The 72,089-nt window shown below is 31.8% G+C and overlaps 3 protein-coding genes across 3 annotated transcripts in view; 1 reads left to right on the top strand and 2 right to left on the bottom strand.

Annotated features, from left to right (window-relative positions):
* Positions 1-1,439: 1,439 nt before the first annotated feature.
* LOC132756216 (interferon-induced protein 44-like) lies at positions 1,440-17,247 on the bottom strand. The gene is made up of 6 exons (XM_060747224.1): positions 17,012-17,247; positions 9,068-9,123; positions 8,656-8,853; positions 3,756-3,896; positions 3,324-3,495; positions 1,440-2,301 (listed from the first exon to the last, which is right to left on the bottom strand). The coding sequence occupies exons 1-6, from the start codon at positions 17,037-17,039 to the stop codon at positions 2,012-2,014; spliced, it is 885 nt and encodes a 294-aa protein (XP_060603207.1). The 5' UTR covers positions 17,040-17,247; the 3' UTR covers positions 1,440-2,011.
* A 2,028-nt stretch (positions 17,248-19,275) lies between these two features.
* On the top strand, positions 19,276-32,557 carry LOC132756217 (uncharacterized). Its single transcript, XM_060747225.1, has 6 exons — positions 19,276-19,431; positions 22,893-23,078; positions 24,425-24,629; positions 29,653-29,921; positions 30,424-30,619; positions 31,667-32,557. The coding sequence occupies exons 2-6, from the start codon at positions 22,905-22,907 to the stop codon at positions 31,951-31,953; spliced, it is 1,131 nt and encodes a 376-aa protein (XP_060603208.1). The 5' UTR covers positions 19,276-19,431; positions 22,893-22,904; the 3' UTR covers positions 31,954-32,557.
* Positions 32,558-53,754: 21,197 nt separating this feature from the next.
* LOC132756218 (interferon-induced protein 44-like) overlaps positions 53,755-72,089 on the bottom strand; it is a 20,057-nt gene continuing 1,722 nt past the window's right edge. Inside the window, exons 2-5 of the mRNA XM_060747226.1 lie at positions 62,793-62,848; positions 62,256-62,453; positions 58,076-58,219; positions 53,755-54,645 (exon numbers count right to left, since the gene is read on the bottom strand). Of these exons, the coding sequence (XP_060603209.1) occupies positions 54,439-54,645; positions 58,076-58,219; positions 62,256-62,453; positions 62,793-62,848 (605 nt within the window). The 3' untranslated portion in view covers positions 53,755-54,438. The remainder of the gene's footprint in view (positions 54,646-58,075; positions 58,220-62,255; positions 62,454-62,792; positions 62,849-72,089) is intronic.

Below are 72,089 nucleotides of genomic sequence, written 5' to 3' on the forward strand. Positions count from 1 at the left end.
AAAAAGATATAATATATAAAGACATACAAATATTTAATGAAATATAATATACTGTCACCATATGACGTAAATGTGCTATTAGAGTTTATGACCTGAAAAACACCCCACTTTTCAATCTGTTCCTTCATTTCTTCATGTTTTACGAATTTAAAGTTTGAAAAGGCAGGTTATCGCATTAATTGTCTGAACGTTCACGTAACTTTTCATTGTTTGTAAGCATAATAAGGTTTTTTTTTGGTAAAAATTAGATATTTACTTAAGTTGTAGATGTATTATTATCACAATACTATTTTCATTCAAATTAAGATAAAGTCACACTAAAAGACAATGATTTTAATAATATAAACAAATACATGTTCATCATTTAGTTACAATTGCGGATATAAAAATAACTCTTGTCTACAGAAGAAAAATGTGTGCATAGTAATAGTTTACAAAAGTTAAGACAAGAACCCAAACATTAATATTATATGGTAGTTCCTCAAAAATGTTAATTTCTCGGAACTATTGTAATATCAATATTGTGAATTTATGCAATAGTGTTGATGTCTGAATCCAATCAAATAAATTAAAACTGATGAGAAGTGATTTCATACATACTAATAATTAAGATTAAACCTCTCCTGCACATAGCAAAATTAGTTATTGTAGCGTTATCAACAACTGCTTTTTAAAAGTAAAAGGTACTATTGATGAAGATTAATTGATGTCTGGCTTAACATAATACTATTAGAAAATGTTAACATCAATCTATTTATAAGGTCAAATCTTTTAAAGATATCGTATGCTCAAATTTTATATTTGAAAAAACTGATAATTACTGGAATATTTGATAAAATAGAGAAGATATGTTAGTGTTTAAACTCTACACACTACAGATAATCACAGAATGGTTTCAAAGTGACATCGAAAAAAACAACAACAACACAATAACACCACACTTGCAGTTGTTATAAGAATAGACCAAATAAATTTGATAAGTAATAGAGAATGCATCTTCCCGAACACATTTTATACATTCTTCAATTTAAATTAGACTTATTCAGGAAGAAATGACTAAATTGCAATAAATTTCTGCACAATAATGAGCATAGTATTTTTTAATAGCAAAACATAAAACACATAATCAGAATGTTACTTTTTGAGCCAGATATTGTTTTCATTCAAGGATATATCAATGATGGAAATACCTATTTATTTAAAAAAAAATTGAAAATACAAAGTGATCGATTATGAGTAAAAGCAATAAGAACATAACTCATTTGATGTATTTATAATTTGAAAAGGTAAAATTTATACTTACATTTTGTAATAAAGATAAGCAACATTTGACAAAAAAAAACAAAAAACAAAAAAAAAAAAAAAACCGCAATTGTTGTTATTAATATGTAAACCATTCATAATGTTATATTGCATAACACAGTGACAATGATTTTTTTTAAGGAAATGCTATTATAGTAAGGTTAATTCGAGTTGTGGTAATCAGACCAAAGAATTGACCTCTTTAGCAATACAAGATTTCCTAATTTATCATGTTTTGAAAAGAAAACAAAACATATCAGAAAAATATCAGGTTATCATGTCATACATAACGATTTTTGAAAAAAAAAAAGTTCTTTACATTAATTCATCACATTTATGTTACAATAAAAATGATTTAAATAAAGGAGTTTATATGTACCTACTCAAGTTTATAATTGTGCTTTACACTTTTTAAGTTAAATTTTTCATTTTCATACACTTTTCGTTCCTTTTACTTCTTCGTCCTTATGACCAATTTCATAAATACATATAATAATAAAGTAATCATTACTTCGTGAAATCCCATACGAGCATTATCATTTGATAAAATGTGTTAGTTTTTGACATTAAATGTTGACATCACATTTTCACGAAACTCCGAAGATTACACTTTCATTTAAAAAGAAATAAAGAAAGAAACAAAAAGAATGAAACATATGTATGTCGTTTGTAAAGAGGCTGTAAAATAAACTTAAACCACTTTGGTTGTTTAATTATCTTTTTTTTGAGCCACCTCAATAGCATTGCGTGAATGCATTTTTGCCACAAGAAGAAGGGATTTCAGGACAATCAATAATGGAATTGACTCTCTCCAAGTAAAGTGATCCATTTCTTCAAAAGTGACAACGGGATATATCTTTGGGGCTGGAATTTCTAGTTGCTTAGATACATTTTGAACAGCCTGTTGGATTTTCCTGCATCGGAAAATTGACTCTACACTATACTTGACATGTGGTGATAGCTTGTCAGTTTTCGTAAGAACGGCAATCACAGGGATATCTAAAATAAAGTAAATACAGGTTCAATTATTTGTATTCTTTGCATTTATAAAGTGTAAGAAATAATCTATTACATGTTTTGCTGTTGAGTTTGAAAAATAACAGTTGAGTTTAAATTTAAATTGTCTCAACTTCACAGTCATAGAATCAAAATAGTCATATTATCAAAATACAATTCACTTAAATCGAATTTATTACTTGGCCACCGCAGATGAACACTGTACACTATAAGCTTTAAATTTGTATGATTTAGATAATCCAGAATAGGTATTTTGCAACAATAATCATGGGACATTACTTCCACACATGACACTTATAAAACTACATTTTTGTTACTTGTCAAATTTGCTGCGTTTAATATTCCAAATGGATCGTCGAATTTAGTAAGTAAATTAAAGTCGTAAGCACATTTTGGGTTATTCTTTTCTATAATTTTTAAGATTTAATGAAAGTTTTAATCTAAGTTTATTTCCATCCAGAATTTCTTTAGAAACTAACTATGCTTTGTGATAATCTATATTGACACTTTCCAGAGAAGTTAGAATGAAAAATATTCTAAAAATGTTTAAAGCAAGCAGTCATGTAAGTTGTTATGACAAAAGAGAAATAATTAAACCGATTTTACGATTTTTTAAGTGTTTTGGCACAAGTGTGACATGTTTGATCTTACGGTCACGCAGATATGCTCCCAAACCGTAATGTATCTTATTTAAATAATATTTTATAAGGATGATATTCTTAATGGCATATTCAACAAAAAGAGCAAATTGATTGGTGAAAATTTGTTGTTAACAACTATGATATGATTCTCTTAAATAGTTTTTGGGTTGTGGTAGGGGTGGTCGGGAGCGGTTTTATTTGCAATTTAATATCGTATTGTGTTCTTTAAGTGTATTGATCGCAAAACATGTAAATGCACGCTAGAGAAAAAAGGAAAACCAGAGGCTATTCCTATCAAATTACAAACTTGAAAATATATACCGAATTTCTCAATTTAAATTTTTATTTGATTTGTATATATACTCATTGAATGCATGGTTTCCATGATCCTTTTAACGCCATATACAAAGGCTGCGGGAAGTTCGTATGCCATTGTACTGTCGATGACAATCAGAACACAATGAATCCTATCCGAAAATTTAGGTGATGATTCGTAATCCTTTTCTTCAGAAGATATACTTTTCTCTGGATTAAACTGCAATTCGTGACAGAAAAAAAACAAAACGTTTTTATTGTTGTTTTTTTTCATTTTGTTTAAATATTCTCAGATGTTTTATGCACCAAACAGATTTATATGAAGCAATTCATTATGAAATTATTTTAATATATCTAGTCAAATGTTTTGGAATAGACCTATAATGTTTTTTTTTTTCACAGTAAAATTAAAATAGTATCGAGTTTGTACTGGTAATGCAAAAACTCATTACACATTAAAAAAATAAAATAAAAACGTACCATATATCCATGTTTGATATGTCCTTGTAGAATCAGTTTGATATTTTCTACATATGGATGGACATCCTTTTTCACTGGGAGTCCAGAAATGTCACTCAGAACAATTTGTTCCAATTGGCCAGGAAAATCAAAATTTCTGTACTGAAAAACAAGCAATTGAAATTGTCTGTTATGTTACTTAGTTTTGTAGATTAATAATTGTAGATTATCAAGATCATTATACCCTCTTGAGCAATATCCGTTAGGGGTACATTATCCAAATAGTCAATTATGTTGAATCTATTCATCATTCGCGGGACCTGCTTGGTACTTACAACAATTTGCAACGTTAAGCCGTTACACACTGTATTTCAAAAGTATATTTAAAACACTCTATCTAATGGGTCGTTCAAATGTTACACATAACGATCTGCGTAATCAAGTTATATCTTTGACCATCGTATATGCTTCAGAAATATAGCTTAAACAAGGAATAACCTGAATTAAAAATCATCAAACTGCAAAACTACATCGCTGATTGAACAATTAAATCTGGAACAACTAAATGATTACACCAAACATTACTTTGAGCATTCAAATTCTTGAATCGACCTTTGTATTTGTTTCAATAATATTTTTATTTATTCTGACGTTGGCAATAGTATTCTTAAATAAGAACTAAGGAATTACCTCCCTTTATTTGGTTTTCTGAAATTCTGAAACCACTACAAATGCCAAAAATCACATTATAAATGGCATATATAAAATAGAGAGAAGTAAAATATCCCCAAAAGAACGAACAAAAACGCCAAAAATGAAACTGTTGCAGGCTCGTCTGATTGAGCCCGTTTATGGACGGCTTTGGAAAAGGCAAAATACAGTCAACGCCCCCAGCACCGGCTTAAGCAGAACTAAACATTTATTCATGGTTATGGTGAAAAATTGAATTTCAAAACATCCGCAGATGTGTTCATACGGCGAAAAGCATGGAACCTTTAATGTGATACGTAAGTGCCATGCTATTCCATAACAAGAGGGCCATGATGGCCCTGAAGTCGCTCACATGTATATAGGACCCGGGAGCGGGGCCAGTTTAAACCCCAGGGCTTTTATTTGAACTAACTTGGTAGACACCCATTAGAAGATATTTCATGCTTAACATCCAAGGTCTAGCTGGTCAAGTGTTTTTCTTTACACATAAAGTAAAAAACAATGACACACCTGGGGCAGGGCCAGTTTTGACCTTAGGGCTATTATTTGAACAATCTTTGTAGACACTTACTAGAAAATGTTTCATGCTTAATATCTAAACTCTAGCTATTCGGGTTTTTTTCAAAGAAGACTTCTAATTTTTTGCTATACACATATACGGAAAATCAATGTCAGCCGGGGAGGGACCAATTTTGACCCCAGGGCTTTTATTTGAACAAACTTTGTAGACACTCACTAGAAGATGCTTCGTGCTTTATATCTAAACTCTAGCTATTTGAGTTTTTTTCAAAGAAGATTTTTTAAAGTTTTTGTATAACACATATAAGGAAAAGGAATGACCCCCGGGGCGGGGCCAATTTTAACCCCAGGGCTTTTATTTGAACAAACTTGGTAGACAATCACTAGAAGATGTTTCATGCTAAGTATCTAAACTCTAGCTATTTGTTTTTTTTCAAAGAAGATTTTTTAAGTTTTTTCTATACACATATAAGGGAAAATCAATGACCCCCCGGGGCGGGCCAATTTTGACCCAGGGCTCTTATTTGAACAAATTTGGAAGACATCCATTAGAAACATGTTTCATGCTAAATATCTTAGCTCTAGCACTTTGGGTTCTTTAAAAGAAGATTTTTTTAAGTTTTTACTATATGCATATAGGGAAAATCAATGACCCCCTAGGGCGGGCCAATTTTGACCCCAGGGCTTTTATTTGAACAAACTTGGTAGACACCCATTAGAAGATGTTTCATGGTAAATATCTCTTAGCTCTAGCTCTTTGGGTTCTTTAAAAGAAATTTTTTTAAGTTTTTACTATATGCCTATAGGTAAAATCAAAGACCCCCCTGGGGCGGGGCCAATTTTGACCCCAGGGCTTTTATTTGAACAAACTTGGTAGACATCCATTAGAACATGTTTTCATGCCAAATATCTAAGCTCTAGCTCTTTGGGTTTTTTTAAAAAAGAATTTTTTTTTAAGTTTTTACTATATGCATATAGGGAAAATCAATGACCCCCTGGGGCGGGGCCAATTTTGACCCCAGGGCTTTTATTTGAACAAACTTGGGTAGACATCCATTAGAACATGTTTCATGTCAAATATCTAAGCTTTTAGCTCTTTGGTTTTTTAGTAGAAGATTTTTTAAGTTTTTACTATATGCATATAGGGAAAATAAATGACCCCCCAGGGCGGGGCCAATTTTGACCCTAGGGCTTTTCTTTGAACAAACTTGGTAGACACTTACTAGAAGATGTTTCATGCCAAATATCTAAGCTCTAGCTCTTTGGGTTTTTTAGAAGAAGATGTTTAAAGTTTTTTCTTTTGGTTGCCATGGCAACCAGAGTTTTGCATGGAATTAAATTCTTTGAACAATTTTTAAAGGTGACCACCAAAGGAACATTCCTGTGAAGTTTGGATGAAATTGGCTTAGTGGTTTATGAGGAGATGTCATTTAAAGCAAAAGTTTACGGACGGACGGACGGACGGACGGACGGACGCCGGACGAAAAGCGATCACAAAAGCTCACTCTGTCACTTTGTGACAGGTGAGCTAAAAAGCGGCGTATGGGCCGTAAGTAAAAGAATATGTGTGCCTTAAACGAGTCGCGTTCATTGAATGCCGCCTTTTCTTGTTAATCTTTTTTACCATATTTAAGCCCACCGCATTTCTGTCTCAATGATATCGTAATAAGCCCTAAAGAAGTAAAATATTTCTTCTTTCGTTCAAGTTGATAAATCAGTAGGTACTGATTTTGTTTCCAGAATGTCATATACTTCACTAAGGTGACCTATCTCTCACATACCATATCAATGCTAAATTATTTGCGTAAGTAAAATATTATATACATAAACGAAGCTATTTATTAAGACGCATTCCCAATGAGACTTTTATCCCCTTTTTTTCTTTCTTATCTCTGTTCTCCTTTTTTCCACTATAACGTTTTCTTCTTTCATAAAATAATTTTCTATTTTAGATATCTACGTCAAAAACTGTAAATATACTCCATAAAACTTCACACGCACACGCGCAGGCGCACACAAACACGCACGGACACACACACACACACATGTATAATTCTTTTTCCTTGCCATGTGCATTCCAATTATTTATTTATTTAGGACTAACCATCTAGTTCGCCAAAGGTGAAGAATTCCCATAGACTCGTCTTTAGTTCTCATCCGTTTGTATTATGTAAAAAATATGATTGTTGCTAATTTGTATGTACATTATATATGCTTTTGGGAATAATAATGTTTAAACCAATCCAGAATTTCCCGGAAATAAACCGTAGATTCAATCATATTTATTTGAAGTATTCATATTACAGATACAATATTAATGCATATTGTATTAAGCACATTAATATTGAAGCGAAATATTGCACAAACATTTCCGTCAATGTCTTGAACTGATAATTGATTGTTAGGAAAAATAAAAGAAATATACACAAGCAATGAAGGCTTAAAACAGTGTTTTTATCATTTACTCAATTTAGGAATTCGCTTGATGAAATTTAATGTTTGGCAAAACAAATTAATCTATGTTTATATCTATATAAATATTTATTTAGTCTACATTTAATGTTCTTACACATAGTCATCTGTGTCTGCCGCAGCTCATTATTGGGTGATTATCTATTATCTGTTATTCATAGATTTGAAAGTAAGTGCATATTTCGTCCCAAATTCTTTTAAATTCTTTTACATTTAAAGCATTAGGTTTTAAATGGACAAATTGAATTAATAAATATAACAATCGTAGATACATGCAAAACTTCCCTTAGAATTTTGTTATAAAACCCCAAACCAACCAGGTTTTTTTCTGCAGGTCTTCTTTTACCATACCTGTATTCAATGTGCATTAAGGGGGCTTTTTGACCCTGATGTTCATGACAGCTCCGTTTTCCAGACGCATTGATGATAACGTCTTCGAGGGAACAAATATGGTAAACAACATCAACAAGGAAAGACGGCGTTCAATGAACGCAACCCCCACACGACCCATTAACAAGGAACAGTGGTCCGGAGCCCAGGAGGACCCCAAACAAAACCAGGACAGGGCACAAGGCAAAGCACGGAGAGGATAATCACCAAATAACACATGAAATTAAATAATTGCAACCGATAAGGAAATCAAATGCAATTGATTGATTAATAGTCCCACAAAGTAACAGGACACATGGGAAGGGGACTTGAAGTACGGGGAACTGGAGGGAAAAATTAAAAAAACTAAGGGTCAAAAGGAAAAATACTTACCGTAAACGAGAAAACAACAAGGGACATAAACAAAAATGTCACAAAAACAGTATGAAACAAGTAAGACATACATCTGAGGAACACACAGAGGCACCGCCTTGAAACGGTCAACGCAAACTACCAAATCTGTATCTGATAACAATCGAGTTCAAAAGATGATAAATTCAGCATGAAGGTTTTCAGGTTTTATATGAAGTTCATGAGACTTTTTGACAAAATCATTATTTAAAACAAAACTTTCGTCGCATTCTATAACCTGTGCCGCTGCAGGGTAACCATGTTTTTAACCGGACTAAAACAGTTCTGAACGACATTGCATTAAATAATACAATGTATTTTAATTTCAAATAAGTGTATTTTTGAAATTTAAAAAATATAATTTAACGAAGACAACATGAAAATTTAGGGACGTCTAATGAAAATCTGGGTAATTCTGGATCGTCTGTCGTAAACTTACATGGGTGGTAACATTTGTGCCCATCGAAGCAGCATTGCAAATACTAGTTTTCTCGCCAACACTTATAGAAGCGAAAGAGTTAATCAGTGATGACTTTCCATGCCCATAAAGGCCAACTGTAAGCACTCTAAACTTATCCAAACCGGTCTCTTTTGTTGGTTTTATATCATCTATATCTTTCTGAAGTTTCTCTGCTGTCTGAAAGAATATAATTTATTATTCCGGTTAATGATACGGAACAAAATAGCCTGAATGAATGCGAAAGATTAATGTTCGTTTTAAGTTCAATGTCTCGATTACAATATTTTGTTGTTATACAACATTAATTTTCTACGTCATGTAAAAAAACATATAAAAAAAAAGAGCAGGAAAAAACTATTCTAGAAATCAACAATAGAAATGTATTTCTCACTTCCTTTTTCCATTTGAAATTCTCATCAGGTACTCTCCAAGGATTCCATGTCAAGCCTGTAAAATTGACTTTAATTCTAATATACCGTAAGAGTCTTATAATAATAAAATCATACTTTCTTCTGTTTTGGTATCAAAGAAGGAAAAATTAGCTGTACAAGGCATGAATTTTAATTCATTAAAATTTTGATTCAATTCGGAAATAAGACAAAATTGGTCTCTGCTTATTATATGCCATTCGATGAAATTATTTAGTTTTGACATGCTTACGATTAGAATGAAAAACAATGATACCATCACGATTTATTAAGCTTATTGTTTTTAATTGTTAATTAAAAGATTTCATCGAAAACCGTCAAACTTTATCTGTGACAAAATGCCTACATATGCATTAACAGTGCATATTTAGGATAAAAATGTAGCAACAGCGTTCGGTCGAGATTGTTTGATAAATCCTTTTTGAAAGTCTTATAAGTCAACTTTCATTAAATAATAAAAGGAAATAGCAATTGTGTATTCCACATGTACACAAATTTGTAACGCGAGAAAGAAAACATTATACCAACTATAAAACAATTCCTTATTGTGACAAAACGATAGCATGTCAAAATTGAAGAAGCTCTTTTAGCTTTACAAAATCGGTTAATATCTGATCTCGTTTACAAAAGTCGTCTACTATCGTTTTATTTAAAAGACAGTTTTACAAAAGTTACCTCTCAATATGAATAGTTACAAAAGGATTGCAATAATTACAGGCATTAATTCATTGTAAATCATTTCATTTCAAAATTGAGTGACCCTCTGTTAAATAAATACTGATATTATAATCACATAAATCTAATATAACAAGAGAAAATAATTTGATTAACTTACTGCGTTTACAAACACATTGACGCTATATATTGCCAAAAGAAATACATGTGCGTCAAATTTCATGTTTTTGAAGTACAAGAAAAAAAACAAAAAAACACACACACACAAAAAACAACAAAAAACAACTGTTACCTAAACAGTAAATCAAATTAAGTAATAAATAAAAGGAATACATTTATCGATATCATCCATTGGAATAAAAATGTTCAAATATTCTTCGTTTAAGTGGGGCAAAAATTTAAAAAAGAAGTCCCTTTCAAATGATTCAGTATGTAGGCTCTCAAGAATATACATATAGAACACAAAATGGCCCTTATAAAAATGATACAAATGATGCAAAGCTAACAAACAGTTTAACTTGCACATCATTCTTAATTGCCAGAGAGTGTTGAATCTTTTCTTAAAACTGGATCGTATTTGCATTGAGAGTGTGGCTTCAAAACGTTAAAGATTAGTTAATTGATTATGTTGATAATGAAATACTTCAGCATAAACTTAAGCTTTATCATTTTTCTGAAAATACCGTAACGTTCTTTAAGTCATATCTTTCTTACAGAATATTAATCTTCTACCTCAGACAACGTAAATAATTACCGGTGAACCACTACGTTAAATATTACAACCTTTATTGTTTCTAATGTACACGTACAATAATGACAAAGCTTTCATTGATGATTATATAAAAAAAATCTATACGCAGAATATTTTACTCTTATTGAGTCCAATGAATATATGTAAGAAGTAAAGTAAAACTTCAGCATCATTTAAGTGATATTGAGAAAAAGATCAATATTTATTTATGACCTAAAATCCAGAAAAATCAAAATGTATGGTGATAAGAACAAGAACAAATATTAAAATAATGAGAAAATTGTACCTTATGCTAAATGAAATAGTTCTCAAAACTCATCGGTTAAAATGTTTTATTGAAAAAAGAAATCGTGTTTTGTGCACTTTGAAAATAAATGAATAAATGAAATAAATGTATAACAATGCATATACAGTAGTTCAGTATTAACTTGATGCATATACAGTAATACAGACTTATAATTCCCCGAAAATAAATAGTAACCTTTCAAATATAAAAAGTCATCAAATTCATCTGAACATTTCAAAGAGTGGTTTCTAGTAATTAAGGAAGAACATGAAGATTTTATACATATTTATACGGACGGTTCAAAAGAAGGTTGCAAAGTAGGTGCGGCTGCGTTTGAAGATAATTTTACATTTAGTATGAGGTTACCAGATAATGCATCAATTTTTACTGCTGAAGCAAAAGCTATAGATTTAGTATTGTCATATATAGTACAGCATACCCATGATAAATTTATGATATTTTCTGAATCGCTTTCTGTTTTAATATCCATTAAAAATAAAAAATCTGACAATATCATGATAAGGAAACTTCTTTTACGATTTAATGATATACATAAAACAAAATCTGTTAAATAATATTGGATTCCAAGTCATGTAGGTATACGAGGAAATGAAAAAGTAGATGCTGTAGATAAACAATCAAACAAATTTTCAACAAACTGACTTATTGTTACCTGCTTGTGATTTTAGACCGGCTTTAAATAAACTTATATCATCTGAATGGAAAGCAAATTGGGACAATGCCGTTTTTAATAAACTTCACGATATAAAGTTTATAAACCCATCTCTTTATGTGTCACCATCTCTATCTCTGTCAAACCGCCATGATCAAACAGTTCTTCTTCGATGCCGAATTGGACACACTATAATTACCCACTCTTATCTCCTCACGAATGAAAATGCCCCTTTCTATGTAGCTTGTAATAAAAATTTTACTGTCAAACATTTTCTTCTTGAATGTCATGATTTTTTACAGGCCCGTAATAGATAACATTGTGTCAATTCACTCAAAGAACTTTTTAATACAATTCCATCAAAAAACATCATCGATTATTTGAAAGAGATAAACTTGTATTCTAGGATTTAAATGGCTCATGTTTATTGTCAATTACAAAGTTTAAAGTCATTTTAAGCCTATTATAGCATTCGGCACGATATGGCCAGTTATGTCTTGACGTACCGTAAAAATCAAAAAAAAAAAAAAAAAAATAACTGACAACTGCCCTTTCATCTACAAATCTTGAAGTCACAGGTCAAAGGTGAACTTCAGTGTAATGACATTTTAGCTTTGATAACAACTATCGTACTGGAATCAACAATGCATGTGCAGACAGCTTAAGCAGATATCCATTTGAAAAAGAAAAGACATCATCTGGTATCATAGAAAAGATTAACAACGTCGACGTTAAGGTCATTAATACCACCAAACATTTAGAATATTCCTTGTGAAAGTTTAAACATCCTTGAAGCCACTGAAGTCTCAAGGCCTACAATTGCAAAAGTAGAATTAAGAGAATTACGAAAACGTCAAAAAGAAGATATCCTCATAAATAGATGGAGACATGCCTATTGAAAAAGAATTCTAAAAGCATTATCCAAAGAAAACATAATCGTTAAAAGGTATTTCAAGAAATTTGAAATAAAGTGTCCTTTACAAAAAATACTTGATGGAGAATACAGGAAGAAAACAGCTTGTTAAACCAAAAAAGTACAAGAAATATTTAAAGGACTTAATACAGATGTTGGCAATCCTGATCGAGATAAAACTCTCAGATTATTTCGAGAAAGATTTTATTGGCCATACATGTTAACTGATACAGAATAATATATTAACAAATGCGAGAGATGCACCAAAAGTGAATGTTACAACAGCTTATCATCTTGCATGGATTCTTTTTATACCTTGACCAATCAACATAAGGAATATCAAACATCTTAGTTATAACGGATCACTTCACCAAGTATGGCTAAGCCATTCGAACTGCCAATCAGATTTCAAAACAACAACTTTATTCAACAAATTCATTATTCATTACGGTATTCAGACCAGATAACACTTAGACCAAGTAGGAAATTTTGAGTAAGATATAATTCATGAACTTAGACTTCTGCTCATCACAAAAAAAGTTGTACCATCATATACCATCCTATGGGAAATTCCACACCTGAGCGATTTAATAAATCAGTGCACAACATTCTAAATGCACTTCAGACGCAAGACTGGAAGAAATATGTACCATCATTAGTATATGCATAAAATAGCACTCAACATGAGTCAACAAACTTTGCACCATTCGAGCTCTTGTTTGGTAGAAAACCTAAAATTTCTATAGACTCTATGTTCGAACATATGACAGAAGAGGAAGAAACAACAAAAATTGTAAACGAAAACATAGCAAATTTGAAGACAGGAATGGCATCAACGAGAGAAATAGTAAAAGAGTTCAATGACAAAGCTAGAGCTAAACATAGAAAACAAAAACAATATGAATTTAAAGCTAAAGCAACAAATATTAAATCTGCCAATACAGTACTGGATTAAATTTTAGGATTTGAAGGGAAACATAAAATAGCTGACAATTTTGAAGAAGAAGGATATGAAGTCATTGACAAACCAATACCAGATATTCCTGTATTTAAATTAAGATCATTGAAATCCAAAGGGGAAATGACTCTGCACAGAAATCATCTAAATCCTGTTTATTATGTGATTATGCTGACAGAGAAGAATAAATACAGGAGGGAGGCAAAAATAAAAATATTAAGGGAAATACAAAGGAGAGAAAAGATAAAGCCAATGCTGGAAGTGACTTAGAGAATGGAGGTGAGGAAGAAGAATTTGTAAAACATAATGAAAATGGCGACGTCAATTTTCCTACTGTGAAGCATGGAGAAAGTACAAACAGTGATAAAAGAAAGAACGTTGCTTAGTGTATTTTGAGTATCAAAAAGGAAGGGAGGAAACTTTTAGATATATGATAGTTAAACATGGTACATGATTAGCTATAACATAAATAACTATCTCATACAAATAAATAAATATTTAAGTATTGATTGTTACTTTTATCTTCAATATTTCAGATATTGAATGCTAATGACAATAATGTTATAATGTACATGTAATTATACATTTGTAAAATAGGAAGGTAATTGTAATTGTTAACGCAACAATTAATGTGTAATACACTGACAGATTTTGGAGATAAAATATTTTTGTATGTTAATTTTTGTTAACCTTAAGAATGATCAGACAAATATCATTTATGACAAATAACGGGTCATCATTTTTAGGCCAAAAAATAATGTAACAGGGTCATTTGTTTGAGATTTGGTGTAAAGGACATAATTCTTGCATTAGTGTTGAATTTCATAATGTTCCTAAGAAGACAAATCCGACGGGCTTGTCTGATACTTTTTAAGGGAGATTACTGTATTGTTTTTAACTGATTTAACCTCATGTTCATAATGGTTGGATGTATGTTCAGTTTTTTAAGAAATGAAATGACTGGTTCATAGATCGTTGATTTTTAGATATTTATGCCATGTGATTTCTTTGAGACTTTGTTATTGTAATGAAGAGATGTTGAAAATGTTTTGTGGCCAAGTTCTTTATTTCTAGTTGGTATGTATTAATCTTGACTGCTGCTTAATGCATTATTGTAAATATGGGGAGTTGCATTATTGTGATTCTTTTAATATATTTTTGGCCAGTCCATTGATTGTGAGATTTGTAAATAAGTATCAGTTTCATATATCTATTAACTCATCTTTCTTCTTTTATCAAGTATTAATATTTAACCTTGCAGTTAACAGTCACTGGTGTGATAGAGAGAAGTAGGTGTAATATATAAGATTAATGTACTCCACTCATTGAAAAAGTGTTTAACTTGAATGTGTGATTCCATAATTATGCATTATATGTATAAGGACTGTAGCTAAATTTAAAGGACTGATTGGCCTCTTGACATGTTGATGATAATATTTTTCATGTAAACATAAGATATGATAATAATAAATATAATTCATTGTCCCAACTTTATTTTACTTTGTATTTACCTATTGTTATATACTTGAAGTAACACCCCAACGTCAAGATGGATATATAAACATGATTGAACTGTATTAAGCTGTTTGTTGAAATTGATTTCACAACCCCAGAACCTACTTGACCCTCAGGGTCTCGGGTAATTGTAAATTAAATTACGCCGAAACCACCCCTATTACATATATATTGACCATTTTGGACTATTGTTGAATAATACGGGGTAAAGGAAACACAAACAAAATAAATAATGTTTGTAAATTGCAAAACGAATTGCTAAAAATCATTATAAGAATTACAAACGTCTCCGTCAATGGAGTTATTAAGAGCTCTTAACTGGTTTAAACAATATTTTATTTCAGTCAAATATATATAACCAATATATTACAATAAATTGCAAAAAGGATTAGAAAGCTAGAAGATTGAGGGAGAGAGAGGGAGAGACAGAGACAGAGGCAGAGGAGGAGATACAGAGAGAGAGAATTTGCTGACGGTATTGGATTGCGTGGGTCTCTTTATGAGAATCTCTTTGTCTGTTGTATATAATAATGAACATAGTCAAAGACAAATTTGTTGATTTATGGGTTGTTACTATCACCATATAAGACATGAGAAAGGGGTTGCATTTTCAAGTGAATTGATATTGTCAATTAGCTGTGTTTTTTGTGTCTCAAATAGTAAACATCTGAAAAAATAGTGAAATGTAGTGTTTCGATTTCACCACATGTGTAAAGGAGAATATTTATGACGGTTTTTTAGAATAGGTGCTCGTTTAATGAACTGCAGTGATTTCTAAGGCGTGTGTGGTGGATTTGTAATTTTCTGTCTCCATAGTAAAAATGAACTGGAACCTTCCTTATATCCTTGTTGAGTTTGGATTTAAAATTGATAAGAGTTGGTGCATTTCGCTCTTTAAGAGATAAAAGGTTCCAAACAGTAACTGTTTGAGGAACAAATGAAGAAGAAAATAGGCGAGTATTATATTTAAAGTTTCTTAGGTTTTCTGCAGTTCTAAGGTTGTAGGCTGTGGTACTTCCGACATGGTTTGAAACTAATGTTGTAAGAAAAGAGGGTGATAGCATATTTGACATTTTATAGAAAAGAGTTAATCTGTGCTTCTTTCGTCGTTCCTTAAGAGGTTGGAAGCAAGTTTTATGCATACAGATTTTGGATAGACACAAGTTTTGTACAACAGAAATTTATTGTTGTTTTTAAATTAAGCAGAAGATACAAGCCGAAAACTGTTCACAAAAGTAAATATTGAATCTCATGAAACTCTAAGCAACCAGTTTCATGGTGCGGGACAGTTAAGTGTTAGTATCAAATATCAATCTTTCATTTAGCATTAGCATAACGCTGAACCAGTGATATTGTTATAGGGATGAAATATTTTGCATTGACTTTGTTTTTCCACTCTTATGACAAATAATTAGTATTTTATAATCTTTGATAGTTTTTTTACAGGTTCAATATCGATTACTCAAACAGTATTTAACACTTGTTTGCCATTTCCAATGAAGGATATATAGAGGATATTTTTTGTAGGATGATAATTAATTAATAACATCTAGTGAGCTTTGAAACAGTATTTTAACAAATGTCGTAGCCACAAGTTAAGCATATAGTTATTAAAATTCACGAGATGAAATAAAATAACATCTTACACAAGAAACAAACAAATTTTCTTTTTATTTAATGCTTAGATGCTGTTTTAAATGAAATTTCTTTCCTCAATATTAATTTGAATAAAAAAGTCTGTTTCCTTCTGTTAGCCTCAATTTCAGACGAAATTATCATAAATAGACCGAATTTTAAAGTTTAAAAGACAACGTTAAATTGTTATGATATTGTTAATTCTAAATAAAAATATGAATGATCTACTCTTAACAGTCCTGATTTTTTTCAGAAATACGCGATGAGAAACAAAAGTGAGACACAAAAACAAAACCGTTAAATTAATTTTTTTTTGATATGTTTCACTGTGAAATAATTAAGTATCATTTTCACGGATAAATCAGTAAGCAACTCAAAAGCATAAAAAAATATTTTTGTGGTAAGGTGTCTTTTAATAATTATTGACCTTGTTTAGTTAATTGTTATTCAAGATATTATAAATTGCATTGAATGAAAACAATAGAAATAATTTTATTTTACCAATTCCAAGATAAAGACCTAAATCCATTTTCACACAAACAAAATTTGATTATTTCTGTTACATATACGAATGTTCAAAACGAATATATCCATAGGTAAAGTTATACAGCAAAGTTATTGACGGATATTGATTTAACGTCTACATCAGGTTAACACAAGACTTCAATTCAATAATTGATTTGAGTAAATTTTTAACCTTCTGTAAAACCTTATATTTTCTTTATTAAATCCGTATCGTGTACAATGGTTTATCACGTCATTACATTGATTTCTGTTGATAAAGTGCATGCCTAATAAACCTAGCCTTATCAGTCACCCCAAGCTTTATCAGACACCTCATCAATACACATTTTGACCTTGACAGAACTACTTTTTTGGGTCATGTTCGGTCTACTGTTTACATTGGATACTACAAATACTAGGAATTAACTCATTAAACGATTGGAGGAGTTCCTCTAGACGCTTGCAAAATGCATGATCACAAAATAGACAAATATCGATTTTTATTCTCGGATTATTACATTTTTCATGCATTTACATACAAAAATCGGTTTGAAACTATAAATTAGACATTTTAAGGTTTATTCCGTCGTGTAAAAAGGCACTATTGTAGCATTTTATCATTCAAGTGCTTTGCCCGGTGTATACCGGAATTTATTTAGTGTGGTGCTCCTATCCTTTATTTAGTCTCACTTCAAATATTACATATTTTGATACGATGAAATTAAAACATATTAAAAACACAAAAAGAATTTACTGTTTTATTTTTATTTTGTTGTATTGCTTAACACCTTTTAACAAATTTAAAAAAATTACATATTTTGTTGTCCTTTTATAAAAATAAATAAAATAATAATATTAAGAAGAGAATTTATCAGTTGTCTTCTGCTATTCTTATAAAATCCAAACTCTGTGTAGTTCAGTCATTCAAAAATGTCTGATTATTTGTGTCAGACCACATTTGACTTAATTTGGAATCAACTAAAAACACAACATGTTGAAGAAATTTTGATGAAGATGAATTCCTGAACAAATACAGACTAGAAATAACTGATTTTGATGATGAAGTGGAACACCAACACCCCCTAGCCTTGTTGTAACCAGCCTTTCTGAGAGTGCCCCTTTGTTGTCTATCTCTGTTGCTGCAAACGAACTTGAATTGCCAACTTCAATTGAACAACCTCCTGAAACAAGATCAAATTTTTGAATTTATCTTCAGGTGATGTTAATAAATTCAAATCCATTGAAGAGCAAGATCACAAAATACCATGGGAAAAACTTTTACTGACATAAATGAACAAACGAACGAACGAAGAACGAACAAATGAATGAATGAATGAATTAATGTCTGCATTTCACAAGAAGAAAATATAAAAAATATGATTTTATTTCATCAAGTGAGCTCTAAACACAATAGTTTCACGAATGGCGTAGCCATGAGTGAAAAACAGGTTTTTAAGTTCACGAGATGAAATAGAATAACATCTTACGAAACAAACAAACTAATTTTCTTTTATTTTACTTAAATACAAGTGAGAATGAAATTTTCTCAATTTTAATTTGAACATCAAAGTCTGTTTTCCCGACAGGCAGCCTCAATTTCAGACGTCTTTCTCATAAACACATGAAGTCTTGAGCTAGAAAATAAGTTCAAAAATTAACGCAAAATTGTGATGATATCATTTACTTTAAACAAATAATATGAATGATCCCCTCTAAACAGCCCTGATTATGTCAGAATTACGAGCAAAAAAGTAAAAGTGATGTACCACATGTGAAAAATCTTTAAAAGTAGTCTCTTCTTTGAAAAGTGTGAAATTATATGTTGATATTTTTACTGTGAAATTTAATAAAACATATAATATAATTAAATAAAATATAATATAATTTTCACGGTAAATCAGTTATACACTCAAAAGCATGAAATAAATCATTTTTATGGTAAAGAGCCTTTAAGTAATGTTTGACCTTGCTCGGTCAATTGTGAATAAATCTATGTCAAGATTAAATGAAAACAATAGTAAATTAATTTTTATTTTATCAATTCCAAGATAAAGACCTAAATCCATTTTAACATAAACAAAGATCGACTTTTTTTAGATAAACGAATGTTTAAATGAACAAATACATAGGTAGTTAGGTAAACAGCAAGTTTATTGCCTGATAACGATTAAATGTCTCCACCAGGTAAAAGTAGACTTCAATACAATAATTGATTTGAAGCGTGGAAAATAGTTATATTCGTTCAAATCAACCACATGCTGTGAGCATTTATATCAATTTCTTATCGTGTACATTGATATCACGTTTTTAGAAGGACATTGAAGATGAATTACTAAAAATATTGTGTACAATGAGATCTCGTTTGTTAGGAGAACATTCATTTAAGATTATTAAAGATGTTGTTAGTATAACTTCAGGTAAGTTTTATATACATTTTTTGGTTAAATTCTATTATCATTTATATCGAAAGAACAAAAATTCAATTGAAATTATACTAATACTTGATGATTTCGACATAACACAAATAACTTGAAATGAAAAATTGACATAAATTCATGCTCAGTTTTTTCTGAGACTTTTGCAAATCTATGACGAAATTAAAACAATAAACCGTTTATTGTTGTAAATCATCTTGTTTAGTAATAATGATAAATTCTTCATTTAATGAAGAAAACAAATTAAAAGAGACCTTGTATGGCACTGATAAATTCTATTAAGCATTTTTTTTCATTAAAAAGCAAATAACTATAACAAAATAAGTTATCTTGATTTTTTTAAAAAGAGAATAAAGTGTAAAAATGATGGTGATAGTATGTTTGGAAGTTGCTAAATAACGAGTAAACGCCCTTTCAATTAGGAAAATTTGAGGATAAATTATATTTGTATTGATGGACGAAGTCAGATTAATTGAATATTTCAAAGTCACTTTAAGGCAATGTTGACGATAATTACATTTGTATTGACAGACACAGTCAGATTAATTGAAAAGTTAGTTACTTTGTCGATTCGTCTAACGAAAACAAGTGGTTATATATATATACAATAATGGTAATCGTATCAGTGTTGCTGAATGTCAACTTCGTGCTATCTGTCAATGGGTTTTATAAACTGGAAAATATTTCACGTCCATTTTAATAAGATAAAAGAGATCAAAAGAAAATGTTACAAAAATGTTCAGGATTTCTTTATTAAAGAACTTCTAATTGAACTTTTTCTTTAATAGAAACTTACATTACACTTAATAAAAAGAGTGAGTTAAATTTAATAAAATTTATTTTCAATTTCATTCAATACATTTGTTAGTTTCGTGCTTAACAAAATTGAAGGAGGCTGAAACATTTACACTTGCTTTCACTCAGACACACCCAAAATAGGAACTACCAACTCGCAACCTTAAAAAATGATTTTTGCGGTTTTGACTAGACATCTTTCTAAACAAGTTGTTAAAGTGTTCATGAAGTTCTCTGACAAATTGAAATTCACATAGAAGGGTAAAACCTCGATCTTAGGGACAGAAAGGAGCTAAAAGCAGAATGGTAAACCTAATATTCTCATTAATACATTTTTTATGATCATTTCCTTTACAATATCTTGCAAAAATAAAAACATTCTCTGTGCTAGCTAAACATTTTCTTTTATCTCAAGTTCAATAAAAAAAACGTACAAGGTACAGACAGATTATGACAACCAAAGATCAAGATCTTGAACTTTAATTGTTCGCATATTTTAGGGTTTTTTAATCAAATACGCAATGCAAAATAGTTTTATCCTCCCATTTGATACAAGATGATACGGATAAAAATCAATGATGAGTAATAATGCATACATTAAAATGTTTATTTAGTATAATAATAACAAGAGCTGTCGGTAGGACAGCAACGCTCGACTATTCTTAGTGCTTGATAGTAAAAGAGCCTTGATGGTGTAAAATTTTACAAAAGGGCCAAATTTTCCTTTAAATCCATGTTATTGTTTTAGGCCTTTAAAAGCTCTATTATGCTCTCAAAGAAGAGTATAAAATTTTAACTTGTTTCAAAGCCAGATGGCAATGGTTTATGAAAATATCTGAGGTGTATGCAAACTTTAACGTAAATTCTTAGTCAGAAAAGGGGTAAATTTCTGTTAAAAGGCTTGATAATGTTATCTCCTCCTGTCTACATGTTGAAGTCATGATGATCAACAAGTGTGCAAAGTTTCAAAGCCAAATGTCAATGGACTTTGAAAATATTTGAGGTATTACAAAAACTTTAACGTAAATTCTAAGTCGAAAAAGGGGCATAATTCTGTCAAAATGCTTGATACAGTTCTCTCCTCCTGTCTAGAGGTTGGGGTCATGATGGTGAACAAGTGTGCAAAGTTTCGAAGCCATATGTCAATGGACTTTGAAAATATTTGCGGTATTACAAAAACTTTAACATAAGTGGTTACGCCGACGCCGACGCTTTTTCTAAACTGCATAATGTGACGTGACATCTATCATCCTCGAAATGAATATCACCCGGTCAATAATTTTATTTGCTATATTCTCAAAGGGAAGGTAATCTTTAAAGACTTACGAAAACGTAATGTTTTAGTTCTCTCCCTTTGCCGTTCTGCTAACACAAACGCTCTATTAGTTTTACAATATCAGTATATTGGTTCGGTGTTATTAAAAATGACACATGTCTCTAAGGGTAATTGTGCATATTAGCAACCCTTGAACTGAACACCCGAGGCGGATTTTAGTCTCGGGTGCTGATATGCTTCATATGATTACAATCAAAATATTTACATTCAAAATACAAAACCGGTGGACCTTGTAGATACCTTAATTTTTATTATGTTTTTACAATGATCATGATATGGTTTATTTGCTTGGTTTTTACGGCACAATTTAGGTCATGTGACTTTAATGATATGGCAATATTTTGATATGTCAATATTTTATTATGGTAACATTTTGATATGGTAATATTTTGAAACGGTAACATTTTTAAATGGAGAGTAATACTATCAAAACGTTTAACATACCATCAAACAAATCAGCAGTTTGTTTAATTAATAGCCATTAGTATTTTGCTTAAGTAGATCTCATTTCATTCTTAAAAGTACATTTTATAAGACTAATTACATTTATACATGAACAAATATTCAAGAAGAAGTTCCTATCTAATATAGCCAAAAAATATTCCAAAGAAAAACAAATTTACACATACTGATAAAAGCATGAAACCTTTATCATTATTCGATGCATTTTTTGTCATCCCATATTATGATAAGTACTATTGAGAGCATCGAAACATGAGACTATCACATTTCATCATATTAGGCAAAAAAAAAAATTCCCTGTCGTCAAAATATGAAACCCGAGAATAAATGTCACCAATGTACAAGCAAGGATTTTTGTATTCTATCATTATCCCTTTCCCCTTCAATCACAATAAGTAAACCCCAGTAACAATGTAACCAATCTATGACCACGCTCTTTTTATTCACAAGAGGTGCGGTAATTGGAGAGCAGGCAACAATACCTGTACTCCAGTTAACGCAATGCACATCTTTTGGTAAATAATTTAACTCTGACACATTTGCAATAGAAAGGTCTCCAAATTATGATACAAACAATAAATAAATAACACCGCATGTACTCACACCTCATACTTAAAAACAGTTTTCAAGTACATTTTCCATGCATTTATACCACCCCATATAACACTACATGTATTCACACTTATGACTTTCATTCAAAAACAAAATCATTTTCATTTTACATTAATTTTCAATATTTCACAATAAGTATACTTTATAAACTTATACAGATATCAGCATTCCTATTTAAAAAGACACGATTCTATTTTCTTCACAGATAATGTCATTTTGAAATGGATTTTTTTTCCAGAAGATTCAACAGATGTGTGGGTCTAGACTGTTCATCTTTGTAAGAATAGTATGGATGAAGTTTACAAAAACAAGGCTTTACATGGCGATTTCTAATATAGTATGTGGTTTCGTACGTCTAATTAGAAATCCAATTAATGCTATACAGAAACTAAAAACGTTTATACTACCGAGTCATGTCAGAAAGGTAACGGGAATACTTATATTCACACATATTAATACTTTCTAATGTATTTAATATATATTAATACAGATACCATTGTTTGACATAAAATTTACAATGCAATAAGTCTAAAAATAACATATTTTACTAATAATCAACGGAAACCCCGTTTTTCAAAGTCGCAAATTTAGCCAACTATTTAGTAATCAACATTATCAACTTAATTGTTGAAAATTATAATAAATCAAATTTTGTTTTTTATAATCGCTGTTATTATATTTCAATGTGATTTTATATTTGTCCCCCTTAAACGATACAAAACTGAGTTATTGCTCATGTGGATATGTCGATTCTATTTTTCTAAGAACTCGTTTTTACAGACGCGGTATTTTAAAGGCATCAGACCTGTTGCCAAATCTTACCAACATTATAAAGCTTACGTGTGACCTCACTTGCGGCTATAAACGGTCTGTAAGTCAGACCAATGTACGCGCAGCACTATCCCACTCATCTCAAGCTTCAAAAGATATAAATACATTATCTACTTCTAATGAACGTTTTTTCTAGTTAGATAAAGAAATGGATTTATTGAAACAGTCATAAGACGTGTTAGGACAATGCAACACAACAGATTTTACACCGATGTGTTTTGTTCCCCGTTTTTACGCATGACTAAATTCAAGTCTGGTTCAACGGTATAAAGTCCCGATAAACTACCATTTATACATGAAATCCTTAATTTGTATACGGAGATAAGAAAACATTGGCCTTCCATTTAAAAATTTGTAAATAAAAAAGTTTTGCAACAAAGCAAGAGTTTAAAAATGGGTCCCAAAGCATAAAGTTGATGTATGTTAATGTTTTTATGTACATTTATTGACGACTAGTTTTCTTTAACAGTAAAACATTCGTCTTAGTCGAATAATACAAATTGAATTTACCCTTACATTTGATAGGAAGATATTTTCCTTGTGTTGCGCGTGATTGTTTGTTTGTTTGTAAAGCTTGTTATAGATTATGGTCATGCATTGCAGTTGTTGACAGGAAACAGTTGTTTCAGTATATTGGTATTGTTTGATTTTATTGACCTATTAATTTTGAATACATTAAAGTGCTACTTTGATTAATTGATCAAAGTTCGTCTCTGTCAGTAAATTTACGGAAATTACAAATTTGATTAAGAAAAAAATATATTCTCAACAATGATTGTTTTGTTTGGAGAATTATGTCACATATCAGTTTGTCTAAATTACCTGAATCTGTTATTCAGCAATTGGATATACAAATATACAATACTTTATACAAACTAACGTTATCATACATTATTATACTTCTATTATTATTGATAAGCAACGACTGTATTATTGCAGGTTCTAGTATATGATACTGAGGAAGGAGAAACAACAAGATGCTTTATTGAGGCCCTCAAAAGACAACTTGGCGTCTTTGAATTGCAAGATTTTCACGCTGCTAGTGACGAAGAAAAGGATACTCTTTCTATCATTGCAGTTGTACGCCACACTTCAATACGTATGGCAGAAATCTTACGTGAAGTAAAAGAACAATTTGATAAAGGTATGCACAAAATGGAAAAACGAAATCGAGTGTTAGTGAGTAGGTAGGAAATAATTGAAAGAAAATAGGATACTTAAAGGAAAAGTAAGGTTAGTAAAAGAAAGTAATTTAGGTATGTAAATAATTAAATACATATTATGTTAAAATGCCAAGTACTTTATATAATTACAAACAAATTATTTACATTCAAAATACAGAATAATCAAGCCCATGGGGCTTATAAGACTCCTTAAATGCAAACATTTACTTGGAAAATATCATTTGTTTTTAACAATTTTAATGATTTGGTAAGATTTAAATGGAGAGTAATAATATCAAGAATGGCATCAAACAAAGCAGGAGTTTGGTAAATAAATGGTCATTAAAATTTTGTTCTAGTGATTGTTGTGCGGGACTTAGAAATAATTCTGGGCGGTTTTATTTGTCATATTTGTTTTAACATTTCTATGACATAATGATCTTTGCAGTATAATATTCTATTAATGTATAATTATTTTGTCTGAGTATTAACCTTCAGAACATCATTATATCAAGCACAAACTAACAAAGTTCTTTTTTGTTTTAATATATTTTTTCTACTCATATTTACAACAGAAATCCTACCTTTTAAAATAACATCTATATATAAGAATATGCGGTACACCAAAATTCATCGCGAAAACTGCGATGCATGCATGTATGTAGTCTATGTTTAATGAGGGCCTTCCGCCCGTTTAGGCACAAAAGTAGCTTTCGCTGTCGAGTACGGACCCCAAACATGTCACCAATCATGCCGTTAAATGCCCCTAGAGTCGATGACTTCTAATCCAGTTACCTCTCTGGCGTGGGTTCGATCCCCTGGAGATGCTTTGGTAGCGTAGCACGAAGGAAGGTAGTCTAGTACAGGTGTAACTCTCCAGGAACGATTGTTAGGAAACTACCCGCCTTTTTGACTGAAATACTATCTTATGTTAATTTTCTGATTTTTAGTAAAACAGATAATCAGATTTAGTTAACTTTAAGTTGATATTCTAGATAAGATCAATGATAACAATCATGTTGTGACGTGAATTATCATAAACGTGTCAGACGAGTAAATTACAATAAACATGTATTTTTGAAGCACAAAGTGGCAATAATTTATCTCAAGAAGTAAGATAGTGTACGGCGGTTAATGAAAACCTAAATGTACAGTAACCTAATACATTGTAATAATGGAAGAATGTAGCTCTTAAAAGGGATGTTGGTGCCAATTAAACCACCTGCCTTATAATCCATCTATCTTTTTGCACTAGCACACCATCATTGTCCTCTATACCTTCAACGTAGGGCCACTCCCCTCGACATTATTTAGGACCGGCAGCTGATCCGCAGTAAAAGTTCTAACTTTTTTGCGCTATCTGGAGTCTTCAAATCTGCTGCCGATGTCCTGTGTCGTTTCAGCGACGAGCACGCATCGAGGGGAAGTAAGAAGTCAAGAACACTGCGACACCATCGCTTTAAACTTAACCATTACATATATAATGTCCGAATGTGTGAATAGATGATTCGACATGATTCAATGTAGAATTATGGAAATACAGCTGCGTAATGTTAATTTTCTGTTTTAAGTAAAACAGATAATCAGATTTAGTTAACTTAAAGTAGATTTTATAGATAAGATCAATGATAACAATCATGTTGTGACGTGCATTATCATAAACGTGTCAGACGAGTAAATTTCAATAAACATGTCAGCGGCCTGGCTAATTGAAAATGTCCATAATAAAGCATTTCAATGATTCAGTAAAATGTTCCTTACATAATCAGGAAATATAATACTTAAAATTTGCTAAGGATCACTTTTTCTACAGTGTTACTTTTGTGTATTTGTAATGAATGTGAAAATTGATTTAAAGTAATTACAAAATTTTTGCGACGGACGCGGCCTCAGCGCGTTCAGAGCTATGTCATCTACACATGGGTCCCGTCGGCTACAATCGAGCAAGTGTCCTCAACCGAATAACAGCCCAAGAAATAGTACATTAATTTGATCCTATGAAACTCCCATACTTTGTCGGGATGTCTTAAAAACTTCCATATTTAGCCTTTTAAATTTTAAATTAAGTTATCCAAGCTAAAACATGAACGTATTTGATTTATAAAAACGCTGTAGCCCCTTAGTATTATTGCGCAATATGCAAGTAACTGCTGAAACGATTTACCGCTGTCGAGAAAGTAGGACAGCAAATTATGCTATAATTAAGGAGTAAGCTCAATAAATCCTAGAAATTATAAATAGGAAATAAATATTTCTCCATTAAACAAAGCATTTTTATTAACTGGTCAAAGGTTTTTCGGGACTCGGCAATTCTAATTTATTTTGCGCATTAATTACATAATTTTCTAGGTCACGATATGAGTGAATCTGCTATCAGCTAATGTGATTTGTGATAGAATATAATAGATTACACCATTCTAAAAATAGATTTACCAAATCACCACTACATCACCTGTGCTGACTTTCGGACAAGCGATTAGGTAGTACACATTATACATGTAATAAATCAGCGGATACTTACTTTGTTTACATATCTAAAATACTAATTATTTCTAGTAAACCGTGACTTTGGTGAATTATTTTCTGATTGTTTTTTTTAAGATTATTGTCGCGCCAATTTTGTACTTCTAGTCATTCGAGCCTTTGTTGTCTAGCTGTAAAGTTTAAGGTAGTACACATTATACATGAAATAAATCAGCGTATACCTACTTTTTTACATGCCATACTAAGAAGTTTTATACAATTATAAGAAGCAAACAAGTTGAAAATGGAATTAAGTGTGAAATTGAAAGGGACAACTAAACACTGTAGTGCTTAAGTAACTTTTAAATTAAATTTAAAACAATGTGCTCTGGTCTCTACATCTTCACCTTGTAAATAAAAAAAATCTAAAAGATACACCATTAATTTCTGATGGTTTTCACAAAAACTATTTTAATGAGACATATCCATGAGAAATAAAAATTAATATACTAATGACTTATATTGTGTTGTCTATATGCAAACTATGATATTACACGAAGCAATTCTTATTAACATTCTCGCATTTAGTATGTATTATGCTTGAAGTTTATTTGCATGGTTTTATTTTAAAAATATTTCATTGACAGTTTTTTCTTTTTACAAATAAATCGATAAGGACACTGATTTACAAGTTTGACCAGAGTTTTGAGGCATAAATTTCATTCTGTATTTAAAAATTTGGACGTGTTCAGCTTGAAAGATGAAAATCTGAATGATTTCAGATTGGAATACATAAAATGGATTGCTCTACAAATCTGGAAATTGTATGGAACAAATTGTCTCTGTTATATCTTTTGTGTTTTTTTTTTGCTGAAAAAACCTTGCATGTCCGTCGAATTCAGTGGATTCAGCACTTTGATTATGAGAGTTATGACAATGGAAGTGTTTCTTGACGTGTGCCTGTTGCGGAAAGAGTGCTGGTCGAAAATCAAAATTTTGGAGATCATATAGTGGAATAAAAAAAATCCTGCAAATCAAGGAAATGGTTGGCGTGGGGTGTTTAATACCGAGTATTGTGTCCGCGGGCATTAATTACGGTCTAGCATTGCCGCCGCCGCACTCTGCTGATGTGCCTGCGGACCCTGTGGTGAGGAATCTGGCCCATTCCTCTATGATAGCATGTCTTAGCTACTGAACTGTTTTTGGTTGGACGTGGCGTGAAGAAATGGCTTTCTGCAGCATATCCTATGCATACTCAATTGGATTTAAATCCGTGAATCTCGCTTGCAAATCCATGCGGACTATAGTTGCCTCCTCAAGATATCTGTTTGTGATGTGGGCTCTGTGTGCACGGGCGTTGTCATCCTTAAGAATGAAATCAAGGCCGACTGTGCCAGCGTATGTGCGTACATGGACGTCTAAGATTTCATTGACGTACCTTTCTGCCGTCAGTGTACCGTTTTTAATGATGTGTAGGTCCGTTTTCCACTGAGCGCTTGTTTCCGCCATGATTGAACCCCCACTAAAATGGTCTTCTCTGCAACGCATGCTTGAGCTTAGCATTCATTTGGACTTCTCCAAACCTTAGCCCGTCTGTTCGTGACTCATTAGTAAAGAGGACCGGGGTCCAATCATTAACTGTCCATGGGACATGAATCTGCGCCCATTGCAAACGCTCTTGAATATGGTGTTGTGTCAAAGGTGTGCCGATTGCTAGCCTCCGTGACCTCAACCCAGCATCATGCAACTTCTTTTCTTACAGTTTATGTGCTTACACGCACACCAGTTGCATTCTGGAGGTCGTTACGTAAGGTCGTAGCGTTCGAGAACCGTTGGCGCCTGGACTGAAGGACAATAAATCGGTCTTGGGCTTGAGTCGTTGAACGTTCCAGACCTCCGGCGTGGCCCTGCAAGTCATTATCAGTTATTTGGATTCGGTTCCACATCCTGGAAACAACGCTCTGTGATATCTCAAGGACAGGGGCAACGTGCTTTTGTGAACGGCCAGCTTCCAACATTTCAATTCTCCTTGTTTATTTCATTGTCGATATCTTTGCGGAAGTATGATTTTAATATGATGATAATAAGACTGAAATATGCAATGTCGAAGAGGTGATCCTAAACAACTTGTGAATTGCATATACTAGTAATTATTTTATGAAAAGTATTTCGAGAGATACAAATGAAAAAATACAGCATGTAATAACTCTCATTTTAGATTTAACAGTATTTTAAAGAATATTGATTAGGATAAATACATTCATGCGTAAACAAATAAGCAAAAAAAAGTTTAATCAATCTAAAATATACCGACAAAAGCGAATAAAGATTAAAAAGCCTTGAAACCTTTATTATTATTAAATGCATTTTTATCATTCCATAAAGAATAAATAAATACATGTAACACTGCAAGCATTAACACCTATTATTTCATGCACAAATTGAGTTTTATTTTGAATTTCAATATTTTACAATAAACAAATTTTTATTAAAATTTTTTTTAAGATGACAACTTATACAGATGATTCATTTTCTTCACAGAGAATGTCAAAGATCTTAAAAGAGTGTTTGTTGCTTGCATTTACGGCAATAGACGAGATGAACCGTATTTTGAAATGATTGAAGAGATATCCGAGACTGGTCAGGACAACTTTGCAACGATATTACCGATTGACTTCATCGACAAATGTCTGGTTTGGAATTTCGCTTCTTATTTACGGATTTATTGGAAAATATTTCTTAAACCGACTAACGCAGCAACTCTACGGAAACTAGAAAGGTGTATATTAATATCGAGGAAAGTCACAAAGGTAATTCACAACTTTTTAATATATCTATTGACGGCAACTTTTAGAATATGATAATTACCTTAATTCAATTTAATAAGCTTTTAATACATTGTTGTATGATAGTTTGGGAACCTTTCTGTTGAGATGCGTCAGAGTTAAATTGTTTACATATACATGCACAGTGAATTAATTGGAGGGCATGTATTAAATACCTGCACTCCATAGCATGCCCATTTATTTGCTTATTTTTTTCTGGGCGTTTCCTATTTTGACAACAGAGAAAAGAATAGCGATAGAAATATCATATACTGTAACAGATGATTTGTCATTTGTTACTTATTTCTAGGGTTTCATATTGTAACAACAGCGAACGTGTTTTTGTTTGTGTCTATGATACAAAATACAAATAACATAAAAACACTCGGCTATAAAATTTATACTCGGGGGCTATGCCCCCTCTATCAAATCAAATAGCCTAGTGTTTCGGTGCTCTTTCTATTACTTATATGTTTGTTTTTTCAAGAAACGGCTTGTCAATGTGTACGTCGACGTGAATTCGCCTCTTGTGAAAGAATTTATTGCGGAATTACGTCAAAAGATTTCAAGCTCAATTTATTTACAAGACGTGATGCCTTTAGAAGTGATCAATGAAACATCGCCTACCTTGATTTGTACAACAGGGGATGTGAAGGATTGTCAGGAGAAACTCAAAGAGAAAGGTAGTAACTTTGGATATTAACAAATAAATACATATTTATGGTTAACAATTATATGATTTTATGTTATCGTTTATTTTCATAATCATGTTTGAATGTCAACCTTAATGCCCTCGTAAGGAGGCATACAGTATTTGTCCATTCAACAGTCCGTCGGTATTTCTGTCTTTTTCGGTGTTTAACTTCCTCCTTTATGGATATATATTTGTATTATGAATTCGTGAAAAGATTTTTTAATAAATACATAATTTGTGTCCGGTAAACGATTCTGGTTTTTCTAAATGGGTCTTAATGTTTATATGTGTGCATGCGTAAGACATGCTGGTAATGTGTTGTACGCTTGAAACAGGTCTCCGGAACAAAAGGAAGAAAGACAAGAATGATATGAAATTTTCATACAAAAGCATCGATCGTGTTATCTGGTAAAAAACGTCTATAATTCCTGATTAGATTTTCAAATGACTTGAACAAATATCATTCAAGGATTATCTGAACATAACTGGCTTTTTTATATAACGTGTACGAGCGTCGATTCAGCGGTCACACTTGGACATTAAAACTCGTGATTGATCAGTCATATTCTGTTCGTATGTGCGACATTCACCGACTAATACGTTTACAAAAATATGTGGTACTTTTAAACAATTAGTGATGATTTACCCATCGCTTTAGGCCACGTTCTATAGTAAATAAAATTTCATCAAAGTTGTTTGAAGCCACAATTTTGTCTTTCAAAGATGGACCTTTAAATAACTAGGAATAAACTTTTTTGATGTTAATACGACTAACAAATTATTAAACTCAAATGCGAAATTAAGAGATTGATGGTTTTGTCTGGTCTTATCTTTGCAGATTGTATTTCAATCATAGAAATATTTGTTAAATTGCATCCTCAAAATGTAAGAAAATATTTTCTTGAGTCTCTTTTCTTATATATTACTGGGGTCATCTTCTGGACATTTGTTTCCAGTGGAACCTGGACCTAATTTTATTTATGATAAGTAAAATAATGATATATGATACAAACGCATAAAGAATGTACATTTACAGACTTGAAGGAGGTTTTCTTTTGCCACATAATTGATATTGAAAATGTATCATCGAAAATTGGTAAACATAACAGCGCTGATGACAGGGATGAAGAGGAACGAAATCCCAGTTCTGCGTCACCTGCTGGTGCCGGAAACAATACAACACAAAATGCCAAAAATATGCCTTGGAAAATGTCTGAGATACTTTATTACAATGGAAAGTTTAAATTTGATTTAGATTTTATAAAGCAATTTGAAACCTTTGTTCGCACATGTTCTGAAGAAATAAAACCTCCATCTGGATAAGTTTTGGAATATCAGGATTGTACCTACATGATATGATGTATTTTATTAGTTATTAAGATTTTTGACTGATTTTGATGTTATTAAACCGTATTTTAACCGCATTGAGTAAATATATTTCGAGTCGCGCTTACTAATAATAATTGTGATTGCGTCTGGCCAGACAAAAAAACAATTACAAAGATCAGTTGCCTTGAGCAAACTGCAACTAGTTCTAGACAATTTTGATGCAATTATTATAGTTGATATAAAATACCCAACAAGAGTGAGATATGGAAAAGAGAAGTTATAAGTTCAATTGTCATTTTCATACAGTCATCTACGCCTTAGTCGTATTTATTTAATAATAGAGTGTCATTCGATTTACTGGAAATCATAACGAGTCACCAGTGCACTAAATATATGGAACATTATTCAGTTTTGTTGTGATTCTTTATAAAGCTTCTCTAAAACTCAAATTCTGTATTTTAAACTATAACCTAAGGTTATGGAAATTGTAACTGTGTTTACTTAATATGATTTTTGCAATTGTTTTACCATGTGCATCTGTACATCATTACTTTTTTATTATAATCTCTGATCAATAAACAGAATATTTTGAAACGTTGAGTCTTTTGATGACTATTAGTACAACCTTATTTGGGAGACATTTATTTAGAAGTATAACCAGTATGTATAGCCATGTGACTAAACAACGCCACCTATTAGCACGCGCACGTTCATGTTTTCAGTGCGTTATAGAAGTATATGGTATGCGGTGTGTAGAATGGATATTATTGATATATGATAAGGCTCAATCACACTCACACTTGATAAGGTAACAATTATACATTGCAAAACACCAATGAAGTTGAAATCATAATTGACCATCATAAGATGTGATTTTATAGATAGTCGTCTAGGGAGTTGGCCCTTCTATTGCTTATGAAGATGACAAAGGTTATTTGACTTCATTCTTTTAGACTTAAATCATATATAGACCCAGTTGCCCAATTTGTAGGACATAATAACTAACACTAAAGGCTTTAGTAATCAAACTCACATTTCTTTATTGAAGACAAGTTAACGATACCTATGTAAAATATATAAATCACCTGGTTCTAATACAATGTCAAGCCATCTTGTTGCTATAAGTTCTGAGTAATAACCAAACTAACTAAAATAATTAATCAGTCTTTCGGACGAGGCTTTTAATCGAGGTCTCTTGCATGAGTGCTTGGCACGTTAAAGAACCAGGAGAAGCTTCAGAAATTGAGGCATCTTTCTGTATCTGTATCTTGCACTATCCTCCTTAATATAATAACATGACTTAAAATCGCCCATATTGGCAACCGGTTGCGAGTATAAATAAATTCAAAAACACACACATACAATGATTGACAAAGTTGTTATTTTAACAAGTCCAAGGAATGTCGACTACTGTGGACAGCATGTAAGCATGGCTACAATTAATGAAATGAGTTTTTCCTATACAGTACTCGTATCGATCAATACACGATTGCTGAACATGTATAAATATTTCCATTTTATTTAAGAAATGATTGGGAAGTTTAGATAACTAGATATTATAAAAAATTATAAATGTATCAGGGTGTAGATGGAATGATGATGATAAACAGATAAAGTAGGATTACAGATCGGCTTAGAACACACATTTATAATGTTAAGTAGTTTGAACTTATTAAACCAATAAGCCTTTGCAATGCATACAAATGCTTTTGCGCTGATTGACAGTTTGTTAATATTAGTTTGTTGTGACGTCAAACACGGTGGTGTCACAACTATACTCGGATTGTACATACGTTCACAAAAACAAAACGAGATTATTTGTGCATTATGATTTGTTTTGGGTTAAATGCACGTGAAATGCGATAAATATAATACTTATTAAGAATATTGAACTTTGATTCGTACACTTTATTTAGTATCTGTATAAGTGGCATAAAGCTATTTTTAATCTGGGTTCCTGATACCAGTAACCCAGATACTTTATTTGAAATATAAATGTCAAGAATTACAGTTATAAAGATGATAAAGATTTTATTAGATAATTACAATATAATGACATTAGATAAAACTTAACAACAACTGCATTATTGAACAAAATATGATAGAATCATGGTATATTTTACAACATAATAAGACCAAATAGCAACAAAGGAAACAGGCATGGAAAATATTACATACATATACTGATACAGATATCCGAATATTTAAAATCAATATAGATTGCTTCCCGAAAAGACTTTCTTATTCAGTCAGTACGGTTATATTAAGAAAAATAAAAAGAGCATTTCTGAATTTTGTGAATTTTTGTTACTAGTATTTCTTTTTCAATTTTCACTTGAGGTATGCGAGAAAGAATTAAACAATTTTATTATACATCCTTATCATCCTTATTTTATTCTCTTTCTATCCTGAAACCTAAACAATAACAGTTTAAGTTACAATAATGTATTTGAGGAGGCCAAATAAAAGGGTTCAATCTTTACAGATCGGAATAACAACGTTTGTAAACTGGCGGATTTAACTCACAGCAGAGACCCTCAAGTATGGTAAAGGCACTCTGTCTCCTGAGATTCCGTACGGAAAAGTTAAAGGGACTCAAAAAGTGATGTGTAAGTCGACTGATTTTAATTCGATTAAACGTTTCGTACATAAAAAGCAAAAATCGTGAAAAGCGATGGCGAGATCACAAAAGTTGATTGTATTTCATATCAATGTAAAAGACACAAAGTTGTTACTGTCATAGATTGGTTGAGAAATATTCTTAAAACCAGCTTGGAAACATATATTTTTTAAACAGAGATGAAATTGAAGGTTTTTCAAATTGTCATATTGTTAATAAAATACGAAACTTTGTTAACATGCGATATTTCGTTATTTAAACTGTATACCAATGATAATTGTTAATTTGCATTATCAATGATAACTCATGTATTTTCTGTTTCCTTATAATTTATAAAATGATTGCGTTTAAGTGTTTCATATCTTTATTCAACTTATGACTAAATGTACATATTGTAAATAGAATTAAAGGTAAGAAAGTGATGACATAGTTGTCATATTGAAATTTACGGATTAAAATGACGGTTTCTGTTTAAATATCACATAAAGCCGAGTGTACATATTATAACCTAATAGCCATTCCAACCCAATGAAAGTTTGAGAAAGCTTTCTTGTGTTTCCTTCGAAATGTCAGGTTAGGACGACAATCAAATTCCTGGTGTAAATTATCTTTAAATATCAGGTGTAAAAATATTTGCGCGGGAGGAATAGTAATTGAATATGATCCTGTCCTATATCAGGCTGTCACCCAATCATTATTTTGTTTGTTACAGTACGCACGACGGCAAATAATTTATTACTATAAATCCGAATCCTGATTGTTTTGAAAAAGGGAAATAAAACTGTCAGGCATTTTTAATGGTAGCGATAACATCCAATGGCAATTTCAATTGTATATCATATTTGTTTCAGGTTATATATTTCATTCAAATTTAATTAGAAACCACTGACTATCATACTCCTACATATATCATTCAGATAGAGAAAACTCCTTATTATGTGAAAAGTTACGTTCTGAAAGTAAATGTTTCTAATAAAGAGTAATTTGGACACTAATTCTTGAAAATATTTATTTTCCAAACATACATGATCTTACACAATATCTATAAAAAGAAAATTAGTGCGGTTCAGGTCTAACAGTGTCAACGCTCGGTAAACTGTCCGGTATTCTGTCTGCGATTTTTTTTGACACAAAAATGATTGTAAAAGAATCGTGAATGTTTTATTCAAATACAAGAACAAATAGTTGCTAAACATCTTTTCAATTATTTCAACTAATAGATGTATATTGTTTAATATTACTAATGTGATGTTGGGTTACGTGAATAAGTCTTTAGGTTTAAAACATTTCAAGATTAAACAAGAACGAAACCAGAGTGTTTTTTTTGTTACCAGCTCATTCCATTGATTTATAATCTGTATAAAAGTTATCAACATTTGCTAGCATTATCAAATGCCCAAAATATAAATATCACTTCAACAAATATAATAAAAATAACGCGTTTAATAAAAAAATGAATAGAACTGATCCAATTTCATATGGTTAATATATTAAGCTTTTAAAAACAAAGATAGAAGAAATCAATTTTTTGTTATTTATAATGTGACAATATGGGAGGAATTTGTACTTTAACATCGATCACGAAATGATCATTGCTTCGTGGACTCCAATATGAGTATATCATTTGACTATGATGATGTTTAAAACTTTGCTTTGGAAATTTGCCCTACGGCAAATGTTAACATATACCAATAACTTAATACATAAGATACAACATTTCGCTTAAAGCAACAATATTATTGAAACAGGAGGCCAAATCATGTTTTGTAAGCTCTCAATCAAACGAGAAAAATGTTTAATCTGATAATGCACAAGTTAGTTGTAAAATTGTGTTTAACAAAAATATTCAACCAAATGCGAGATTTAATCTACACAAAATCGTAACGTGTGAACAAAAAACAACAACCAAAAAAACAACAAAAAAAACAAACACTATACCAACTATAAGAATTTTTGATTGTGACAAAACGCTATTCATGTCAATATTAAAGAAGCTCTTTTGGCTTTTCAAAATAGGTTAATATTTGATCTCGATGACAAAGGTCGTCTACAATAATTGCATTTGAAAGACATTTTTACAAAAGTTACTTCTCAATATGAATACAAAAATAATTACAAAAATTACAGGCATTCATTCATTGTAAATCATTACATTTCAAAATTGAGTCCCCTCTGTTAAACATATGGAATATTTATAATCACAACAATGCAAATAACACGGTGAAAGAAATTAAACTAACTGCGTTTACAAACACACTGACGCTATTTATTGCCAAAAGACATACATTGACAAAAAACAAATGCATGCATTTCTTTTTTGTGAGTCAAATTCTATGTTTTTGAAATTAAAAAACAAACAACAAAAACAACAACACAACCCCCCACCAAAGAGAACAAATGTTAAGAAAACAGCAAATCAAATTATTAATGACTAAGAGAGTAATTGTTTTCCATTGGAATAAAAATATTCAAAATACTCTTCGTTAAAGTGTGGCAAAAGGTCAAAATATATGTCCCTTATATGATTGAGTATGAAGGATCTTAAGAATATACACATTAAACACAAAATGACCTTTAAAGAAATAATAATTTACAACGCTTACAAACAGTAGAACATGCACATCATTCTTCTTTGCCAGATGGTGTTGAATTATGTCTTCAAACCCGATTGTATTTGCATTGAGATTTTGTCACCAAAAAGTTATTCATAAGTAAATTGATTTGGTTGATTATGAAATACTACTGCATAAACTTTAGCTTTATCTTTTTTTTTCTGAAAATGCAGTAACGTATCTTAAGTCGTAACTTTCTAACAGGTAAATGATCGCCAATCTTCAATCTTAGACAACGAAAATATTTTCCGGAGATGCGCAAGGTTCATATTAGAACCGTTATTGTTCGTTATAATACTAAGAACATTATATCTAAGTACGCTAAATGAAAAAATTCTTGAAAACTGATAAAAATGTCCTGGGTTTTTGCACAGATAACAGCTAAATTTGGAACTTGCAAATTGAACAAAAAATTCGTGTTTTTGTTGTTTTAATTTTTGTTTTGCACTTTGATATGAAATTAATGTACAATGCATATACAGTAATTCAATATTAATTGGATGCATATAAAGCAATACAGTATTAACTGCCAATAACCATTTGACCTAAGTTCTTACATCTGCAAAAGGTCAAAGGTGGGCTTTAGCGTCAGGACAATATAGCTTTGATATCTATTATCGTGCTGGAAATCAACCATACATATGCAGACGACTTAAGCAAATATCCATTTGACAAAGAGAAGACCCTGCTCTCATGGAAAGAATAAACAACGACGAGGTCAAGGTCATTTGCAGAACAACTGTCATAACACCATACACTGGGACTATCCCTTGTGAAAGTTTAAACATCATTGAAACCACTCAACTCAGACATAAACACAAGTAGAATTAAGAGAATTAGGAAAAAAGGTCAACAATAAACATATGGATAAGCTTCTTACAATTCAAACAGTATTTAACACTTGCTTGCCCTTTCAAGAATATATAGATGATATTGTTTGTAAGATGAAATTTTTATTTCATCCAGACAACTTTAAAACAGTATTTTAACGAATGACGTAGTTATGAGAATATAGTTTTTAAAAGTCTCAAGATAAGATAACATCTTATCTTTTCTTTTAATTTTATGCTAAACTGTCATTATTTAAAGAAATTTCCTGAATAATAATTTGAATAAACAAATCTGTTTTCCCTATACTACTGTTAGCCCTAATTTCAGACTATATCATAAGCAGATGACATCTTAAAGTTAAAAAATTAACGTTAAATTGTTATGATATTATGAAGTCTAAACAAGAAAAAAATGCATGATCCTCTTTAAACAGCCCTGATTTTGTCAGAATTACGCGCGCAAAAAAAGGGGATACCACATGTAAAATATCTTTTAAATGTAGCCTCTTAATTTAAAAATGTAAATTATATTTTGATTTTTTTTCACTGTGAAATCATTAAATATCTTTTTGACAGATAAATCACTGACCCATTCAAAAGCATAAAATAAAACATTCTTTATGGTTTATTATGATTCAAGAGTTGTCAAATTTACATTGAATGAAAACAATAGAAACTAAATTTATTTTAACAATGCCAATATAAATACCAAAGTCCATTTTCACACAAACAAAACTTGATTATTATTTTATTACATTCAAACGAATATATCCATAGGTAAACTTATACAGGAAGTTTATTGCCAGAGAATGGTTAAACGTCTATACCAGGTAAACATAGACTTTTATACAATAGTTGATTTGAAGCGTGGATAATATTTGTATTCGTACAAACCTAAAAATTATACTTTCGTTGCCTAATCCATATCGTGTATATTGGTATCTCGTATTTTAGATAAACATTTAAGATAGCTTATTATAGTTATTGTGTACATGTACATTGACATCTCGTTTATTAGGGGGACATTAAGGATATATTTTTATAATTACTTGGAAACTAACTTATATTCAGGTTAGTTTTATTCATGGTTAATTCTATTATGATTTATATAGGAAAATAAAACGTCTAGTGAAATTGTTCTAACATTTGTTGATTTCGACATAACAGTAAGATAACTTGAAATGAATGAACATATTCTTAAACTGACATAAATTTATGCTCGACTTTTTTCAGAGACTTATGTCATCTATGACTAACTCAAAACAATAACTTTTTTTTCATCTTCTTTAGAAATGATGATAAAGATATCATTTAATGAAAAAAGCCAATCAAAAGAAAACTTTTAATGCACTAGAAAAACATAATTAAGCAACTTATACATTTAAATGCAAATAACTGTAACATAATAAGTTATATTGATTCGTTAAAAGGGAATTAAATGCAGAAAAGCATGGTGATAGTATGTTTGGATGTTACTAAATAACTCGTTAACATCTTCTTATTTGGGACATTGTGGATGACACGAGGGCTGTTCGAAAAGAATTGCTTATTGTCCTCTATCTCGTGAATTACGTGGGACACGATAAAAACCAATACATACCTGTGTAGGGTAATTCAATACCTACATAACGGTGCATAAATGTACATGTTAGAGTAAGTGTAAGATATACAATATGCCCATTTAAATACACGCAGTCATTGACCAAAAATGGTTGGTAGAAGCGTCGACAAAAAGAAGTGCAAAGAAGGTTTTGTATGCAATTTTCTTCTCTGGTGAATGAGTCGCAATAAAAGTACCGGTGAAAAGGGCAAAGTTTCACTGGGAAGTACTACAAAGACGCAGTACTTAAGAAACTGAAAAAGTATGCCGACAGGCACTTGGATCTGCCATTCATCAGTACCGTATTACCGTGTCCACATCAGCGTACAGTGACGCCTTCAAAAAGTGGATACATCGGCAGAAACTTTCTAGCTACGGGGAGTACTTCGAGGGCATTAAATGAACACTTTTGAGCTAACTTGAAATTTGAAGTCTCCAGAAAGAAATAAGCAATACTTTTCGAACATCTCTCGTAAATATCATTTGTACTGGTAGTTAATTATGTATATAACGATGTTGTTGTTTCATTAGTAAATCGGTCAGTTGCAGACAGTGGTGCTACCATCGTAAAATATTGTTTAAGACAGAAACAAATTCACCTTGATTGAACGTATCGCCAAAAAAAAAACGTTTTGATTAAAATACGTTTTGATTAAAATGATACAAATGCACCATTTACAAAAAAGACGAGGCTAAAAGAAATTGATGTCTCAAACATTACACCATTATTAATTTCAATTGGGTCGCATTTGTGATGATTGTCATGATTTTTAACATGTCGTTGAATATATTTTAGAAACAAAGTCCGATTAATTGAATACTTTAACGTCACTATGTCTATTCGACTAAAGAAAAAAAGTGGTTATGTTAAAGTTGTAATCCCAGCAGTGTTGCTGAATGTCAGTTCGTGCTTTCTATTTTATAACAATTAGATATATTTATCAGCATTTTCGAGTATTTGCTTTCACTCGGACACACTCGGAATAACAATCTCGCAAAGTTTGATAAGATTTTTGAAGCTTTGACTACACATATATCTTAACAAGTTCAGTACATTGGTAGTACTCGTAAAAGATGAAGAATTAAGACCTAGAAGAGCAAAATCTCATTTCAGGACAGAAACAGAAATTGGCTAAAAGCAAATTGATTAACCCGATATTCTCATAGATATATTTCAAATATCATTTTCTTTAATCTTGCATAGTTGAAAAATATTTACTGCTCTAGTTTGAATGATCCTTTTTGGCTTGCAGCCACGGCTGCAAGCTATTTGTTTTGGAAAAGTTGTCCCGGTTAGGTGGTTTCCTGCTTACATATGTTAGTGCATGATTGAACGGGAAACCAGCTGCAATCGTGCCAAAACTGTTCGGCCCTTTCCGTCACTCTTTGGATTAATGATAATAGCCGAGGTAGTTCCGATTGCAATCGTGACAATTCGGGCGATACGGAAATCTAAGCTATTTTAGTTACTTCGGTAATCCCAGTTTGTTTATATAAATAGGACTTCTATTTTTACTCGATTTATCGAAATTGTTCCGATTCAATTCTTTTTCAAGACGCAAAAGTAAGTTTCTTTTATAATTGGTTTTTGTCTTTAGTAGTTTTATACAATAGAGAATGGTTAATGTAGTAGTATTCCGTCTCCAAAGGGTGGTCCTGCTTACCAAAAGATCTTGAACGAATCACGCAGAATATTAGTGCATGATGAAGTTATATTTAGATCTACAGACAGAGTCTAAACGTCTGGGTGTGGTAATCTAAAAATAGCCCATGCATATCATTAACCTTACCACGTCGTGCTGATCTCCTGTGTTGTCGGTATATCTGTGATCATAGATATTTTAGGTGTAACATAGTTGATACATGCTTATTAATTGGTACCACGTAACGAAGTCTTTTAGTGCATTAACTTGTCTCTAAAGCTGCTATATAAATGAAATTAGCAACTGCCAAAACGAATGACTCTATGAAATGTGCACACTTGTTTCCCTTCAGTATGATAGATAGATCTCCACGTGAGAGCCAATGTTATTATTTTTACGATTGATTATTTTCTTTATTAGTTTTATACGATAGAGAATAGATTTCGAATCGTTTTTGACAAAAATTATTCGTTTTTACAAAAAAAAAGTTGCTACTGTTATCGTCAGCATGTTCCCGTTCAGTTATAATCAGTGGACTTCTGATCCCTCTTTGGTCCAAATTTGCATGCATAACACTGGTGCTCAAACAAATGGGCACAGGTGCTCGTCCAGTCTTGGGTTTACCCTACCTATCCCTTTAAAAGTGAAACTTTTTTTTTCGAGAAAAATAAAAACAAACTAGATAAACCCTTTATGATATACAAATATCGTCATTCAAAAAATTTTTGTGATAATAAATTGAAACAAAAAAAAAACAATTTTAAAGGGATTGGATGATGGCACAACTGAGCAAGCCTTTCCTTTTAAAAGGAAACTTTATTTCTAAAATTAATTGAAATAAAAACTATACAAGGAGCAAAAGATTCTGAAGGCCAAATATCAAGATCTTAAAATGTCACTTTATGCATTTTTGGATTTTTGTAATTTAATATGCAAAGCACGAGTATTTGAAACCATTTCAAACAATCATCATTTCTCCGTGCTGTACGCGATTGAAGTTTATTCTCTGTACTTGATCTAAAAAAAAGATTCGGTATGTTGGCATGATGAATATTATATTCAGAGCAATTTGTAAATAACACAGATTGATATTGCTAAGTCTCTTGGAAGCAATATATTTTAAGCGATAACAAATTAGTAATTTAGTGAATATCTTTTAATATTACATATCAACAGTGTCATACTTCTGAGAACGACAACAAGCTTCAAATGGGAGACATGCCACAAAAATGGGATGATGAACAATCACAAGATAAAACAAAACGGTATGTGTTGTAAATGTCACAATATAATTAAGTTCAGTTAGGTCAATTATGTGTGCATAAATCCATATTTATATGTTTTCACGTATGTAGACCTATCAAAGTGTCACAACACCGTCACATATTTTGAAAAACATACAGGACTTATTTGTTTGACGACAGTATAACAAAATATTGGTAATATCATAAATGTTTCGACATGTAAATGCATTCCATGGTATTGATTTCACAACAATTAAACGTAGAAAAATATATTGTTTAGTTATTTTTTCGAGTCAATAACAAAATAATATTGAAAAATATCAGGTAATCATATTCATCGGTTAAAGAGTTACATGTAGTATAAAGATGCATTAATTTCTTTTCATGGCATTTATTTAAAAACACACATACATTGAAATGATTATAAAACCATAAATATTATAGTTCATTGTGTTATTTTTTCATAAATGATTATTTGCATGTGCTGATGTTTGACAGATTTGAAGGAAAGGAAATATTAAAGGTAAGTTCTTGACTAAATACAATAATTTAATTTAGAAGAGGTGGATAATCCACCTTGTCATCCTGTGACCAGTGTCGACGCCCTTAGGGTTGTTTTGTATTAATCTATAAAAATCATGTGATTGAATTGTTTTAAATATTTCAACTCATTAAAAGATCTCTAACTCCTATGAAACCGGTAATTTTTAGTTGTTTTTTAGCGATTTCATTATTTTCAATTAACATTAAGTCATCGGTTAATAACCGTAATAATAACAACAACACGTACAGATAGATCAGGGCAAAAATATGCTGTTATTTTTTTTGAAGCGTTAATTTAATTAAGTTATGAATATATTAAGGTGTTTATTTGAATATTCTATCCAATTTTGACTCCATAAATGTACGGAAATTAGAAATTCAATTACGAAATTATATGTCACTAAAAGTGATAATACTGCTTAAAGCACTTTTGATGCAAGGAGTGATATCACATATCAGTTCCTTTAAAAGACTTGACTTATTTTTCAGTAATTAGATATACTAATATAATTACTATATCCACAAAGTTGCGTTATCATACATTATGAAACTCATATTATTAACATATAAGCAACGAATGTAATTTTGCAGGTTCTGGTATATGATGCTGAGAAAGAAGAAACAACCAGATGTTTCATTGAGGCCCTTAAAAGACAACTAGATGTCTTTGAATTCCAAGATTTTCACGCTGCTAATGACGAAGAAAAGGATACTCTTTCTATCAGCAGTTGTACGTCATATTTCAATACCCATTACAGATATTTAAAATGACATAAAAGTACAGTTTGAAAAAGGTATGCACAAACATGGTATGCAAATATAACAGTCAAGTACATTAATTAGAATAATTACATTCATGCAAAAAAAGTTACTACCAAGTTAAGCTAAAGATGTACCAACGAAGACAAATTAACATATAAAAACCTTGATATCTTTATTTTAATTCGATGCATTTTTTATCCCATAAAACAGATAAATAACACTACATGTATTGAAACCTATAACTATTTTTTTAATTCAAAATGTGTTTTATTTTGAATTTCAATATTTTACAATTATATTTTTCAAATTAATTTTTAAGATGACAACTTAATAATACAGCTAACAAAATTCTTTTTAAAAAGACAGGATTCCATTTTCCTTCACAGATAATGTCCAAGATCTTGAAAGAGTGTTCGTCACTTACTTTTACGTCAATAGATCAGACGAATGTTGTATTCAATCTATTAAACAGATATCCGAGTCTGGACAGTTTAACTTTGCAAAATAGTACCGATTAACTTCATCGACACGAGTCTTGTTCGCAAATTAAGCTTTTTCGGCCATTTCCTGAAATCGGATAACAAAGACTCGCTACATGAACTAAAAGGTTGTATACTATCGAGGAAAGTCAAAAAGGTAAGAAGAAGAACTTTCTAATGTTTATAACTAGATGATTGCAACTTTTGAACTTTGATATTGAATTAACTTAATTCATTTTCATAGGCCTCTCTATATATATATTGTTAAATGTTTATTTCTTCTAGAAAGTGTGTGTCAACGTCTACGGCGCCATGGATTCGCTACAGATAAAAGATTTTATTGCGAAATTTAGTCAGGACATTTCAAGCTCAATTTATGTACAAGCCAAGAAGCCTTTAGAAGAAACGATCAATATAACATCGCCTACCCTGATTTGTACAACTGGGGATTTGGAGGAATGCCAGGAAAAACTCAAAGAGAAAGGTAGTTACTTTTGGATATTAATAAATGAATACATATTTATGGTCAACAATTATATGATTTTATATTATCGATTATCTTCATAATATTTTTTTGAATGGCAACCCTTATGCCCCCGTTAAGATGTATACATGATTTGTCCATACAACTGTCCGTCGGTCTGTCTGCTTTTGTTCAGTCCATCACTTTGTTGTTTCTAGTTAGATTATTAAATAACTTTACACAGATGTGTGGCTCAATGAGCAATGCTTCGCATATAAGATCCCGGTTCGTAGGTCAAAGGTTACAAAAAGAAACCTTTCGAAAAAATGCAATAATTGTTATGGTGTTGCTAAATGGATTTTAGTGTTTATATGTGTGAATACATAAGGGCAAGATTGCAATGTGTCGTGTGTGCAAAGGTCTCAAGCATTAAAGGAAAGATAAAGAAATAAACAATGATATGAATTGTTCATACAAAAGCACTTGCAAACAACATGGCATAAATGTGACGTATATTTTGATATAAGGTGTTCAAGTGTCGATTCATTGGTCATCAAAAGTTGTGATTGATCTGTCATATTAAGTCCATAAGTTTGTCATTCATTGGCAGATAAAATAACAAGTTAACATAAATATGTGGTACTTTTAATCAATAAGTGATTATTGAGAACAAGTATATTTACCTTCGTTCTAAGGCAACATTCTATAGTTTCTATTGTTAATAAAATTACATCAAAGTTTAGTCAAATCATCAATTCTGTCATTCAAAAACGGACCTTTAAATTACTGGAAATAAACGTTTTGCATATTAATACGACTTACAAAGTATTGAACCGAGATGCCAAATTGAGAAACTGATGGTTTTGTATGGTCTGTCTTTGTACAATATATTTCATTCATAGAAATTTTTATTAAATGACATCCTGAGAATATAAGAAAGAATTTGCTAGTGTTTATTTACTCATATATTACTGGGTCCATCTTCTGTTCATCATTTGTTTCCAACGGACCATGGACTTAATTTTGCTGATGATAAGGAAAATAATGATATGTGATAGACACGCATAAAAACTGAACTCAAAGCATGTATATTTACAGACTTGAAGAAAGTTTTCCTTGTCCACATAATTGATGTTGGAATGAGATCCGATAGACGTGTTATGAATGACAGCCTTGAAGACACCGAAAATACATCGGTTATTCATGAAGCACAAAATCCCAGCTCTACGTTATCTGTTGGTGCCGGAAACAATACCGCACAAAACGCCAAATATGCGTTGTGAAATTCATGAGATACTTTATTATAATGGAACGTTTAATTGCAATGTATATTTTATAAAGCAATTTGAAAACTTTGTTGCAGATGGCCTGATAAAATAAAACCTTCATCTGAATAAGTTTTGGCATTTTAAGGATTGTACTTGCCTGATATGATGTATGTTATTAGTTATAGAGATTTTTGAGAGGTTAAACGCTTGTGTAACTAATTTTGTGTGCATTGTAAATAATTACGTTTTCATAATAACTGTTATAAACATCATTGGAAACTTATAGTCTATTGATAATCATTAGAACGAAGATCTTACCTAATTTGAGAGACATTTATTAGAAGTATTGCCAGTATATATGTGACTTATCAACGCCACCATTGGCACGCATACGTTCGTGTTTCGAGTGCGTTATAAAAGTCTATAGTATGCGTAATCTCCTATGCAGTGATCTCCCCTTACATGATTAGATCTTTGCCATCACTACATTTTCGTCAAGATTTTTGACAATACAATTTTTTTTAATTTTGATATTTATTTTAAAAAGTAAACACGGTTTTGATAGTGTTTCAAGAGCGTATGGTGTTACATGTGAATTAAAATAAAAAAAATAATTTCGGAATTATAAAAATTATGAAAAGAATTTTTAATATCGCACCGTTTATTTCCAAAACAATGGCCGTATTGAAAGAGAAATCATTCAGTCACTAATAAAAATGTCGATTCTACACTTGACAAAAATGAATTTGTTTCCAATCACATCGACATACTTGACACCAGAGCTTAAGCTATAAAGTCTCTGTTTATTACAGATACGATTTCATAAGCGTATCCGCCATCTTGACACAATCATGTGATTTGTGTGAAGGCAGTGGTTACTGGCCGTAGCGTAATCGATGCGCGGAGTTTGTAGTATGCGGTGTGTAGAATTATTATTATTATTACTTTATGATAAGGCTCCGATTACAACTTTACAAAGTACCAATTATACATTGCAAAACACCAACGGAGTTAAAAATGATAATTGATCATCCTAAGGTAAGATTACATAGTCTTCTACGGAGTTGGCCCTTCTATTGCTTATGAATTTGATAAGTTTATGTGACCCCATTCGTTTAGACTTAAAGAATATAAACATCCATTAGTCCATCTTGTAGGACATAGTAAGGATAGTCGAGTGTTAACTCAATGGCATATCAATTGTATTAAAGGATGTAGTTAACAAACTCAAATTAATTAATAGAAAACAAGTTAACAATACCTACGTGACAATATATTAGATACCTGGTTCTAATACAATGTCAAGTCATATAATTATATTATATACATTTACAATAACTATAATTCCATTTGCGCTGTAATGATATAAGTAATGTCATACACTAACGACGAATCTTTAATATTTGTCAATATAAGGTGACTTTGTATAAATGCAGTTAGTCTGAATTCAAATGTATCACATAATTTGTGTCACTATAGTAGATAAATCTCTTATTTTAAATGTGCGTCCTATGTTCCATTATCTACGGATATGTCCTGCATAATCACCTAATAACCTAATAGTATCTTCTAACAATCTTGTTATTGATTGTTTTATCGAATTAAGCTATAGGTAATAGGCTTTAAGTAAAAGATCTCGATAAATGTGAGGTAAAAGTTAGTCACATTAGGGTTAAAGTGTATCTAATTATGTGAAAGTGTAGCGTGTACCGAGCTGTTGGTTATTTATTCTAGTTGCTACAAAATAAAATCACAATGTTCTCTAATAATTTTGACATTCTTAAATGCAAATACACGTAATTTTTTCTCGGGATACTTATCCTTATGATTGGAAAATAACTAAAAAAAAACATCATTCATTGCAAAATAACAATCTTAATATATTTCTAAAATCATTCAAAAATATATATTCCAAGACACAATTTATTTTCCCTCAAAAACAATTCTCAAACATATACCAGTCGAAAGCTCAACCTATCCTTCATTCCCCTACATTAAATTTCAACAATCTCTTATTCTACATTCCTTTCTAAAGATACAATAATTCACACATTGATAACAAATAGTTCCTCAATAATCATTTGCCTTATAAATATATAGCATCCTTAGTACCAGATATCTGAAATTTCTGCGTACCAGTAACTATAAGCTTTAACTTCAACCAAAATACTTCTAATCAACCGTTTGCCCGAGAGGTCTTACTGAAACAATAGAACATTTCAGTACCAGATACCTGAGATTCTGTGTACATGAAAATGCTACTATCATTACGATCCAACTCTTACAAGGACATAACCAAACATATTCCCTAAAATACTTAAACTAAACAATTACTCAGAGATTTGACAGATATAGTAAAACGTCCTTAGTGCCAGATATCTGCGATTTCTGTACACTAGTATGTATTTACTACGTCGTTCCCTTCTATACACATACATATTCAAACCAACTTAAAATACCCATTTCTCAAACTTTCTTCTATCGAACGTTTGTCCATGAGGTTTCACAGAAGCAGCAAGATATTTTTAGCACCGGATATCTAAGATGCATCGGTACTAGTAAATATAATACTGCTCTGATCTGCCCCACGGACGAAACCAAACTGAATCTTTTGCACTGCGAACGCTCTATTTATACTAGTGATTGAACCATCTCCGCAGTGAATAAAAACAATGATTTTGATTGGCTAATAAAAATAAAACGTTTCTTGATACTGATTCTAACAAAATCTTATAAGCGTCTGTTTCTTAAAGTTATTTCTCTTATAAATTACTGTGAACAATAGATAAACGATTTCAAATATAAGCACTTAGAAGTATACCCTAAAGTTAGACAGATTTAAAGGTTAAAATGATTAAAATACCTACTCTTTATACCATGATAAATTTACAAATACATTATTATATTTTTCCAATAAAAATGGCAAACTTACAGAAAGGGGAGGCAATAAAGTTACACATAAAGTACGTTTCCGTCACATTACCCACGCCTCCGACTTCATGCGCCCCGCATGTTTCTTATTAAATATCAAAGATTATATTATGAAAAGGAATCTTTCGTTTCATCTCACAAACATACTATAACATATATAAACTCACAAACTAATCAAAAATGATCTCAATCACGCTATTTAAAACAAAAGCTAAAAATTTGTTCTTAAAGTTCTATTCACATTATTCATAAATGTTCGTATATCTGTATTAACACTACACGAACTCATTCTATTCTCTTTTTCATCACAAATTATTCCTCGGGTCTTTTCTTCAGATACTGTTACTTTGCCATGATATTTACGTGTGTGGATTTTCAAATATTAACTTTTCTTAAAAGTGGTCCCACAAGTATTACATTGTATTTTATTTGTCCGTATAACTTCATTTGTCTTTTGACATGTTTCACATGCATAAACGTAACACCTGACATCGTTTTGAAGCCCTGGCCAGTAAAATCTTTGCCTTATATTATTGAAAGTTTTTCTTATACCTTGGTGCTTTGAATTTTCGTTGTGATGATTTGCCAAAACTAAATGTCTTAATTCATAAGGAACAATGGCTTGCCAATAAACAACCCTAGAACCTAATGTTTCCGATCTTCTACCTAAAAGATTATCACGAATCTCTAATTTTGGCCACTGACTCCAAAGTGATTTCACAAAGAAATTTTTATTTATGATCTCATGATATTCTGGTATGTATCCATTTTCTATCCATGTTTTTATCAACTGTATATTTTCATCTTCTTTTTGTGTACTTTTTAAAATTTCACAAAAACTGTCTATATTCTGATACCCTGAAGTAATCGTGAAAACATAGTCCTGAACCTCTGAATCATTATCATTGTCATATTGTCTAAATGTAATTCCACTTGTGCTGTCAGTATTTTCAAAATTTTGTTTTCTATTTGGGCAAGTATATTGCATATGGCCTTCTTCACCACAGTTAAAACATTTGAAACTCTTTGTTCTATTTTCAGTCTTATTTGTATTTGAAAAAGTTCTTGTTGAACCTCTGGGGTTGAACGTATTTGTTTGATATCTATATTTAAAATTATTTTGCTCTGATCTATCTACAGTACTTAATCTCTCTTTTTCAAAAGAATCAAACCTTTTCTTCAATTCTTCAAAGCTTTTAGTCAACATTTCTATAGCACTGTTTTCTTTCGAACTTTCTTTGACTTTATTAGAATTTAAAGATCTATAACTACCCTGTTTTTCAAAATGTTTTCGTTCAGCCCTATTAAAAGCTTCTAACTCAACTGCATGTCTAACAGCGTCATTTAGATTTAATGGTCTTGCTTGTTTTATTCTTAAACGCATTTCTGAACTAAAAATGGAGTCAATAAATTGTTCTTTTGCTAATGTTTCTTTTACATCACCAGGGGCTGAAGGATATGCCAAATTTGTTAAACGTCTTATGTCTTGGGCCATTTCTGATAAAGTTTCAGTGGCTTTCTGGCGTCTTTCCCGTAATTGTACTCTATAGAGTTCTGTCTGATTTGGGGGAGCAAATCGCTCTTGAAGTGCATTGACTAATTCTGTATAACTACTTGAATTTCCTAAATTACCAAAGATACCTTGAGCATTTCCTCTCAAAGATACAGCAAGATAGAGACCTTTTTGTTTATATGACCAGTTATTAATTTCGGAACAAGCCTCAAAATGAGCTTGGTAATCTATCCAAGACCCGGTGCCATCAAATGTAGCTGGTTTCATAAATACAGAAGACCTATTTGAATTAATTTTAGTGGAAGTATCTGATTTCATATTTTCATCGTATATTTCTCTTTGGGATTTTCGTCTTCTTGTCACATGTCTATCCCATATTTTCGGTCTTAAATCTCTGTCTTCTTGTTCACTTTTGAAAGTATTACTATGCGTTTTACTATCAGTCATAGGAGTTGAAAACCTAATACGTGGTTCAGAATTCAAAAAGATCTTTGAAATGTGCTCTCGTTTTTCTAGAATTTTACTTTCAGGAATATGCGGCAATTGTCTTCTTCTTTGAGAACTGAAAGATGTATTATGACTAGTATTTCTAGATATCTGAACATTTGAAGTACATTGTAACTTAAGCAATTGTTTTTCTAAAAGCTCTATTTCGTTTTGCATTCTCAAACTTTTATTCTCTTTTTTCAACATATCTATCTCTTTGAGATAAACAGACAAATCTTCAGGATTTCTAGCCTCAGCCATAATTCTTAAAAATAATTACGTCAATATAAAAATTTCAACAAACGCAGGTAAGTGATAATGTTATTTTATCCAAAAAAAAATCTATTTGAAATCTATCAAATTAGATATATCCCACCGCTGCCACCAATTTTGTAGCGTGTACCGAGCTGTTGGTTATTTAATCTATAGCTACAAAATAAAATCACAATGTTCTCCAATAATCTTGACATTCTTAAATGCAAATACATGTAATTTTTCTCGGGATACTTATCCTTATGATTGGAAAATAACTAAAAAAAACATCATTCATTGCAAAATAACAATCTTAATATATTTCTAAAATCATTCAAAAATATATATTCCAAGACACAATTTATTTTTCTCAAAAACAATTCTCAAACATATACCAGTCGAAAGCTCAACCTATCCTTCATTCCCCTACATTTACATTTCAACAATCTCTTATCCTACATTCCTTTCTAAAGATACAATAATTCACACATTAATAACAAATAGTTCCTCAATAATCATTTGCCTTATAAATATATAGCATCCTTAGTACCAGATATCTGAGATTTCTGCGTACTAGTAACTATAAGCTTTAACTTCAACCAAACTACTTCTAATCAACCGTTTGCCCGAGAGGTCTTACTGAAACAATAGAACATTTCAGTACCAGATACCTGAGATTCTGTGTACATGAAAATGCTACTATCATTACGATCCAACTCTTACAAGGACATAACCAAACATATTCCCTAAAATACTAAAACTAAACAATTACTCAGATATTTGACATATATAGTAAAACTTCCTTAGTGCCAGATATCTGCGATTTCTGTACACTAGTATGTATTTACTACGTCGTTCCCTTCTATACACATACATATTCAAACCAACTTAAAATACCCATTTCTCAAACTTTCTTCTATCGAACGTTTGTCCATGAGGTTTCACAGAAGCAGCAAGATATTTTTAGCACCGGATATCTAAGATTCATCGGCACTAGTAAATATAATACTGCTTTGATCTGCCCCACGGACGAAACCAAACTGAATCTTTTGCACTGCGAACGCTCTATTTATACTAGTGATTGAACCATCTCCGCAGTGAATAAAAACAATGATTTTGATTGGCTAATAAAAATAAAACGTTTCTTGATACTGATTCTAACAAAATCTTATAAGCGTCTGTTTCTTAAAGTTATTTCTTTTATGAATTAATGTGAACAATAGATAAACGATTTCAAATATAAGCACTTTACCCTAAAGTTATACAGATTTAAAGGTTAAAATGATTAAAATACCTACTCTTTATACCATGATAAATTTACAAATACATTATTATATTTTTCCAATACAAATGGCGAACTTATAGAAAGGGGAGGCAATAAAGTTACACATAAAGTACGTTTCCGTCACAAAAGGTACGCCTAAAAGGGTAATAATGTTTCAGTTAAATCATGACTGGGAGACGTTCTCTTCCTTATCTTTGTTAGTAAAAATATGTTCAAATTAGATTAAAGTCTTAAAGTGGGTGATATTTAACTTCTTATCAGAAATAAGAGAGAAATTCACGCGAATACATGGTGAGCATAGGGATACTTCCAGTAGGCAGTTGGGTATTCGCACGAATAGTTTGGGATACACGCGGTGGACATAGCGAGACCGGGTGTTTCAATGCTGAAGAACATATTTATATTAACCTAAATGTTTTTATGCGTGAGGGACCTATCTAGTCAAGAACGGCGATAAAATATTACTTCGATGTCTAAACTAAACTCCTATTGTCATAATAATACTAACTTATATTTTGCAAAATGGTTTAGAATTATATAAAATTACTGTGGAAGGAACCTAATAGATAGAACGAGATTACGCTCTTATTAAAATCTTGTTGTTAAGTATTGGAAATGAACATTAAGGTGATTGAATATGCTAACTATATAGATTAGTTGTAGAGTCAGAATACCATTTTGTTTTAAACTGACCAATATATGCTGATAAAAGAAAATATTTACGTCAATGATCATACTATCCAAAAAATCAAGCAATTGATGTCGCTCTCCTAACAAAAATGTTAATACAATTTAGCAAGGTATATTAAGGAAGCCCCACATTTACGTAACGTTGTACTTGCTCGTTAATATGCTCTACGTTTATACTCATAGTTGTTTTTTTACTTTGTCTGTTACTTCCTTATATATGATATGTTTTTCTTTGTGACCATTTCTTTTGTATAATTATGTTTATTTTGTGTATACTGTCTTTCCCATAAGATGAATTTACCTGTATATTGTCGACAGACATATGCAAACTTGTTTCTGATTAAAATAATTGAGAAGTAAACTGAACTGAATAACACTGATAAAAGGTAGTTACATATTTATAATAAATAGTTTTCTTTCTACAAATATCAAACTTATTCATGCAGCTTACATAATAATTAAACACGCACTCGCACACACACGCACGCGCGCGCACGCGCAAAAAAACCCTACAATTATAAGCCATACAATTTTTTACCGTCGGTTAGTACTTTACTTTTCATAACGGGTTAACTTACATAAACAATTTATGATCAAAGTAAGTATTACATTATTATGTGCATTGTTAGGTAAAAACTCAAAACTTTTCGATTATAATATATTTTAGAGTTATTCCTTCTTCACCTCATCGGCATTATGTGAATGCAGTTGAGCCATACGTAGGAAAGATTTCAAGACAATCAATATGGGAATCGATTCTCTCCAGGAAAAGCGGTCCATTCCTTCAAAATTGACAAGTGGAAACACCTTTGGAGCAGGAATTTTTAGCTGCCTTTCTGTGTCGTCAACAGCCTTTTGAATTTTCTTACAGCGGAAAATTGAAGCGACACTATATTTAACATGTTCTGAGAGCTGGTCTGCCTTTGTGAGAACAACTATTACAGGGATATCTGAAAAAAACAAACAAACACAAGAAAACAAGTAGATTTTGCTTCTGTCAGAATATTTCACTCGATAACTAGCTTGATGAAATAATTAACCATATGCTTTTCAGCAAATTTAAAATGATTGTTTTTGTTGCCGCAGAAAATAGTTTGATATCAGATGTTTTTTAATCATTCATAGCATTGTTAACGGCAAAATATTAAATGATGATTTTAATTTTTCACAGTTTTCATTGCCTGTTATAAAGTATGTAAAATTAACTACGGTGTCCATTAACAATTAAATGCAATGTTTCTTTAATGGTTTATTGTCGTTAATCATCTAAACTATTTTCAGTATGATATATGCTCATTTCATTTATGGTTTTCCTGATCCTTTCCATGTTAAATACATAGGTTACTGGTAGTTCGTACGCCTGTAAACTATCGATGACAATTGTAACACAATGCGTCCTGTCCGAAAATTTGGGAGATTTTCTAAAATGTTCGTCTTCAGGGGAAATACTTTTCTTTGGATCAAACTGCAATTTATAAAAGAAAGATTTGAAACCTTGATTTTTTAAATATCATTTTTAACATGATTTCTTTGATAAAGATAGTTTACGCGACAAAACAAGAAATGTACTACTCAACTTTTGCTAAGCAGCAAGAGTATATTATGGAAGTTATAAAATGATTTAATTACTCATGTTGGATTGTTTGACCTAACAATGTTTTGAAATGACCCGAAATGCAAAATGTTTTATCGTCGTAGACACTGAATGTTTGCATCCATCGTTTTCTGCTTATTTGTAGGAACAGAGATATACGAGGGGCGTTAATATATTCGTACACAGTGCTTATAATTTTTTTGTTAGGCAGACAAAATTCGTAAAGTAACATGACCGGAAACGGCAATGTAATATACACTTGTACATGAACTTTCAACCGCTTATAACAAACTGTATTTGACGGTACACAAGGCAATGACACCGACTGTTAGCGACCCATGATTGTGTTTCCCGACGTCAGCGGCGTTACTTCAATTTTTGACGTGTCGTGCATCGCTCATAAAGATACATAGCTTAATAAGTGTGATTATTTTTAAAAAAAGTGCAATAAGATAGAATTGTATTAAAATAAAATAATAGAACTAATACAAACAAAAATTTTAAATAAAGTATAAAAAATCTAAAAATAATTGAGGTTTATAAAACTTTATCTTTTTATACGCTTAAGACATTCGGCGGTTTATTAAATTTTAATCGTTTCACTGTAATACAAACATTAATTTATGTAAAAATATAAATTTTACCTTTCGCATCTTCAAATCATTTAAAAGAATATTATGTACGGTGTCTACACTCAAGTCGACAATCTCCGAAATCCCCATAACTGTCACAGGGCGATCAAATTCTAACGCGGCCTAAATTGGCGCTAAGTGTTTTTCATTAACGTGCAATGTCCCTGATATTGTGTCGTCCTGAATCCTTTCTCGACCTTCAGAAAAACGTTTATGCCATTTATAAACAAGGGCGCGACTAACAAATGTCTTCACTCAACTTTTTTGCAGCATTTTATAAGTGTCAAATGGTGTTGTCCCAAGATATTAGCAAAATTTTTTGATTGCCCTGGTTTCCAGCTTTTCTTGTGACAACATTTCTGACGTCATTCTGTTGATGCTCTCACAGCGTAAATGTTGTTTATTCAAACTCCAACGTCCAAATGACGTATTATTTTCAGGTAACGTCGTCATAACGTCTTACATCACTTTCCCGGATCTTTAAGTGTTTACCTTACTAAGAAAGTAGTATATTTACACACTTCATAATAAATTCACTACAAAAAGTACGACGCTGGCGCATTACCGTGATTGTCAGTCTTAAAGTTGCGTAATTTTCAAAATTAAATTTTCAATGTTTTGAAAAGAAACAACAATGCTATCAATTGATACAATTTTAATAAACAATTTTGCTTCTGAATAAAAATAAGGAAATTAGTCTACGAATATATTGAACACCCCTCATATTATTGTTCTAATACACTGATATAACATTATTTATGGTTCTTCAAAGGTCACATGTTTCACAGTCAGTTATGTCTTGGGAGGCAATTAAGATGGGTGGACTGACCTCGTTGTGCTACATTTAGGTACATTGATTAGTCAGTCGTACATCGATGTGAAACAGTTAGTACATTTTAATTGACGATTGTATACGCCGAACAGGACCTGGGTGGCCAAGTACTACCAGCAAAGGGGGAATATTGAACGCCTTATATGGCCAACTCTATCACCCAACCTTGATCAAAATGAGCACATTGGGAATGAGTTGAAGGTAGAAATATCAGCATAACCGATGAAATAAAGAGATATCCAAGAGCTTGAGGTGTTAATGAAGGGAGAAAGAATGTACCACCGTGCCCGTTTACACTGTCAAAAACCTCTTAGGAAGCATGAGAAGGCGGTGCCGATCCGTTGACTTATTAAAGGGCCACATACACACACACGCACGCACGCATGCACCAACACACACACCAACACACCAACACACACACACACACACACACACACACTGAACACACACACTCACACACACACACACACACACACACACACACGCACGCACGCACGCACGTACGCACACACACACACACACACACACATGTTACTGAGTCTACTGAGTCTAAACTTGAACACATAAATGAGTTTGTGGACATTTGAAAAATCTTGGGCATAAGGGGTCTTCCTCTTCCGTTACCAAGGTAGTGCAAAGCAGTAATCAAAGTAACAGTTGTCCTTCAATCAAAATTAGTAAACAGGAAATTGATTTGTACAACTATGGTGGCTGATTTGTCCCATTCGTGTTTTCGCCTGCGACCCCGCCAAGCGAAAAGTCGAAAATTAACAAGTTAAAATGGCGGCGGCGCGGAGCTAATAAGCGAGTGCGCGGGGCGAATTTTAAGAAATAAATCTTAACGCGGAGCGAGATCTAAAAAATAAAACGGCGGGGGCGCGGAGCCAAAACACGCTAAGCGTGTTTTCGCTCCGCGTTTCCGCCATTTTAACATGATAATTATCGACCTTTCGCTTGGCGGAGTCGCAAGACGAAAACAAGCTTATTAGCGGAGTCGCGTGGCAAAGTTTAATTTATTTATTTAACTTCGCCCCGCGCCCCTGCTAATTAGCGTGTTTTCGTTCTGTGACCCCGTCGGGTTTTTTCTTAAATCTCGTTCCGCGCTCCCGCGGGGCAAAGTTTTATTTATTATAATTCGTCCCATGCCCCCGCTAATAAGCGTGTTTTCGCTCCGCGCCCCCGCCATTTTAACTTTATATTTCTCGTCTTTTCGCTTGGCGGGACGCAGGACGAAAACACGTTAATGAGTGGGAGCGCGCGGTGAAGTTTTATTTATTAAACTCCGCCCTGCGACCCCGCTATTTAGCGTGCTTTAGCCCCGCGACCCCGCCGTTATTTTAGAAATCTCGCTCCGCGCCCCCGCCGGGCGAAATTTTATTTCTTAAACTTTGCCACGTGCCCTCGCTAATTAGCGTGTTTCCGCTTCGGGCCCCGTCATTTTAACTTGTTAATTTTCGACTTTTTGCTTGGCGAGGTCGCGAGGCAAAAAACACGAATGGCACAAATCAGCCACCATAGTACAACAGTTATCAAATTACTTCCAAATATTCTCAGCATAACATTTGTTGTTTAGTAAAGTTTGAAAAGTTAATCAAGTCACTGTTAAGTCAAAATTATTTGGTTAAGAAAAAATTACAATCGTTGAGACATGTGACCAATAAACAGTTTACAGACACGTATTTAACAATTAAAATAACAATCGAAAGACAACAATCAAGAATCAGTCTAAACAATACCTTTAGATAACAATTTAGGTAACAATTTCACGTCAGAGGACATTATCTAATCAAACGGTCAACTTATAACACAACTTTTTCTTTACAAAATATGGACCTACCTTATATCCGCTTTTAACATTTCCTTGAAGAATAGCTTTGATATCATCTAGCATGGGCTGAATATCTTGAGTTGTCGGTAGTGGCCCACAAATATCCCCTAAAACACAATTTTCCAAATATCCCAGGAAGTCAAATGTTCTGTACTGAAAAAATTAAACTAGAATGTTTACCATCCTTTTACGGTAAGTTAATGTACAAAGATAATCGCAAATCTCTCTGAACAAACAAAAACAAGCACAACAATTTTCGACATTAACAGCAACTACGAAGAATATCAAACTAATTTCTTAATGAATGCCAAATGATTATGGCATACAGTTGATCTTAGCGACATAATTTATATATTTCAGAAGATTGAGTCTTTTCATGGGCATTGAGCAATGATTTACACCTGGACATGTTGAGGATAAAAATTCAAACAGCTATAAAAAATATAAGCCTGTCCCACTTTTTTATCAACTAAGCGCTAACGATACAATCTGAAGCATATTACAAAACATTTGGTATTGCATATTCATTCAAACTAGAATCCGAAATTGGAAACAAATATGACAAAATAATGACCTTTTTACTTTAACCTGTACTCTGAACATTTTTGATTTAATAGGCATAATGTCTAAATAGTTAATTAAATGAAAGAAAACATTCTCCAAACGAAAGAACTCAGATCGGTGCATTATAAATATATAAAAACGAGGAATAAATACAGATCAAGAAATAAAATTGGGCATTCTCTCATTTCACTGAAGGTTTTGAGCTTTGTGGTAATAGTATAGAAGTTCACGATGGAGGACTTTTCACGGCATGAAAGGTAGGTAATTGTTTTTCCGGCACATGTCAAGAAGTTAAATTTCCTCAAAAAATGACCCGGCATCTAATAACGTATTTCAAACTTATCTCTTTATCGCACATAATGTGCAGATTTTACCTTTTGAAAAATCGAATTGAGGAACTAGAAATATATCTATAGGATACGGATGCCCACACATTCCTTTGTCAGTCTATTGACGTACAGCAGGACAATTTGACAGAGTGACATACCAAAGAAAATTCTACATAACTCCCCTTACCCCTAAGATGTAAGGGCATGAAAACGACATCATATTTTTCCAGTGTTGTCATCTTGACTTTTCACAATATTAATACCTCTCAATTTTATATCGTTACGTGTGCTTAGATGATAAAAAACACAGATGTACACCTACACATGCTAAATCAATCCACACGTGAAGCTCCAGGTGTGCAACTACACATGGTGACAAACACCCCTGTCAAGTTTCATAACTCAAGGATAAACAGTCTTTGGCTACGCATGACACAAGTTTAAAATTACAATATTTTTCTAAGTCAAGGGCAATAACTGTTGTTCTTTTTCTTGTACTCATGATTTTATTACTTAAAATCGGAGAAAAAGGTGACGGACTCTCTTGATAAAAGAGTAAGTTAATGTCAAATGCTCTCATTAAGTATGGGAAAAAATCATAGATGCCGAATTCACTTCCGTGCAACTAAGTAACAATTTTTTTCCTTAGAAATCAAAGTGTCGAAAAAAGAAGCTGCTTCTCTGTCAATCTTATAATTGCTATTCTATTACCACAAAATGCGACAATGTTGCTCGTACTATACGGTGCATATACTTCTATAACTTGATATTATTATAAATATTATAATCACGGAATCCGCTATGTACCAAATATGTTTTCAATTTTATAACCTAAAACAAAAAAGTTGACTACCCTAACTTTTACTATAAGTAATAATAATTTGATAATATCTTTGCTAAAAGTTTAGAAATAAGTCACCGTGCATGTCCAGTAACGAAGGAATGTGCAAATAACGTGAAATTTACGCCGAATCTTCCAACGCTATTACCTAAACGAATAACACAGTAAGCAATCGAACCAAAATATTTTATTCTAAATCAAATTTAAAGAAATGAATTAGCGCGTTTGGCTGCTACGACATTATACTTAAAGCAGCATTACATTTTTTCCAGGTCTTTATCACTATTTTTAGATTATTCGTTAGGAAAACAACCTGATTACCGTTTTGGAAGTGAATTTTGTGTTTTGTCAAATTAATATGTACATTTAACACCTTTAAAACATTATAATTTTATATTATGTTTACCTAAATATTTACATTTAACGCATATTTAAAACATTTGTTTCATATACTGTATACCTAACATTTGTCAAACAACAAGTGTCGTATAACAATGGCTACGTTTAATGAGATCATCGCTCAATCACCTTGCAAAACATGCGAACTGGATCCAATTCAAACTTGGTTGCTGAAAGAATGCCTAGCAGAACTTGTAAGTGTTATAACAAGAATCATTAACAAATCTATTGAGAAAGGATACATGCCCATCTTTTTCAAAAGCTCGCGTGTTAGACCTTTGATTAAGAAACCTGGACTTGATCCGAATGTTTTGAAAAATTACCGCCCAGGGTCCAATTTACCTTTCATCTCAAAATTCTTGGAAAAGGTTGTTGATACCCCAATTGAAAAACATCTTGGATTACACCAACTCCATGAAATTAACCAATCTGCTTACAGACAAAACATCATTCAACAGAAACAGCATTACTACGTGTGCAACAAGACACTCTGAATGCCTTTGATCGAAAAGAAGCTACCGTTCTTGTAATGCTCGATTTGTCGGCAGCTTTCGATACTATCGACCATAACATCCTCCTCAATCGTCTTGAGTACCATTTTGGAATCGCAAGCAAACCATTAGAGTGGATGGGATCTTACTTGACAGACCACTTCCAGACTGTGTGCATCAATGATGAGCTCTCAGATCCTGTGGAAATGAAGTATGGTGTTCCACAAGGTTCTGTGCTGGGACCAAAAAATTATGTCATGTACACAAAGCCTGTTGGTTCGATCTGTAGAAAACATCAACTTTATAATCACTTTTGTAATTAATCCGTCTATGAAAGTTGGAAACCTAGGTGCTTTGCTTGATTCTCATCTAGAAATGAATTATCATGTGAACAGTGTCTCCTATTGTCCTATAAGCTATTGTAATGCCCTTCCAAATGGCTTTGCAAAGGCAGTTCTTAACAAACTACAAATCGTTCAAAATACCGCTGCACGGCTTAGAACCAAAACTAGGTATGTCAGCATCACGCCAGTGCTTAAAGAACTTCATTGGCTCCCTATACATCGACGTATAGATTATAAAATACTCACTCACCTCTTTAAAGCCCTTCACGGAGAAGACCCGCAATACATTACAAACTTGTTAACACTATATATACCTCAAAGACAATTAAGGTCTCTGCATGGACCGGTTTTACTGAATGTTCCATGTTCCAGAACTGTAACATACGGTGATCGATGTTTTGCAGTTGCAGCACCAAAACTTTGGAACACATTACCTTCAGTACTACGTGACTGTAAAAGTCTCCCGTCTTTTAACAAAGCTTTAAAAACCCATCTTTTTACAATTTCCTGTTGATATTATTCTAGTTATTTACACAATTATGTAAGTTTTACCGGTTTTATAAGACATTTTAAACGTTATATGGTTGTAGCAGCACACGGGTAAATCTTATTTTTTACATTCATTTTGTATCTTCTATGATATTTTACGTTTTATCCAATAAAACCTCTTTTGTGATTGTTCTTTTATTTTTTATGTACAGCGCCTTTGAACGTGCTCTCCATGAAAAAGGCGCTTTATAAATCTGGTTATTATTATTATAACCGCCCTTGCTTCAGCGGTGCGTTTTCTCGTAAAAATGGTCTCTAAATTAAATTAAATAAAGTGTCATATGACACGAGTCGATTGGAAAATGTCTCAGGTACACCGAATATAAAAAAATCATAAAGTAACATGTATGTTATTGTATTTAAAGATATTAACTTAACTAAAAATCGCCATCAATACGCTAGCCTGGTCGTTATATTCACGAATGATCTTGAAAAATAAACATATTCATGGAAATATTTTTATGAGGTTTAAAATTTAATGTCTCAGCAACCGTATGCGCAAATTCATTTCTTCCAATTTGATGTCCAATGAAAAAATATTGGTCCATTATCTTATCGCAGTGCTCGTTTTAGCCATAAAATTGCACAATTCTGCGTTACTCTTGTGCAATTCCTGCGTTATTTGCACATTCCTGTGTTACTGGATATACACGGAGAAAGTAATAAACTGACATGCGTGGTAACATTTTCGTCCGACGGAGCAGCATTGCAAACAGTAGTTTTCTCGCCAACACGTACTGAAGCAAATGTGTTTATCAAGGAAGACTTCCCATGTCCATGAGAGCCAATTGTAAGAACTTTGAATTTTTTTAAACCAGACTCTTTTGTAGGTTTAATACCGTTTATGTCCTTTTGTAATTTCTCTGCTGTCTGAAAAATATAAGTTGCTGACGGGTTTAAATACATTATATAGTCCTATTGAAAAAGATATTAATTTATTAAACTTAAAACGCTTTGATTATATTGTGCGTTATTCCAATGTAACGATTAACCTTGAAAAAGAAATGTAAATTAATAATATAAATGACCCATTACACCTATATTATCAACGATGTCTTTTTGGGATACTAAATACAGCACTGTATAGTTCTGCTGCATCGATTTTTTATGTCACAAACACAATCACATAATCAAAAAAAAAGAAATACATCTACAGCAACTGGCCAATCACTATTCGTATAACAGATCAATAATAAAAACAGTTCTCACTTCTTCTTTCCATTTGAAGTTCGTGAAAGGTTCTCTCCAAGGAGTCCAAGGCAGACCTAAAACAATTTTGTTAATTTTAACATATCGAATGATGTTGTAAATCAATCGGATCACATCAAATTAGAGAAATACATTGATCAAATGTTTAAGTACATGATTCATCATTCATTATTGTTATTATTAACTCATTTCTCCTCCACGATACAATGTATTTGTAATTCTTTTATACAAAGTTACCCACAGTCATATGGGTAATAGTTTACATCAGGTTAAATCGGTTAATTACTGATATACCTGCTGGAATAGTTGTTAAGTGTTACCGACCAATTACATATAATAGCAAACCAAACGTAACTCACTCGACTTTAACTAAAAATATAAGTCAGGGATATATAACGATGGTGGAAAGGGCAGATTTCATTGCAGGGTAATTATTCGAGAGAAGGTAACTTCAGCAATGCTAGTAAAAATATAATTATCTGTGTGATTTTAATCCTTTTTGGCAAATTGGTACCAAATGATTTCAACTATAAAACATTGTTTCTCTGTTATTATTAATAAGGTCAAAACAACGCGAGAGATACATATCTAAGGTGTCACAAAATTTAAAGTTAAAGCTAATAAGAGGTCAAAATTTAATAAGAGGTCAAACCCTTTGATATTTGGTTGAGAGTTATGTTTATTTCTTTCTGGAATCATACATAGGACCATCTGGCTGGTTTAGTTCAGATTCAATGGAAAAAAAGTTTTATACTTCACAACAGCAGGTGTCAAGTGCTGTGTTTCAGCTGTAAAAAGTTGCCCCTACTTCATTTCATTGTTGTTATATTTTTCTAATCATTCGAAATCACTGATTCCAAGACTTTAACGTGTTGAAAATTGAGAACCGCTCTGCCGGTGCTGGGGGTATGAGGAATGTGGCACTTATTCATTAGTCATTACTCTCATAAACAGAATCATTCAAACCGAATCGGCAATTTTGTTGTGATTGGTGCTTCCGAGGGATCACATTTGGTTCAGGTGTTTTACTGATATAATTATTTATTCTGAATAATTTTACTCGACTAATTTAGCACAATATTTGCTTAATTCAACTTTCTTTTCACAAAATATTGAATAACTGATTTTTATAAACAGAGGCAACTCTTAGTACAAAAACACTTTATGCATGTTCAGAATCTGTATCTGGTGTTTACAAATTAGTTTTGCGTTGAAAAGTATTATTGTAGACATTCATTACATCTTCATACGCTTTTTCCATTCTTGCAAAATGTTAAATCAAGATTCTTTTTACATTCTTTTGAAGTAAACGACCATTCTATTTTATTTCATGGAATTTGTCACGATGGAAAAAGTAAATTTATACTAAATAATAGTGAAAATAATATTTTCTAATAAAATCCTAAACATGTCTGCAATATTCTTGGAAATCTTCAAGAAATGTGCAAAATTTGTTGATTAACTCGTCTTCAATGTTTCTTACTATTCTTATAACTATAGATTCCAACAACAACCACCGGTTATATAATAATTACATGATATATTACATAATAATTGCATGGTATTATACAAGAAATATATCACAACTATAATATATGAATATTTAACTATGAAATAAAGATTTTATTTGTATTCTTTGTTTTTAATTTTTCAATAACTTATTGATGACAAATGATTTTAAATTAAGCCAAGACAATTTCACTATTTTACTATGCCTGGACAAGAAACTATGTAAATTATAAGCAGCAAATTTTTCTTGTCTTAAGCAATTATCTGTTTATATATATGTTTAGTTTGCTATTAATTTTTTGTTCATTGTTATATTTACTTTGTAAAAAAATGTTTTTTATTATCATTTGTAAATGATGTTTCAATCTTTCTTTGAATCATAACCTTTTTTACAGAAAATTTATGTAACAAAATGTTAAGCCAGAAGCATCCAATAAAATGAGCACTGATTTGTGAATTCTCTTATAAATCAAAACTGTTCTACACTTTACTGGTTTCCATAAGGTCCTGGCTCCTAGAAATGCTCATTAATACATATCAACTAATCGTATTGTGACATGCTAAATTGTCAGCTAAATAAGTGCAGGGAAAACCTTAAGCTTCCATGTTACATCAGGTGATTTCATAAAGAAGATGAAAACCAATGTAGAAGACTGTCTTTGATGTCATTGAATCATTGAATGGTTTGGTAATGACAATTATAACCAATTCCTAAGAAATGGAGGCAGAGCAGCAGCGAGCAAGTAATTGTTTGATTAATACTTTTTGTAGGTATTTTTATTGAAGCAACAAAAGTCTTTGATCGTTATTTACACCCGAAACACGCACCATTCATTAACCATTTATACAAAATATTTTTGTACACCTATATATACGTACACCTGGTGAGTCCAAGCTTTAAACAAACTGTGATCAAACAAGGCAGTTAAAATCGCCAAGGAACACAAAATGAATAATATTACAACTCCAAGATACATTATAAACCACTAACATTCAACCAAAATACGAACTTCATAATATTTTATTAACGTGAAAAAACAACTTAAAACCAAAATAACCAATATTTACAGATATCTTGAAAACCAAAGCATAAACTACGAGTCTTTACAAGACAAAATTACTTACTCAATACAACTCGATTTATATCAACCAAATAAATTCAACCAAACAAAAATACCTCAGCAACCAATCTAATTTAACAACCAAATGTACACATATATCGCCCAAATTAAATTCATTCAAATTCAACAAAACTCCCTTCAAAATACACTATTCTTATCTGTCAATAATATACGCTACACACTTCGAGAGTGCCTTTCCTAAACTGATGTAAATTTTCCAAACACTCGCATGATCACAAAATCAAACAATCCCACACGACTAAGCAAGAAAAGACCACTGGCAAGGAGCCCGGGCCAAACAAGAACAGGATAGGGCACATGACAAGGTACGGATGGGGTAAATATTTTAACAACACATAACAACACATAACAGGAAATAATAGAAACCGACAAGAAACCAAAGAAAACGTATGGTTATTCTGACAGCTCCCTATCCCAGAAAACACTACACTGTTTTCAAACACAAACAATACGAATAATAAACAATGTCTCTTTTCAGTGTACTCTGGTAAACTTCACTGACGGCGTCACAGCTTCTATTCTACACATAAATTTCTAATCTCACGATTCGGCCACTTTCAACTTTACACTTCTGAATATATGTCAAAGGAGCATAGTCACTGTGCAGTGCAAAATCTTTTCCATTAAAACATTATAAATTTCTCTGAGACCAAAAACTATTGCAAAAAATATCTTTTAGAAAACCGACCAACTATAGATAATGAATAATGACATATTCGTTAATGATATTTACTGGAAACAACTATTTGTCTTTTTCAGACTTTTAATCACCGTTTACGGTCTCAAATATTCTATTCAACACATCTTTTTCTACTTCGTATCTAATTTTCTTTACCATTCATTTCATGATTTTATTCTCTCTAATAAAAGGGCCACAAATGCTGTAAAGCATTTTCATTTAATTTTTCTTTCTTAAAAATATGTACTGTTATTTCGTTATCTTCGAACTTTGAAACTTCATTGCTTTCTTCGCTTTTCCGCTTGTGCACTAGTAACATCATCCGCTATTTTTATTTATGTTTCGGCTAACCAAATTTTCTTTTTACTTCTCAAGTACATCCTGAATATTACACAAAACTAAGTCACAGATTTCTGACTTAAAAAAAGCTTCTATTTAACCCTCATAATGATCATTATCTTAATATGGGGAGTGTTGTCCTAATAGTTATGGGGGCTGCCTCTCAAGCCAGGGAACATGGGTTTGAGCCCCACCTGGGTCACGACCGATTATCTTCATAGGATACCAGTATCAGTCCAGGAAGCATTCTGGACAGTGATTTATATAAATTGCAAGATCTTGTTTCGTAATCGAGCTAAAATAAATTTGTTTAAACCAATGTCTATGTTTTCCATGGACACCAACCTGGCCCGACAATCTATCGCTATCATACTACGGTATTTGATCATCTTTGATCAATATCTTTGTTTCAAATCTAATTGACGTTAACCTTCTACAATCATTAGAACTTGCCGAAGAAATTGACATAAATAAACCCTATCTAATCATCTGATCTACCATCACGTCTCTTTTCTCTAAGGCTATTACGCCATTTTAGTAGTGAAGAATCCCGATAGGTTTAACAGTTATTACTTTTTTGCCCGCATCATATCCTTTCTTTAGTCTGATCCGGATAATTTCTGGCCACATGACTCTCCCTTTTACATATGAATCATGTTACTGTTGTGTTTTCCCTGGGATTAAGCTTTACTGTTTTCGATGGATTACCTTGATACGGCGTATTGGTAATTGATTTGAAATATTGGCAACCTTTGACTTTTAACAATTTGTAATTGTACCGTAATGCACCTCTCAGTATGGTTCACCTAAAGATGTGACGCATCTACGATCCTTTATCTTTCATTCCTTGAGAACTTTGACAAATTTCTCTCTAATAATAAGATCTTTCAATGAAACTATTTTACCCGTAAGCTGTTTCACAGCCTCCTCTTGTTCCTGTTTACTCTTTTTCTAAATTTAGTTCTGAAACCCTTTTCTGATAATTGTTATCTCTTAAAAACTGCGGTTTTTAATTTCTGACAGTCTTAGGTCTGCTTATTGGACACACTATTGTAAACTTTGATACCATTTTCCTTGAAAACAAGCTTAAACTCATTGTCCATGTACCTTCTTTCCAACCTAGACAAACTTAATTAATCAAACTAGACAAGAAAATCACCACAGTTTGAAGAACACGAAATGAATTATTCTATAATACCTAAGATATAGTATGAACCACATACATTCAAAAAAAATATTAACTTCGCAACATCATATCAACATCACAAAAGGAAAACACATGTTTACAGATATTTTTAAAATCAAAATATAAAATTTTTGACAAGACAAAATGACCCAATACAACTCAAGCAATATCAACCGAATATAACTAACCAAACAAATATCACTCAACAACCAAAAACAACTCTATACAACATTTGAACCCAGAGAAACTTAACAAATTTAACAGATTTCAACAAGTTTTAAAGACGTTAAAACAACAATGTTTTTTTCTAAACAATAAACACTACAAATCCCGAGAGTACCTTCTCTAAACAAATGTAAAGGATTTTGAACACCAATTAAAACTAAATGTACAAACAAATATTGATGTGTAAAGACTACAATTTTTAAAGTACGTACACATTTATATACAGATGTACAGTATTGGATATGTTCATTCTTGCAATTTTCGTTGTACATGCACATTGTTTTGGAGCGTGTCCTGAAGATTCATACAATTTTAAATTGCGGTCTGAATGAAAGTGTTGTATTGCTCAAATCGGTTACTAGTATCATATCTTCAATTATTGCTGTACAACTAAGTCCGTTGATGTCATAAACTTTCTAAAAACTAGCGTGATTATAACACATTTCTTATCTTAATGATTTGATATGCACATGTATAAAAATATACAAACATCGGACAGCAAACAGATTTTAAAAAAAGCTGTATATTGAAATACGATATCTTCACTGCACCACAAACAATGTATCGCTATCTTAGGGAGAGTATTTACTCGTTTTGAAAGATAAAACAATAGATAAAACGTATGGTTATTCAAACAGAAGTAATACAATAATGTTTTCCTTTGGAAATAAAATATTTTATTAAGTTTCTAGGATAATTGGTTACTTGGATATTTGCATTTAAAAAAATGTTTATGTCAGTCTATGAACAGCAAAAAAAATCAATAAAAAAGAGCGGGGGTACACTTCTTTAAAGTCAAATTTAAAAAAATATATTCCTTTAAAATTTTGTTGATTTTAAACTGTTTAATTCCCTTTGCATTCAATGAGGATTGGCATCCTGACTATAAGATTTGTCCGCCATATAAAATCATTTTTATCACGTTTGAGAAAACTATTTAAGCACATAACATTAAAGAAATTAGATAACTTAGTTTCTGTTTATAGAAACATTTATTTTTAAACACAACAAACCCACTATAAATCATTTCTGGATCACATGTCAATTATACACAGGAAATACAGCTGGAGAATGTTCTGTCATCAATTGATATGTTTTTTTATACTTATTTAAATGCGATTTTAACTAGCTGTAATTTTGATGGAAAAAAAGTCCTCCACCATAAAAAAGAACTGGAAAATATTAGACATAAATGTTTCATTTGATGTAGATCTAGATCAATAGCTTATGATAATTCGCTCAATCCGTTTTCCTGAATAATTATCTTAACTGTGAAAAATGAACACAATTTTATCATGGTTTTATTTCATAAACATGATGCTCAAATTAAGATTTGTCAATATTGTAAGTTCCAATAAGCATTATTCATAAAGATATTACCGAATTTAACATTTGATGTAAATAAAGGGAGGTAGTTAGAAATTTATTTTCTATAAATTGTAAGTCAAATTTACCAATAAGTAATGAATGCATATATTTCATTGATGAAAAATAATGTGCACAAATATTTGCAGTACACATTTTACATATTCTTCGATGTTTGAAAATTGTTTAATTTGCATAATTATATACATATATAAGTTATTGCAAGTGTGGTATACACAAAATAACAATATCAATCACAAAATATACAGGATCTTTAAAACTTTGCGTTGCAAACACTTTTCACTCAAATCGGGCAAAATAGCACAACAATATAATATTAATTCATTTCTTAGTATATTTCGCAATTGTCTTTTGCCTTTCTTTCTTATTTAAGTACACCAATTGATCTATGTAAGAAATTAAAATTTTGTGATATTTATTCTTTTAAACCTCGGGGGATTTCAAAGCTGCAAATCAAAAGAAAAAAGTAGGTCACTTCGTCAAATTTTCTAGGTCAGCTGATATCAAACTTCAAAGTAGGCCACCTCGTCAAAATTTAGGTGAGCTGATATGTAAGTTTAATTTAACATCTAAAATTATGCACTTGATCCAAGTAAGATAGTTGTAGGAAAAACATATAAAAATCCTTAATTTCACCTTGATGGTAACGGTCAATTTAATGCCAGTCAAAGTCACATCTAAATCATTTTTTTTGCAACAAGTCTTGTTTTGTCCAAGTATAAATCAAAGCCGTACATCAATAACAAAATAATGACAATTTACCTAAAATACAATAATTTGACCTTGACATTAAACATTTAAATCGGAAGGTCAAGATCTGTTCAGTCTTTTAGAAGGCCTTGTCCAAAAAACTGTTGGCAAAGTTTGAAGTTGGTCTATTGGTTACTTATCAAGTCACCGCCCATTATGGCAATTATGAGTGATTTTCAATTATTTGACCTTCAAGGCCAAGGTCATACATAAACCATTGTCAGTTTGAGTTTGATATACACGAAGGCACATACCTAAAAGATGATATGTCTAAAAATGAAATTGCTCTATTCATAAATAACAAAATTATAACTAGTAACAAAAAAAACACCAAAATTAATTTCTTTTATTTGACCTTTATACATCAGAGATTTAGACATCAAGGCCGTGACCTAAAATATGTTGTCTCTAAATATGAAGTAAATTCATTCATTAATTACAAGGTTATAATAAGTAACATCAAAAAGTCTAAACTTTAACTTAATCTTCAAGGTCAAGGTCATTTACGAGTGAATGTCAGGGTCTGTCATATTAACTCCAAGGTCAATCATAAAAGCTAATTGTGTTCAAGGTTGAAGACAATTCATTCAAAGCTAACAAAGTTATATTCATAAATAGCAAAACTCACCAGATCTTAGACATTCAACCTTGAAGCTCATGGTCAATTATGAATAAAGGTCAATATTAGTCTAGTCTGCTTGAAAGTCTTGTCCCAATAAATACAAATACAAGACATTTATATAGCGCAAAAATGTATTAAATATTCGATTGCGCTGTACATTATTAAGACTATATACACATATGCTTGATCAAGACACTCCCAAACCCAGTCTCGATGGCACAGCCAATCTACAACTCTAGTTGAAAAACAGTCCAAACAAGTATGTTTTAAGTTTGGCCTTAAACTGATTTTCATTGGTAATGTCCTTCAGATAGTCTGGCAATGAATTCCACCATTTAGGTCCCACAATGGCCAAGGATCTATCAGCAAGTTTTGAATTTGTTGATGGTATATCAAACCGAATGTGGCTAGATGATGAGGATCTCAGTCTTTTCCTGTACTGACTCTGGCATTTAGTGAACAATTTACGAAGATACAATGGAGCGGTGCCATTTGCAACACGAAACACAGTCACAATAACTTTGTACATGATTCTTGCTCGAATTGGAAGCCAGTGGAGTGATTTAAAAATTTCAGCACTGGATTGATAGTAAGCAGCTCCAGTGACAATTCTAGCAGCATAATTTTGCACACGTTGTAATTTATCAAGTTGATAGGCTGGAATATCAGCGAATAATCCATTGCAAAAGTCTAAATGTGAATGAATCAAACCGTGAACAAGGATTTCTGCAGATTTCTGAGTGAGATGTTTTCTGATTGCTTTCAAATTTCTTAACTGCATGTGTGCAATCTGACACTTCTTTTGAATATGGATGTCAAAACTCAAAGTGCTGGTCATCTGTACTCCAAGGTCTCTCACATTGTCAACACAGTTGACTTCGACCCCACCAACATTGACACTTGAAATGTTCAATTTCTTCAGCTGATGTCTTGTACCATAAATGATGATTTCTGTTTTGCTATTGTTCATTTTTAACTTAAATCTAGTCATCCATGACACAATATCATTAAGACAGTCAGTTAATTTTTGGCGAACGATTTCTTCGCTGTGATGGTCACCAGCTCTAATTTTAAATGCCACTTTATGATCGTCTGCATATCCATACAAATCCGCCGGATATTTCTGGACTATTTTGTTAAGGGCAGCTATATAGAGAGTAAATATCACCGGTCCAGCACAAGAACCCTGGGGAACCCCGAACCTCAGTGGCTCAGTATCCGATGAAGACTGTTCAATGACTACTTTCATATCTCTGTTGGTTAAATAAGATTCGATCCACTTTAATGGAATACCCTGTATGGCAAAGTCTTTCTGTAAGATTTCAAGTAATATTGGTATATCGATAGTATCGAAGGCGGCGCTTAAATCAATCATTACAACTATTGTCACATGGCGGCTATCAGCTGTTTCTAGCAGATCACTGTACATTTTCATCATAGCAGACTCAACACTGTGAAA

This window comes from Ruditapes philippinarum, unplaced genomic scaffold (genome assembly GCF_026571515.1).
Source record: "Ruditapes philippinarum isolate M1 unplaced genomic scaffold, ASM2657151v2 ctg174_1_1_1_1, whole genome shotgun sequence".
Taxonomy (NCBI): domain Eukaryota; kingdom Metazoa; phylum Mollusca; class Bivalvia; order Venerida; family Veneridae; genus Ruditapes; species Ruditapes philippinarum.

Excerpts from the sequence above, each read along its gene's own strand:
- LOC132756216 (XM_060747224.1), bottom strand. The coding sequence starts at position 17,039 with ATGGATTTAGGTCTTTATCTTGGAATTG. Across the intron at positions 3,897-8,655 it reads GCACAAATGTTACCACCCAT|TACAGAAATTTTGATTTTCC; the intron begins GTAAGTTTACGA and ends CTTGTTTTTCAG. Across the intron at positions 3,496-3,755 it reads ATATCAAACATGGATATATG|TTTAATCCAGAGAAAAGTAT; the intron begins GTACGTTTTTAT and ends CACGAATTGCAG.
- LOC132756217 (XM_060747225.1), top strand. The coding sequence starts at position 22,905 with ATGTGTGGGTCTAGACTGTTCATCTTTGTAAGAATAGTATGGATGAAG. Across the intron at positions 23,079-24,424 it reads TACCGAGTCATGTCAGAAAG|GTTCTAGTATATGATACTGA; the intron begins GTAACGGGAATA and ends GTATTATTGCAG. Across the intron at positions 30,620-31,666 it reads GGAGAAACTCAAAGAGAAAG|ACTTGAAGGAGGTTTTCTTT; the intron begins GTAGTAACTTTG and ends GTACATTTACAG.